The following is a 72,089-nucleotide window of genomic DNA, read 5'->3' on the forward strand; positions in this document are numbered from 1 at the left end:
TTGATTTGCATTTCCCTGATGATTAGCGATGATGAACATCTTTTCCTGTGTCTATTGGCCATATTCATATCTTCTTTGGAGAAATGTCTGTTCATGTCCTCTGCCCATTTTTTGATCGGGTTGTTTGTTTTTTTGTTGTTAAGCAGTGTGAGTTCTTTGTACCTATTCTCCTCAAACTGTTCCAGAAAATTGAGAAAGATGGAGAACTCCCTAACACATTCTATGAAGCCAACATCACTCTGATCCCCCAACCTGACAAGGACAACAAAAAGAAGGAGAACTACAGGCCGATATCACTGATGAACATAGATGCAAAAATCCTCAACAAAATTTTGGCAAACCGATTACAGCAATACATCAAAAAGATTATACACCATGATCAAGTGGGATTTATACGAGGGACACAGGGATGGTTCAACACCCGCAAGTCAATCAACGTGATACACTACATCAACAAAATGAAAAACAAAAACCACAGGATCATCTCAATAGACGCAGAGAAAGCATTCGACAAGATCCAACACCCATTTATGATAAAAACCCTCAGTAGAATGGGTATAGAAGGAAAGTACCTCAACATAATAAAGGCCATATATGATAGACCCACAGCCAACAGCATACTCAATGGACAAAAGCTGAAAGCCATCCCTCTGAGGACAGGAACAAGACAAGGGTGCCCACTTTCACCACTCCTATTCAACATAGTACTGGAGGTGCTGGCCAGAGCAATTCGGCAGGAAAAAAGAATAAAAGGAATCCAAATAGGTAACGAAGAAGTAAAACTCGCGTTGTTTGCAGACGACATGATCTTATACCTAGAAAACCCCAAAGAATCCACAGAAAAACTATTAGAAATAATCAACAACTACAGCAAAGTAGCAGGGTATAAAATTAACGGGCCCCAAAGCACCTTGCTTCCAGCTCTCTGTGAAGCTAAGAAACAACTCGCTCTGCACAGTGCTCTAACAGCCTACCCGGAAGATCTCTTACAAAGGCTTGTGAAACGAAGTTTCTTTGCAGGTCTGATCTAGCTGAAGTAGAACTTCGGCTCTGGGTGTGCTACATTGCCCTAGAGCTGCAAGGCACAAAGTGCTGCCTTCTTTCCAAAGGGTGCGAAGGGCCCCAAAGCATCTTGCTTCCGGCTCCTTGGGAAGCTAAGAAACAACTAGCTCTGCACAGTGCTCCAACAGCCTACAGGGAACATCTCTTACAAAGGCCTGTGAAACGCAGTTTCTTTGCGGGCCTGATCTGGCTCAAGTAGAACTTCTGCTCTGCGTGTGCTACATTGCCCAAGAGCTGCAAGGCACAAAGTGCTGCGTTCTTTCCATAGGGGCAGATGGGCCCCAAAGCATCTTTTTTTTTTTTTTTTTGTTTCTTGATGTTATGATGGATTACAAGCTTGTGAAATTTCAGTTGTACATTTTTGTTAGTCATGTTGTGGGAACACCACTTCCCCCTCCGTGCCCTCCCCCCACCCCCCCTTTTCCCTGGTAACCACCGATCAGATCTCCTTCTCAATATACTAATTTCCACCTATGAGTGGAGTCATATAGAGTTCGTCTTTCTCTGACTGACTTATTTCGCTTAACATAATGCCCTCGAGGTCCATCCACATTGTTGTGAAGGGGCCAATGTCGTCTTTTTTATGGCTGAGTAGTATTCCATTGTGTATATATACCACATCTTCTTTATCCAATCATCAGTTTCTGGGCATGTAGGCTGGTTCCACGTCTTGGCTATTGTAAATAATGCTGCGATGAACATAGGGGTGCAACGGACTCTTGAGATATCTGATATCAGGTTCTTAGGATAGATACCCAGTAATGGGATGGCTGGGTCGTAGGGTATTTCTATTTTTAACTTTTTGAGAAATCTGCATACTGTTTTCCATAGTGGCTGTACCAGTTTGCATTCCCACCAACAGTGTATGAGGGTTCCTCTTTCTCCACAACCTCTCCAACATTTGTCGTTCTTGGTTTTGGATGTTTTTGCCAATCTAACGGGGGTAAGGTGATATCTTAGTGTAGTTTTGATTTGCATTTCCCTGATGATTAGCGATGATGAACATCTTTTCATGTGTCTATTGGCCATATTCATATCTTCTTTGGAGAAATGTCTGTTCATGTCCTCTGCCCATTTTTTGATCGGGTTGTTTGTTTTTTTGTTGTTAAGCAGTGTGAGTTCTTTGTACCTATTCTCCTCAAACTGTTCCAGAAAATTGAGAAAGATGGAGAACTCCCTAACACATTCTATGAAGCCAACATCACTCTGATCCCCCAACCTGACAAGGACAACACAAAGAAGGAGAACTACAGGCCGATATCACTGATGAACATAGATGCAAAAATCCTCAACAAAATTTTGGCAAACCGATTACAGCAATACATCAAAAAGATTATACACCATGATCAAGTGGGATTTATACCAGGGACACAGGGATGGTTCAACACCCGCAAGTCAATCAACGTGATACACTACATCAACAAAATGAAAAACAAAAACCACAGGATCATCTCAATAGACGCAGAGAAAGCATTCGACAAGATCCAACACCCATTTATGATAAAAACCCTCAGTAGAATGGGTATAGAAGGAAAGTACCTCAACATAATAAAGGCCATATATGATAGACCCACAGCCAACAGCATACTCAATGGACAAAAGCTGAAAGCCATCCCTCTGAGGACAGGAACAAGACAAGGGTGCCCACTTTCACCACTCCTATTCAACATAGTACTGGAGGTGCTGGCCAGAGCAATTCGGCAGGAAAAAAAAATAAAAGGAATCCAAATAGGTAACGAAGAAGTAAAACTCGCGTTGTTTGCAGACGACATGATCTTATACCTAGAAAACCCCAAAGAATCCACAGAAAAACTATTAGAAATAATCAACAACTACAGCAAAGTAGCAGGGTATAAAATTAACGGGCCCCAAAGCACCTTGCTTCCAGCTGGCTGTGAAGCTAAGAAACAACTCGCTCTGCACAGTGCTCTAACAGCCTACCGGGAAGATCTCTTACAAAGGCTTGTGAAACGAAGTTTCTTTGCAGATCTGATCTAGCTGAAGTAGAACTTCGGCTCTGGGTGTGCTACATTGCCCTAGAGCTGCAAGGCACAAAGTGCTGCCTTCTTTCCAAAGGGTGAGAAGGGCCCCAAAGCATCTTGCTTCCAGCTCCTTGGGAAGCTAAGAAACAACTAGCTCTGCACAGTGCTCCAACAGCCTACAGGGAACATCTCTTACAAAGGCCTGTGAAACGCAGTTTCTTTGCGGGCCTGATCTGGCTGAAGTAGAACTTCTGCTCTGCGTGTGCTACATTGCCCTAGAGCTGCAAGGCACAAAGTGCTGCGTTCTTTCCATAGGGGCAGATGGACCCCAAAGCATCTTTTTTTTTTTTTTTGTTTCTTGATGTTATGATGGATTACAAGCTTGTGAAATTTCAGTTGTACATTTTTGTTAGTCATGTTGTGGGAACACCACTTCCCCCTCCGTGCCCTCCCCCCACCCCCCCTTTTCCCTGGTAACCACCGATCAGATCTCCTTCTCAATATACTAATTTCCACCTATGAGTGGAGTCATATAGAGTTCGTCTTTCTCTGACTGACTTATTTCGCTTAACATAATGCCCTCGAGGTCCATCCACATTGTTGTGAAGGGGCCAATGTCGTCTTTTTTATGGCTGAGTAGTATTCCATTGTGTATATATACCACATCTTCTTTATCCAATCATCAGTTTCTGGGCATGTAGGCTGGTTCCACGTCTTGGCTATTGTAAATAATGCTGCGATGAACATAGGGGTGCAACGGACTCTTGAGATATCTGATATCAGGTTCTTAGGATAGATACCCAGTAATGGGATGGCTGGGTCGTAGGGTATTTCTATTTTTAACTTTTTGAGAAATCTGCATACTGTTTTCCATAGTGGCTGTACCAGTTTGCATTCCCACCAACAGTGTATGAGGGTTCCTCTTTCTCCACAACCTCTCCAACATTTGTCGTTCTTGGTTTTGGATGTTTTTGCCAATCTAACGGGGGTAAGGTGATATCTTAGTGTAGTTTTGATTTGCATTTCCCTGATGATTAGCGATGATGAACATCTTTTCATGTGTCTATTGGCCATATTCATATCTTCTTTGGAGAAATGTCTGTTCATGTCCTCTGCCCATTTTTTGATCGGGTTGTTTGTTTTTTTGTTGTTAAGCAGTGTGAGTTCTTTGTACCTATTCTCCTCAAACTGTTCCAGAAAATTGAGAAAGATGGAGAACTCCCTAACACATTCTATGAAGCCAACATCACTCTGATCCCCCAACCTGACAAGGACAACAAAAAGAAGGAGAACTACAGGCCGATATCACTGATGAACATAGATGCAAAAATCCTCAACAAAATTTTGGCAAACCGATTACAGCAATACATCAAAAAGATTATACACCATGATCAAGTGGGATTTATACCAGGGACACAGGGATGGTTCAACACCCGCAAGTCAATCAACGTGATACACTACATCAACAAAATGAAAAACAAAAACCACAGGATCATCTCAATAGACGCAGAGAAAGCATTCGACAAGATCCAACACCCATTTATGATAAAAACCCTCAGTAGAATGGGTATAGAAGGAAAGTACCTCAACATAATAAAGGCCATATATGATAGACCCACAGCCAACAGCATACTCAATGGACAAAAGCTGAAAGCCATCCCTCTGAGGACAGGAACAAGACAAGGGTGCCCACTTTCACCACTCCTATTCAACATAGTACTGGAGGTGCTGGCCAGAGCAATTCGGCAGGAAAAAAAAATAAAAGGAATCCAAATAGGTAACGAAGAAGTAAAACTCGCGTTGTTTGCAGACGACATGATCTTATACCTAGAAAACCCCAAAGAATCCACAGAAAAACTATTAGAAATAATCAACAACTACAGCAAAGTAGCAGGGTATAAAATTAACGGGCCCCAAAGCACCTTGCTTCCAGCTGGCTGTGAAGCTAAGAAACAACTCGCTCTGCACAGTGCTCTAACAGCCTACCGGGAAGATCTCTTACAAAGGCTTGTGAAACGAAGTTTCTTTGCAGATCTGATCTAGCTGAAGTAGAACTTCGGCTCTGGGTGTGCTACATTGCCCTAGAGCTGCAAGGCACAAAGTGCTGCCTTCTTTCCAAAGGGTGAGAAGGGCCCCAAAGCATCTTGCTTCCAGCTCCTTGGGAAGCTAAGAAACAACTAGCTCTGCACAGTGCTCCAACAGCCTACAGGGAACATCTCTTACAAAGGCCTGTGAAACGCAGTTTCTTTGCGGGCCTGATCTGGCTGAAGTAGAACTTCTGCTCTGGGTGTGCTACATTGCCCTAGAGCTGCAAGGCACAAAGTGCTGCGTTCTTTCCATAGGGGCAGATGGACCCCAAAGCATCTTTTTTTTTTTTTTTTGTTTCTTGATGTTATGATGGATTACAAGCTTGTGAAATTTCAGTTGTACATTTTTGTTAGTCATGTTGTGGGAACACCACTTCCCCCTCCGTGCCCTCCCCCCACCCCCCCTTTTCCCTGGTAACCACCGATCAGATCTCCTTCTCAATATACTAATTTCCACCTATGAGTGGAGTCATATAGAGTTCGTCTTTCTCTGACTGACTTATTTCGCTTAACATAATGCCCTCGAGGTCCATCCACATTGTTGTGAAGGGGCCAAAGTCGTCTTTTTTATGGCTGAGTAGTATTCCATTGTGTATATATACCACATCTTCTTTATCCAATCATCAGTTTCTGGGCATGTAGGCTGGTTCCACGTCTTGGCTATTGTAAATAATGCTGCGATGAACATAGGGGTGCAACGGACTCTTGAGATATCTGATATCAGGTTCTTAGGATAGATACCCAGTAATGGGATGGCTGGGTCGTAGGGTATTTCTATTTTTAACCTTTTGAGAAATCTCCATACTGTTTTCCATAGTGGCTGTACCAGTTTGCATTCCCACCAACAGTGTATGAGGGTTCCTCTTTCTCCACAACCTCTCCAACATTTGTCGTTCTTGGTTTTGGATGTTTTTGCCAATCTAACGGGGGTAAGGTGATATCTTAGTGTAGTTTTGATTTGCATTTCCCTGATGATTAGCGATGATGAACATCTTTTCATGTGTCTATTGGCCATATTCATATCTTCTTTGGAGAAATGTCTGTTCATGTCCTCTGCCCATTTTTTGATCGGGTTGTTTGTTTTTTTGTTGTTAAGCAGTGTGAGTTCTTTGTACCTATTCTCCTCAAACTGTTCCAGAAAATTGAGAAAGATGGAGAACTCCCTAACACATTCTATGAAGCCAACATCACTCTGATCCCCCAACCTGACAAGGACAACAAAAAGAAGGAGAACTACAGGCCGATATCACTGATGAACATAGATGCAAAAATCCTCAACAAAATTTTGGCAAACCGATTACAGCAATACATCAAAAAGATTATACACCATGATCAAGTGGGATTTATACCAGGGACACAGGGATGGTTCAACACCCGCAAGTCAATCAACGTGATACACTACATCAACAAAATGAAAAACAAAAACCACAGGATCATCTCAATAGACGCAGAGAAAGCATTCGACAAGATCCAACACCCATTTATGATAAAAACCCTCAGTAGAATGGGTATAGAAGGAAAGTACCTCAACATAATAAAGGCCATATATGATAGACCCACAGCCAACAGCATACTCAATGGACAAAAGCTGAAAGCCATCCCTCTGAGGACAGGAACAAGACAAGGGTGCCCACTTTCACCACTCCTATTCAACATAGTACTGGAGGTGCTGGCCAGAGCAATTCGGCAGGAAAAAAAAATAAAAGGAATCCAAATAGGTAACGAAGAAGTAAAACTCGCGTTGTTTGCAGACGACATGATCTTATACCTAGAAAACCCCAAAGAATCCACAGAAAAACTATTAGAAATAATCAACAACTACAGCAAAGTAGCAGGGTATAAAATTAACGGGCCCCAAAGCACCTTGCTTCCAGCTCTCTGTGAAGCTAGGAAACAATTCGCTCTGCACAGTGCTCTAACAGCCTACCGGGAAGATCTCTTACAAAGGCTTGTGAAACGAAGTTTCTTTGCAGGTCTGATCTAGCTGAAGTAGAACTTCGGCTCTGGGTGTGCTACATTGCCCTAGAGCTGCAAGGCACAAAGTGCTGCTTTCTTTGCAAAGGGTGCGAAGGGCCCCAAAGCATCTTGCTTCCAGCTCCTTGGGAAGCTAAGAAACAACTAGCTCTGCACAGTGCTCCAACAGCCTACAGGGAACATCTCTTACAAAGGCCTGTGAAACGCAGTTTCTTTGCAGGCCTGATCTGGCTGAAGTAGAACTTCTGCTCTGCGTGTGCTACATTGCCCTAGAGCTGCAAGGCACAAAGTGCTGTGTTCTTTCCATACGGGCAGATGGGCCCCAAAGCATCTTTTTTTTTTTTTTTTTTTGTTTCTTGATGTTATGATGGATTACAAGCTTGTGAAATTTCAGTTGTACATTTTTGTTAGTCATGTTGTGGGAACACCACTTCCCCCTCCGTGCCCTCCCCCCACCCCCCCTTTTCCCTGGTAACCACCGATCAGATCTCCTTCTCAATATACTAATTTCCACCTATGAGTGGAGTCATATAGAGTTCGTCTTTCTCTGACTGACTTATTTCGCTTAACATAATGCCCTCGAGGTCCATCCACATTGTTGTGAAGGGGCCAATGTCGTCTTTTTTTATGGCTGAGTAGTATTCCATTGTGTATATATACCACATCTTCTTTATCCAATCATCAGTTTCTGGGCATGTAGGCTGGTTCCACGTCTTGGCTATTGTAAATAATGCTGCGATGAACATAGGGGTGCAACGGACTCTTGAGATATCTGATATCAGATTCTTAGGATAGATACCCAGTAATGGGATGGCTGGGTCGTAGGGTATTTCTATTTTTAACTTTTTGAGAAATCTGCATACTGTTTTCCATAGTGGCTGTACCAGTTTGCATTCCCACCAACAGTGTATGAGGGTTCCTCTTTCTCCACAACCTCTCCAACATTTGTCGTTCTTGGTTTTGGATGTTTTTGCCAATCTAACGGGGGTAAGGTGATATCTTAGTGTAGTTTTGATTTGCATTTCCCTGATGATTAGCGATGATGAACATCTTTTCATGTGTCTATTGGCCATATTCATATCTTCTTTGGAGAAATGTCTGTTCATGTCCTCTGCCCATTTTTTGATCGGGTTGTTTGTTTTTTTGTTGTTAAGCAGTGTGAGTTCTTTGTACCTATTCTCCTCAAACTGTTCCAGAAAATTGAGAAAGATGGAGAACTCCCTAACACATTCTATGAAGCCAACATCACTCTGATCCCCCAACCTGACAAGGACAACACAAAGAAGGAGAACTACAGGCCGATATCACTGATGAACATAGATGCAAAAATCCTCAACAAAATTTTGGCAAACCGATTACAGCAATACATCAAAAAGATTATACACCATGATCAAGTGGGATTTATACCAGGGACACAGGGATGGTTCAACACCCGCAAGTCAATCAACGTGATACACTACATCAACAAAATGAAAAACAAAAACCACATGATCATCTCAATAGACGCAGAGAAAGCATTCGACAAGATCCAACACCCATTTATGATAAAAACCCTCAGTAAAATGGGTATAGAAGGAAAGTACCTCAACATAATAAAGGCCATATATGATAGACCCACAGCCAACAGCATACTCAATGGACAAAAGCTGAAAGCCATCCCTCTGAGGACAGGAACAAGACAAGGGTGCCCACTTTCACCACTCCTATTCAACATAGTACTGGAGGTGCTGGCCAGAGCAATTCGGCAGGAAAAAAAAATAAAAGGAATCCAAATAGGTAACGAAGAAGTAAAACTCGCGTTGTTTGCAGACGACATGATCTTATACCTAGAAAACCCCAAAGAATCCACAGAAAAACTATTAGAAATAATCAACAACTACAGCAAAGTAGCAGGGTATAAAATTAACGGGCCCCAAAGCACCTTGCTTCCAGCTCTCTGTGAAGCTAGGAAACAATTCGCTCTGCACAGTGCTCTAACAGCCTACCGGGAAGATCTCTTACAAAGGCTTGTGAAACGAAGTTTCTTTGCAGGTCTGATCTAGCTGAAGTAGAACTTCGGCTCTGGGTGTGCTACATTGCCCTAGAGCTGCAAGGCACAAAGTGCTGCTTTCTTTGCAAAGGGTGCGAAGGGCCCCAAAGCATCTTGCTTCCAGCTCCTTGGGAAGCTAAGAAACAACTAGCTCTGCACAGTGCTCCAACAGCCTACAGGGAACATCTCTTACAAAGGCCTGTGAAACGCAGTTTCTTTGCAGGCCTGATCTGGCTGAAGTAGAACTTCTGCTCTGCGTGTGCTACATTGCCCTAGAGCTGCAAGGCACAAAGTGCTGTGTTCTTTCCATACGGGCAGATGGGCCCCAAAGCATCTTTTTTTTTTTTTTTTTTGTTTCTTGATGTTATGATGGATTACAAGCTTGTGAAATTTCAGTTGTACATTTTTGTTAGTCATGTTGTGGGAACACCACTTCCCCCTCCGTGCCCTCCCCCCACCCCCCCTTTTCCCTGGTAACCACCGATCAGATCTCCTTCTCAATATACTAATTTCCACCTATGAGTGGAGTCATATAGAGTTCGTCTTTCTCTGACTGACTTATTTCGCTTAACATAATGCCCTCGAGGTCCATCCACATTGTTGTGAAGGGGCCAATGTCGTCTTTTTTATGGCTGAGTAGTATTCCATTGTGTATATATACCACATCTTCTTTATCCAATCATCAGTTTCTGGGCATGTAGGCTGGTTCCACGTCTTGGCTATTGTAAATAATGCTGCGATGAACATAGGGGTGCAACAGACTCTTGAGATATCTGATATCAGGTTCTTAGGATAGATACCCAGTAATGGGATGGCTGGGTCATAGGGTATTTCTATTTTTAACTTTTTGAGAAATCTCCATACTGTTTTCCATAGTGGCTGTACCAGTTTGCATTCCCACCAACAGTGTATGAGGGTTCCTCTTTCTCCACAACCTCTGCAACATTTGTCGTTCTTGGTTTTGGATGTTTTTGCCAATCTAACGGGGGTAAGGTGATATCTTAGTGTAGTTTTGATTTGCATTTCCCTGATGATTAGCGATGATGAAAATCTTTTCATGTGTCTATTGGCCATATTCATATCTTCTTTGGAGAAATGTCTGTTCATGTCCTCTGCCCATTTTTTGATCGGGTTGTTTGTTTTTTTGTTGTTAAGCAGTGTGAGTTCTTTGTACCTATTCTCCTCAAACTGTTCCAGAAAATTGAGAAAGATGGAGAACTCCCTAACACATTCTATGAAGCCAACATCACTCTGATCCCCCAACCTGACAAGGACAACACAAAGAAGGAGAACTACAGGCCGATATCACTGATGAACATAGATGCAAAAATCCTCAACAAAATTTTGGCAAACCGATTACAGCAATACATCAAAAAGATTATACACCATGATCAAGTGGGATTTATACCAGGGACACAGGGATGGTTCAACACCCGCAAGTCAATCAACGTGATACACTACATCAACAAAATGAAAAACAAAAACCACAGGATCATCTCAATAGACGCAGAGAAAGCATTCGACAAGATCCAACACCCATTTATGATAAAAACCCTCAGTAAAATGGGTATAGAAGGAAAGTACCTCAACATAATAAAGGCCATATATGATAGACCCACAGCCAACAGCATACTCAATGGACAAAAGCTGAAAGCCATCCCTCTGAGGACAGGAACAAGACAAGGGCGCCCACTTTCACCACTCCTATTCAACATAGTACTGGAGGTGCTGGCCAGAGCAATTCGGCAGGAAAAAAAAATAAAAGGAATCCAAATAGGTAACGAAGAAGTAAAACTCGCGTTGTTTGCAGACGACATGATCTTATACCTAGAAAACCCCAAAGAATCCACAGAAAAACTATTAGAAATAATCAACAACTACAGCAAAGTAGCAGGGTATAAAATTAACGGGCCCCAAAGCATCTTGCTTCCAGCTCTCTGGGAAGCTAAGAAACAACTCGCTCTGCACAGTGCTCTAACAGCCTACCGGGAACATCTCTTACAAAGGCCTGTGAAACGCAGTTTATTTGCAGGCCTGATCTGGCTGAAGTAGAACTTCTGCTCTGGGTGTGCTGCATTGCCCTAGAGCTGCAAGGCACAAAGTGCTGCCTTCTTACCTTAAGGGCAGATGGCCCCCAAAGCATCTTGCTTCCGGCTGTTTGGGAAGCTGAGAAACAACTCGCTCTGCACAGTGCTCTAACAGCCTACCGGGAACATCTCTTACAAAGGCCTGTGAAACGCAGTTTCTTTGCAGGCCTGATCTGGCTGAAGTAGAACTTCTGCTCTGGGTGTGCTGCATTGCCCTAGAGCTGCAAGGCACAAAGTGCTGCCTTCTTTCCTTAAGGGCAGATGGCCCTCAAAGCATCTTGCTTCCGGCTGTTTGGGAAGCTGAGAAACAACTCGCTCTGCACAGTGCTCTAACAGCCTACCGGGAACATCTCTTACAAAGGCCTGTGAAACGCAGTTTCTTTGCAGGCCTGACCTGGCAGAAGTAGAACATCTGCTCTAGGTGTGCTACATTGCCCTAGAGCTGCAAGGCACAAAGTGCTGCCTTCTTTCCAAAGGGTGAGTAGGGCCCCAAAGCATCTTGCTTCCAGCTGTTTGGGAAGGTAAGAAAGAATTCGCTCTGCACAGTGCTCTAACAGCCTACGGGGAACATCTCTTACAAAGGCCTGCGAAATGCAGTTTCTTTGCGGGCCTGATCTGGCTGAAGTAGAACTTCTGCTCTGGGTGTGCTACATTGCCCTAGAGCTGTAAGGCACAAAATGCTGCCTTCCTTTCAAAGAGGCAGATGAGCCCCAAAGCATCTTGCTTCCAACTCTTTTGGAAGCTGAGAAACAACTTGCTCTGCACAGTGCTCTAACAGCCTACAGGGAACATCTCTTACAAAGGCCTGTGAAACGCAGTTTCTTTGCAGGTCTGATCTGGCTGAAGTAGAACTTCTGCTCTGGGTGTGCTACATTGCCCTAGAGCTGCAAGGCACAAAGTGCTGCCTTCTTTCCAAAGGGTGAGAAGGGCCCCAAAGCATCTTGCTTCCGGCTCTTTGGGAAGCTGGGAAACAACTCGCTCTGCACAGTGCTCTAACAGCCTACCGCGAACATCTCTTACAAAGGCCTGTGAAACGCAGTTTCTTTGCATGCCTGATCTGGCTGAATTAGAACTTCTGCTCTGTGTGTGCTACATTGCCTTAGAGCTGCAAGGCACAAAGTGCTGCCTTCTTGCCAAAGGGTGAGAAGGGCCCCAAAGCATCTTGCTTCCAGCTCTTTGGGAAGCTAAGAAACAACTCGCTCTGCACAGTGCTCTAACAGCCTACCGGGAACATCTCTTACAAAGGCCTGTGAAATGCAGTTTCTTTGCGGGCCTGATCTGGCTGAAGTAGAACTTCTGCTCTGGGTGTGCTACATTGCCCTAGAGCTGCAAGGCACAAAGTGCTGCCTTCTTTCCAAAGGGTGAGAAGGGCCCCAAAGCATCTTGCTTCCGGCTCTTTGGGAAGCTAGGAAACAACTCGCTCTGCACAGTGCTCTAACAGCCTACCGCGAACATCTCTTACAAAGGCCTGTGAAACGCAGTTTCTTTGCAGGCCTGATCTGGCTGAAGTAGAACTTCTGCTCTGCGTGTGCTACATTGCCTTAGAGCTGCAAGGCGCAAAGTTCTGCCTTCTTGCCAAAGGGTGAGAAGGCCCCCAAAGCATCTTGCTTCCAGCTCTTTGGGAAGCTAAGAAACAACTCGCTCTGCACAGTGCTCTAACAGCCTACCGGGAACATCTCTTACAAAGGCCTGTGAAACGCAGTTTCTTTGCGGGCCTGATCTGGCTGAAGTAGAACTTCTGCTCTGGGTGTGCTACATTGCCCTAGAGCTGCAAGGCACAAAGTGCTGCGTTCTTTCCATAGGGGCAGATGGACCCCAAAGCACCTTTTTTTTGTTTGTTTGTTTCTTGACGTTATGATGGATTACAAGCTTGTGAAATTTCAGTTGTACATTTTTGTTAGTCATGTTGTGGGAACACCACTTCCCCCTCCGTGCCCTCCCCCCACCCCCCCTTTTCCCTGGTAACCACCGATCAGATCTCCTTCTCAATATACTAATTTCCACCTATGAGTGGAGTCATATAGAGTTCGTCTTTCTCTGACTGACTTATTTCGCTTAACATAATGCCCTCGAGGTCCATCCACATTGTTGTGAAGGGGCCAATGTCGTCTTTTTTATGGCTGAGTAGTATTCCATTGTGTATATATACCACATCTTCTTTATCCAATCATCAGTTTCTGGGCATGTAGGCTGGTTCCACGTCTAGGCTATTGTAAATAATGCTGCGATGAACATAGGGGTGCAACGGACTCTTGAGATATCTGATATCAGGTTCTTAGGATAGATACCCAGTAATGGGATGGCTGGGTCGTAGGGTATTTCTATTTTTAACTTTTTGAGAAATCTGCATACTGTTTTCCATAGTGGCTGTACCAGTTTGCATTCCCACCAACAGTGTATGAGGGTTCCTCTTTCTCCACAACCTCTCCAACATTTGTCGTTCTTGGTTTTGGATGTTTTTGCCAATCTAACGGGGGTAAGGTGATATCTTAGTGTAGTTTTGATTTGCATTTCCCTGATGATTAGCGATGATGAACATCTTTTCATGTGTCTATTGGCCATACTCATATCTTCTTTGGAGAAATGTCTGTTCATGTCCTCTGCCCATTTTTTGATCGGGTTGTTTGTTTTTTTGTTGTTAAGCAGTGTGAGTTCTTTGTACCTATTCTCCTCAAACTGTTCCAGAAAATTGAGAAAGATGGAGAACTCCCTAACACATTCTATGAAGCCAACATCACTCTGATCCCCCAACCTGACAAGGACAACAAAAAGAAGGAGAACTACAGGCCGATATCACTGATGAACATAGATGCAAAAATCCTCAACAAAATTTTGGCAAACCGATTACAGCAATACATCAAAAAGATTATACACCATGATCAAGTGGGATTTATACCAGGGACACAGGGATGGTTCAACACCCGAAAGTCAATCAACGTGATACACTACATCAACAAAATGAAAAACAAAAACCACAGGATCATCTCAATAGACGCAGAGAAAGCATTCGACAAGATCCAACACCCATTTATGATAAAAACCCTCAGTAGAATGGGTATAGAAGGAAAGTACCTCAACATAATAAAGGCCATATATGATAGACCCACAGCCAACAGCATACTCAATGGACAAAAGCTGAAAGCCATTCCTCTGAGGACAGGAACAAGACAAGGGTGCCCACTTTCACCACTCCTATTCAACATAGTACTGGAGGTGCTGGCCAGAGCAATTCGGCAGGAAAAAAAAAATAAAAGGAATCCAAATAGGTAACGAAGAAGTAAAACTCGCGTTGTTTGCAGACGACATGATCATATACCTAGAAAACCCCAAAGAATCCACAGAAAAACTATTAGAAATAATCAACAACTACAGCAAAGTAGAAGGGTATAAAATTAACGGGCCCCAAAGCACCTTGCTTCCAGCTGTCTGTGAAGCTAAGAAACAACTCGCTCTGCACAGTGCTCTAACAGCCTACCGGGAAGATCTCTTACAAAGGCTTGTGAAACGAAGTTTCTTTGCAGATCTGATCTAGCTGAAGTAGAACTTCGGCTCTGGGTGTGCTACATTGCCCTAGAGCTGCAAGGCACAAAGTGCTGCCTTCTTTCCAAAGGGTGAGAAGGGCCCCAAAGCATCTTGCTTCCAGCTCCTTGGGAAGCTAAGAAACAACTAGCTCTGCACAGTGCTCCAACAGCCTACAGGGAACATCTCTTACAAAGGCCTGTGAAACGCAGTTTCTTTGCGGGCCTGATCTGGCTGAAGTAGAACTTCTGCTCTGGGTGTGCTACATTGCCCTAGAGCTGCAAGGCACAAAGTGCTGTGTTCTTTCCATAGGGGCAGATGGACCCCAAAGCATCTTTTTTTTTTTTTTTGTTTCTTGATGTTATGATGGATTAAAAGCTTGTGAAATTTCAGTTGTACATTTTTGTTAGTCATGTTGTGGGAACACCACTTCCCCTCCGTGCCCTCCCCCCACCCCCCCTTTTCCCTGGTAACCACCGATCAGATCTCCTTCTCAATATACTAATTTCCACCTGTGAGTGGAGTCATATAGAGTTCGTCTTTCTCTGACTGACTTATTTCGCTTAACATAATGCCCTCGAGGTCCATCCACATTGTTGTGAAGGGGCCAATGTCGTCTTTTTTATGGCTGAGTAGTATTCCATTGTGTATATATACCACATCTTCTTTATCCAATCATCAGTTTCTGGGCATGTAGGCTGGTTCCACGTCTTGGCTATTGTAAATAATGCTGCGATGAACATAGGGGTGCAACGGACTCTTGAGATATCTGATATCAGGTTCTTAGGATAGATACCCAGTAATGGGATGGCTGGGTCGTAGGGTATTTCTATTTTTAACTTTTTGAGAAATCTGCATACTGTTTTCCATAGTGGCTGTACCAGTTTGCATTCCCACCAACAGTGTATGAGGGTTCCTCTTTCTCCACAACCTCTCCAACATTTGTCGTTCTTGGTTTTGGATGTTTTTGCCAATCTAACGGGGGTAAGGTGATATCTTAGTGTAGTTTTGATTTGCATTTCCCTGATGATTAGCGATGATGAACATCTTTTCATGTGTCTATTGGCCATATTCATATCTTCTTTGGAGAAATGTCTGTTCATGTCCTCTGCCCATTTTTTGATCGGGTTGTTTGTTTTTTTGTTGTTAAGCAGTGTGATTTCTTTGTACCTATTCTCCTCAAACTGTTCCAGAAAATTGAGAAAGATGGAGAACTCCCTAACACATTCTATGAAGCCAACATCACTCTGATCCCCCAACCTGACAAGGACAACAAAAAGAAGGAGAACTACAGGCCGATATCACTAATGAACATAGATGCAAAAATCCTCAACAAAATTTTGGCAAACCGATTACAGCAATACATCAAAAAGATTATACACCATGATCAAGTGGGATTTATACCAGGGACACAGGGATGGTTCAACACCCGCAAGTCAATCAACGTGATACACTACATCAACAAAATGAAAAACAAAAACCACAGGATCATCTCAATAGACGCAGAGAAAGCATTCGACAAGATCCAACACCCATTTATGATAAAAACCCTCAGTAGAATGGGTATAGAAGGAAAGTACCTCAACATAATAAAGGCCATATATGATAGACCCACAGCCAACAGCATACTCAATGGACAAAAGCTGAAAGCCATCCCTCTGAGGACAGGAACAAGACAAGGGTGCCCACTTTCACCACTCCTATTCAAAATAGTACTGGAGGTGCTGGCCAGAGCAATTCGGCAGGAAAAAAAAATAAAAGGAATCCAAATAGGTAATGAAGAAGTAAAACTCGCGTTGTTTGCAGACGACATGATCTTATACCTAGAAAACCCCAAAGAATCCACAGAAAAACTATTAGAAATAATCAACAACTACAGCAAAGTAGCAGGGTATAAAATTAACGGGCCCCAAAGCACCTTGCTTCCAGCTGTCTTTGAAGCTAAGAAACAACTCGCTCTGCACAGTGCTCTAACAGCCTACCGGGAAGATCTCTTACAAAGGCTTGTGAAACGAAGTTTCTTTGCAGATCTGATCTAGCTGAAGTAGAACTTCGGCTCTGGGTGTGCTACATTGCCCTAGAGCTGCAAGGCACAAAGTGCTGCCTTCTTTCCAAAGGGTGAGAAGGGCCCCAAAGCATCTTGCTTCCAGCTCCTTGGGAAGCTAAGAAACAACTAGCTCTGCACAGTGCTCCAACAGCCTACAGGGAACATCTCTTACAAAGGCCTGTGAAACGCAGTTTCTTTGCGGGCCTGATCTGGCTGAAGTAGAACTTCTGCTCTGGGTTTGCTACATTGCCCTAGAGCTGCAAGGCACAAAGTGCTGCGTTCTTTCCATAGGGGCAGATGGACCCCAAAGCATCTTTTTTTTTTTTTTTTTGTTTCTTGATGTTATGATGGATTACAAGCTTGTGAAATTTCAGTTGTACATTTTTGTTAGTCATGTTGTGGGAACACCACTTCCCCCTCCGTGCCCTCCCCCCACCCCCCCTTTTCCCTGGTAACCACCGATCAGATCTCCTTCTCAATATACTAATTTCCACCTATGAGTGGAGTCATATAGAGTTCGTCTTTCTCTGACTGACTTATTTCGCTTAACATAATGCCCTCGAGGTCCATCCACATTGTTGTGAAGGGGCCAATGTCGTCTTTTTTATGGCTGAGTAGTATTCCATTGTGTATATATACCACATCTTCTTTATCCAATCATCAGTTTCTGGGCATGTAGGCTGGTTCCACGTCTTGGCTATTGTAAATAATGCTGCGATGAACATAGGGGTGCAACGGACTCTTGAGATATCTGATATCAGGTTCTTAGGATAGATACCCAGTAATGGGATGGCTGGGTCGTAGGGTATTTCTATTTTTAACTTTTTGAGAAATCTGCATACTGTTTTCCATAGTGGCTGTACCAGTTTGCATTCCCACCAACAGTGTATGAGGGTTCCTCTTTCTCCACAACCTCTCCAACATTTGTCGTTCTTGGTTTTGGATGTTTTTGCCAATCTAACGGGGGTAAGGTGATATCTTAGTGTAGTTTTGATTTGCATTTCCCTGATGATTAGCGATGATGAACATCTTTTCATGTGTCTATTGGCCATATTCATATCTTCTTTGGAGAAATGTCTGTTCATGTCCTCTGCCCATTTTTTGATCGGGTTGTTTGTTTTATTGTTGTTAAGCAGTGTGAGTTCTTTGTACCTATTCTCCTCAAACTGTTCCAGAAAATTGAGAAAGATGGAGAACTCCCTAACACATTCTATGAAGCCAACATCACTCTGATCCCCCAACCTGACAAGGACAACAAAAAGAAGGAGAACTACAGGCCGATATCACTGATGAACATAGATGCAAAAATCCTCAACAAAATTTTGGCAAACCGATTACAGCAATACATCAAAAAGATTATACACCATGATCAAGTGGGATTTATACCAGGGACACAGGGATGGTTCAACACCCGCAAGTCAATCAACGTGATACACTACATCAACAAAATGAAAAACAAAAACCACAGGATCATCTCAATAGACGCAGAGAAAGCATTCGACAAGATCCAACACCCATTTATGATAAAAACCCTCAGTAGAATGGGTATAGAAGGAAAGTACCTCAACATAATAAAGGCCATATATGATAGACCCACAGCCAACAGCATACTCAATGGACAAAAGCTGAAAGCCATCCCTCTGAGGACAGGAACAAGACAAGGGTGCCCACTTTCACCACTCCTATTCAACATAGTACTGGAGGTGCTGGCCAGAGCAATTCGGCAGGAAAAAAAAATAAAAGGAATCCAAATAGGTAACGAAGAAGTAAAACTCGCGTTGTTTGCAGACGACATGATCTTATACCTAGAAAACCCCAAAGAATCCACAGAAAAACTATTAGAAATAATCAACAACTACAGCAAAGTAGCAGGGTATAAAATTAACGGGCCCCAAAGCACCTTGCTTCCAGCTCTCTGTGAAGCTAAGAAACAACTCGCTCTGCACAGTGCTCTAACAGCCTACCGGGAAGATCTCTTACAAAGGCTTGTGAAACGAAGTTTCTTTGCAGGTCTGATCTAGCTGAAGTAGAACTTCGGCTCTGGGTGTGCTACATTGCCCTAGAGCTGCAAGGCACAAAGTGCTGCCTTCTTTCCAAAGGGTGAGAAGAGCCCCAAAGCATCTTGCTTCCAGCTCCTTGGGAAGCTAAGAAACAACTAGCTCTGCACAGTGCTCCAACAGCCTACAGGGAACATCTCTTACAAAGGCCTGTGAAACGCAGTTTCTTTGCGGGCCTGATCTGGCTGAAGTAGAACTTCTGCTCTGCGTGTGCTACATTGCCCTAGAGCTGCAAGGCACAAAGTGCTGCGTTCTTTCCATAGGGGCAGATGGGCCCCAAAGCATCTTTTTTTTTTTTTCTTTATTAATGTTATGATGGATTACAAGCTTGTGAAATTTCAGTTGTACATTTTTGTTAGTCATGTTGTGGGAACACCACTTCCCCCTCCGTGCCCTCCCCCCACCCCCCCTTTTCCCTGGTAACCACCGATCAGATCTCCTTCTCAATATACTAATTTCCACCTATGAGTGGAGTCATATAGAGTTCGTCTTTCTCTGACTGACTTATTTCGCTTAACATAATGCCCTCGAGGTCCATCCACATTGTTGTGAAGGGGCCAATGTCGTCTTTTTTATGGCTGAGTAGTATTCCATTGTGTATATATACCACATCTTCTTTATCCAATCATCAGTTTCTGGGCATGTAGGCTGGTTCCACGTCTTGGCTATTGTAAATAATGCTGCGATGAACATAGGGGTGCAACGGACTCTTGAGATATCTGATATCAGGTTCTTAGGATAGATACCCAGTAATGGGATGGCTGGGTCGTAGGGTATTTCTATTTTTAACTTTTTGAGAAATCTGCATACTGTTTTCCATAGTGGCTGTACCAGTTTGCATTCCCACCAACAGTGTATGAGGGTTCCTCTTTCTCCACAACCTCTCCAACATTTGTCGTTCTTGGTTTTGGATGTTTTTGCCAATCTAACGGGGGTAAGGTGATATCTTAGTGTAGTTTTGATTTGCATTTCCCTGATGATTAGCGATGATGAACATCTTTTCATGTGTCTATTGGCCATATTCATATCTTCTTTGGAGAAATGTCTGTTCATGTCCTCTGCCCATTTTTTGATCGGGTTGTTTGTTTTTTTGTTGTTAAGCAGTGTGAGTTCTTTGTACCTATTCTCCTCAAACTGTTCCAGAAAATTGAGAAAGATGGAGAACTCCCTAACACATTCTATGAAGCCAACATCACTCTGATCCCCCAACCTGACAAGGACAACAAAAAGAAGGAGAACTACAGGCCGATATCACTGATGAACATAGATGCAAAAATCCTCAACCAAATTTTGGCAAACCGATTACAGCAATACATCAAAAAGATTATACACCATGATCAAGTGGGATTTATACCAGGGACACAGGGATGGTTCAACACCCGCAAGTCAATCAACGTGATACACTACATCAACAAAATGAAAAACAAAAACCACAGGATCATCTCAATAGACGCAGAGAAAGCATTCGACAAGATCCAACACCCATTTATGATAAAAACCCTCAGTAAAATGGGTATAGAAGGAAAGTACCTCAACATAATAAAGGCCATATATGATAGACCCACAGCCAACAGCATACTCAATGGACAAAAGCTGAAAGCCATCCCTCTGAGGACAGGAACAAGACAAGGGCGCCCACTTTCACCACTCCTATTCAACATAGTACTGGAGGTGCTGGCCAGAGCAATTCGGCAGGAAAAAAAAATAAAAGGAATCCAAATAGGTAACGAAGAAGTAAAACTCGCGTTGTTTGCAGACGACATGATCTTATACCTAGAAAACCCCAAAGAATCCACAGAAAAACTATTAGAAATAATCAACAACTACAGCAAAGTAGCAGGGTATAAAATTAACGGGCCCCAAAGCACCTTGCTTCCAGCTCTCTGTGAAGCTAAGAAACAACTCGCTCTGCACAGTGCTCTAACAGCCTACCGGGAAGATCTCTTACAAAGGCTTGTGAAACGAAGTTTCTTTGCAGGTCTGATCTAGCTGAAGTAGAACTTCGGCTCTGGGTGTGCTACATTGCCCTAGAGCTGCAAGGCACAAAGTGCTGCCTTCTTTCCAAAGGGTGAGAAGAGCCGCAAAGCATCTTGCTTCCAGCTCCTTGGGAAGCTAAGAAACAACTAGCTCTGCACAGTGCTCCAACAGCCTACAGGGAACATCTCTTACAAAGGCCTGTGAAACGCAGTTTCTTTGCAGGCCTGATCTGGCTGAAGTAGAACTTCTGCTCTGCATGTGCTACATTGCCCTAGAGCTGCAAGGCACAAAGTGCTGCCTTCTTTCCATAGGGGCAGATGGGCCCCAAAGCATCTTTTTTTTTTTTTTCTTTATTAATGTTATGATGGATTACAAGCTTGTGAAATTTCAGTTGTACATTTTTGTTAGTCATGTTGTGGGAACACCACTTCCCCCTCCGTGCCCTCCCCCCACCCCCCCTTTTCCCTGGTAACCACCGATCAGATCTCCTTCTCAATATACTAATTTCCACCTATGAGTGGAGTCATATAGAGTTCGTCTTTCTCTGACTGACTTATTTCGCTTAACATAATGCCCTCGAGGTCCATCCACATTGTTGTGAAGGGGCCAATGTCGTCTTTTTTATGGCTGAGTAGTATTCCATTGTGTATATATACCACATCTTCTTTATCCAATCATCAGTTTCTGGGCATGTAGGCTGGTTCCACGTCTTGGCTATTGTAAATAATGCTGCGATGAACATAGGGGTGCAACGGACTCTTGAGATATCTGATATCAGGTTCTTAGGATAGATACCCAGTAATGGGATGGCTGGGTCGTAGGGTATTTCTATTTTTAACTTTTTGAGAAATCTCCATACTGTTTTCCATAGTGGCTGTACCAGTTTGCATTCCCACCAACAGTGTATGAGGGTTCCTCTTTCTCCACAACCTCTCCAACATTTGTCGTTCTTGGTTTTGGATGTTTTTGCCAATCTAACGGGGGTAAGGTGATATCTTAGTGTAGTTTTGATTTGCATTTCCCTGATGATTAGCGATGATGAACATCTTTTCATGTGTCTATTGGCCATATTCATATCTTCTTTGGAGAAATGTCTGTTCATGTCCTCTGCCCATTTTTTGATCGGGTTGTTTGTTTTTTTGTTGTTAAGCAGTGTGAGTTCTTTGTACCTATTCTCCTCAAACTGTTCCAGAAAATTGAGAAAGATGGAGAACTCCCTAACACATTCTATGAAGCCAACATCACTCTGATCCCCCAACCTGACAAGGACAACACAAAGAAGGAGAACTACAGGCCGATATCACTGATGAACATAGATGCAAAAATCCTCAACAAAATTTTGGCAAACCGATTACAGCAATACATCAAAAAGATTATACACCATGATCAAGTGGGATTTATACCAGGGACACAGGGATGGTTCAACACCCGCAAGTCAATCAACGTGATACACTACATCAACAAAATGAAAAACAAAAACCACATGATCATCTCAATAGACGCAGAGAAAGCATTCGACAAGATCCAACACCCATTTATGATAAAAACCCTCAGTAGAATGGGTATAGAAGGAAAGTACCTCAACATAATAAAGGCCATATATGATAGACCCACAGCCAACAGCATACTCAATGGACAAAAGCTGAAAGCCATCCCTCTGAGGACAGGAACAAGACAAGGGTGCCCACTTTCACCACTCCTATTCAACATAGTACTGGAGGTGCTGGCCAGAGCAATTCGGCAGGAAAAAAAAATAAAAGGAATCCAAATAGGTAACGAAGAAGTAAAACTCGCGTTGTTTGCAGACGACATGATCTTATACCTAGAAAACCCCAAAGAATCCACAGAAAAACTATTAGAAATAATCAACAACTACAGCAAAGTAGCAGGGTATAAAATTAACGGGCCCCAAAGCACCTTGCTTCCAGCTCTCTGTGAAGCTAGGAAACAACTCGCTCTGCACAGTGCTCTAACAGCCTACCGGGAAGATCTCTTACAAAGGCTTGTGAAACGAAGTTTCTTTGCAGGTCTGATCTAGCTGAAGTAGAACTTCGGCTCTGGGTGTGCTACATTGCCCTAGAGCTGCAAGGCACAAAGTGCTGCCTTCTTTCCAAAGGGTGCGAAGGGCCCCAAAGCATCTTGCTTCCAGCTCCTTGGGAAGCTAAGAAACAACTAGCTCTGCACAGTGCTCCAACAGCCTACAGGGAACATCTCTTACAAAGGCCTGTGAAACGCAGTTTCTTTGCAGGCCTGATCTGGCTGAAGTAGAACTTCTGCTCTGCGTGTGCTACATTGCCCTAGAGCTGCAAGGCACAAAGTGCTGTGTTCTTTCCATAGGGGCAGATGGGCCCCAAAGCATCTTTTTTTTTTTTTTTTTTGTTTCTTGATGTTATGATGGATTACAAGCTTGTGAAATTTCAGTTGTACATTTTTGTTAGTCATGTTGTGGGAACACCACTTCCCCCTACATGCCCTCGCCCCACCCCCCCTTTTCCCTGGTAACCACCGATCAGATCTCCTTCTCAATATACTAATTTCCACCTATGAGTGGAGTCATATAGAGTTCGTCTTTCTCTGACTGACTTATTTCGCTTAACATAATGCCCTCGAGGTCCATCCACATTGTTGTGAAGGGGCCAATGTCGTCTTTTTTATGGCTGAGTAGTATTCCATTGTGTATATATACCACATCTTCTTTATCCAATCATCAGTTTCTGGGCATGTAGGCTGGTTCCACGTCTTGGCTATTGTAAATAATGCTGCGATGAACATAGGGGTGCAACGGACTCTTGAGATATCTGATATCAGGTTCTTAGGATAGATACCCAGTAATGGGATGGGTGGGTCATAGGGTATTTCTATTTTTAACTTTTTGAGAAATCTCCATACTGTTTTCCATAGTGGCTGTACCAGTTTGCATTCCCACCAACAGTGTATGAGGGTTCCTCTTTCTCCACAACCTCTCCAACATTTGTCGTTCTTGGTTTTGGATGTTTTTGCCAATCTAACGGGGGTAAGGTGATATCTTAGTGTAGTTTTGATTTGCATTTCCCTGATGATTAGCGATGATGAACATCTTTTCATGTGTCTATTGGCCATATTCATATCTTCTTTGGAGAAATGTCTGTTCATGTCCTCTGCCCATTTTTTGATCGGGTTGTTTGTTTTTTTGTTGTTAAGCAGTGTGAGTTCTTTGTACCTATTCTCCTCAAACTGTTCCAGAAAATTGAGAAAGATGGAGAACTCCCTAACACATTCTATGAAGCCAACATCACTCTGATCCCCCAACCTGACAAGGACAACACAAAGAAGGAGAACTACAGGCCGATATCACTGATGAACATAGATGCAAAAATCCTCAACAAAATTTTGGCAAACCGATTACAGCAATACATCAAAAAGATTATACACCATGATCAAGTGGGATTTATACCAGGGACACAGGGATGGTTCAACACCCGCAAGTCAATCAACGTGATACACTACATCAACAAAATGAAAAACAAAAACCACATGATCATCTCAATAGACGCAGAGAAAGCATTCGACAAGATCCAACACCCATTTATGATAAAAACCCTCAGTAGAATGGGTATAGAAGGAAAGTACCTCAACATAATAAAGGCCATATATGATAGACCCACAGCCAACAGCATACTCAATGGACAAAAGCTGAAAGCCATCCCTCTGAGGACAGGAACAAGACAAGGGTGCCCACTTTCACCACTCCTATTCAACATAGTACTGGAGGTGCTGGCCAGAGCAATTCGGCAGGAAAAAAAAATAAAAGGAATCCAAATAGGTAACGAAGAAGTAAAACTCGCGTTGTTTGCAGACGACATGATCTTATACCTAGAAAACCCCAAAGAATCCACAGAAAAACTATTAGAAATAATCAACAACTACAGCAAAGTAGCAGGGTATAAAATTAACGGGCCCCAAAGCACCTTGCTTCCAGCTCTCTGTGAAGCTAGGAAACAACTCGCTCTGCACAGTGCTCTAACAGCCTACCGGGAAGATCTCTTACAAAGGCTTGTGAAACGAAGTTTCTTTGCAGGTCTGATCTAGCTGAAGTAGAACTTCGGCTCTGGGTGTGCTACATTGCCCTAGAGCTGCAAGGCACAAAGTGCTGCCTTCTTTCCAAAGGGTGCGAAGGGCCCCAAAGCATCTTGCTTCCAGCTCCTTGGGAAGCTAAGAAACAACTAGCTCTGCACAGTGCTCCAACAGCCTACAGGGAACATCTCTTACAAAGGCCTGTGAAACGCAGTTTCTTTGCAGGCCTGATCTGGCTGAAGTAGAACTTCTGCTCTGCGTGTGCTACATTGCCCTAGAGCTGCAAGGCACAAAGTGCTGTGTTCTTTCCATAGGGGCAGATGGGCCCCAAAGCATCTTTTTTTTTTTTTTTTTTGTTTCTTGATGTTATGATGGATTACAAGCTTGTGAAATTTCAGTTGTACATTTTTGTTAGTCATGTTGTGGGAACACCACTTCCCCCTACATGCCCTCGCCCCACCCCCCCTTTTCCCTGGTAACCACCGATCAGATCTCCTTCTCAATATACTAATTTCCACCTATGAGTGGAGTCATATAGAGTTCGTCTTTCTCTGACTGACTTATTTCGCTTAACATAATGCCCTCGAGGTCCATCCACATTGTTGTGAAGGGGCCAATGTCGTCTTTTTTATGGCTGAGTAGTATTCCATTGTGTATATATACCACATCTTCTTTATCCAATCATCAGTTTCTGGGCATGTAGGCTGGTTCCACGTCTTGGCTATTGTAAATAATGCTGCGATGAACATAGGGGTGCAACGGACTCTTGAGATATCTGATATCAGGTTCTTAGGATAGATACCCAGTAATGGGATGGCTGGGTCGTAGGGTATTTCTATTTTTAACTTTTTGAGAAATCTCCATACTGTTTTCCATAGTGGCTGTACCAGTTTGCATTCCCACCAACAGTGTATGAGGGTTCCTCTTTCTCCACAACCTCTCCAACATTTGTCGTTCTTGGTTTTGGATGTTTTTGCCAATCTAACGGGGGTAAGGTGATATCTTAGTGTAGTTTTGATTTGCATTTCCCTGATGATTAGCGATGATGAACATCTTTTCATGTGTCTATTGGCCATATTCATATCTTCTTTGGAGAAATGTCTGTTCATGTCCTCTGCCCATTTTTTGATCGGGTTGTTTGTTTTTTTGTTGTTAAGCAGTGTGAGTTCTTTGTACCTATTCTCCTCAAACTGTTCCAGAAAATTGAGAAAGATGGAGAACTCCCTAACACATTCTATGAAGCCAACATCACTCTGATCCCCCAACCTGACAAGGACAACAAAAAGAAGGAGAACTACAGGCCGATATCACTGATGAACATAGATGCAAAAATCCTCAACAAAATTTTGGCAAACCGATTACAGCAATACATCAAAAAGATTATACACCATGATCAAGTGGGATTTATACCAGGGACACAGGGATGGTTCAACACCCGCAAGTCAATCAACGTGATACACTACATCAACAAAATGAAAAACAAAAACCACAGGATCATCTCAATAGACGCAGAGAAAGCATTCGACAAGATCCAACACCCATTTATGATAAAAACCCTCAGTAAAATGGGTATAGAAGGAAAGTACCTCAACATAATAAAGGCCATATATGATAGACCCACAGCCAACAGCATACTCAATGGACAAAAGCTGAAAGCCATCCCTCTGAGGACAGGAACAAGACAAGGGCGCCCACTTTCACCACTCCTATTCAACATAGTACTGGAGGTGCTGGCCAGAGCAATTCGGCAGGAAAAAAAAATAAAAGGAATCCAAATAGGTAACGAAGAAGTAAAACTCGCGTTGTTTGCAGACGACATGATCTTATACCTAGAAAACCCCAAAGAATCCACAGAAAAACTATTAGAAATAATCAACAACTACAGCAAAGTAGCAGGGTATAAAATTAACGGGCCCCAAAGCACCTTGCTTCCAGCTCTCTGTGAAGCTAGGAAACAACTCGCTCTGCACAGTGCTCTAACAGCCTACCGGGAAGATCTCTTACAAAGGCTTGTGAAACGAAGTTTCTTTGCAGGTCTGATCTAGCTGAAGTAGAACTTCGGCTCTGGGTGTGCTACATTGCCCTAGAGCTGCAAGGCACAAAGTGCTGCCTTCTTTCCAAAGGGTGCGAAGGGCCCCAAAGCATCTTGCTTCCAGCTCCTTGGGAAGCTAAGAAACAACTAGCTCTGCACAGTGCTCCAACAGCCTACAGGGAACATCTCTTACAAAGGCCTGTGAAACGCAGTTTCTTTGCAGGCCTGATCTGGCTGAAGTAGAACTTCTGCTCTGCGTGTGCTACATTGCCCTAGAGCTGCAAGGCCCAAAGTGCTGCGTTCTTTCCATAGGGGCAGATGGGCCCCAAAGCATCTTTTTTTTTTTTTTTTGTTTCTTGATGTTATGATGGATTACAAGCTTGTGAAATTTCAGTTGTACATTTTTGTTAGTCATGTTGTGGGAACACCACTTCCCCCTCCGTGCCCTCGCCCCACCCCCCCTTTTCCCTGGTAACCACCGATCAGATCTCCTTCTCAATATACTAATTTCCACCTATGAGTGGAGTCATATAGAGTTCGTCTTTCTCTGACTGACTTATTTCGCTTAACATAATGCCCTCGAGGTCCATCCACATTGTTGTGAAGGGGCCAATGTCGTCTTTTTTTAAGGCTGAGTAGTATTCCATTGTGTATATATACCACATCTTCTTTATCCAATCATCAGTTTCTGGGCATGTAGGCTGGTTCCACGTCTTGGCTATTGTAAATAATGCTGTGATGAACATAGGGGTGCAACGGACTCTTGAGATATCTGATATCAGGTTCTTAGGATAGATACCCAGTAATGGGATGGCTGGGTCATAGGGTATTTCTATTTTTAACTTTTTGAGAAATCTCCATACTGTTTTCCATAGTGGCTGTACCAGTTTGCATTCCCACCAACAGTGTATGAGGGTTCCTCTTTCTCCACAACCTCTCCAACATTCGTCGTTCTTGGTTTTGGATGTTTTTGCCAATCTAACGGGGGTAAGGTGATATCTTAGTGTAGTTTTGATTTGCATTTCCCTGATGATTAGCGATGATGAACATCTTTTCATGTGTCTATTGGCCATATTCATATCTTCTTTTGAGAAATGTCTGTTCATGTCCTCTGCCCATTTATTGATCGGGTTGTTTGTTTTTTTGTTGTTAAGCAGTGTGAGTTCTTCGTACCTATTCTCCTCAAACTGTTCCAGAAAATTGAGAAAGATGGAGAACTCCCTAACACATTCTATGAAGCCAACATCACTCTGATCCCCCAACCTGTCAAGGACAACACAAAGAAGGAGAACTACAGGCCGATATCACTGATGAACATAGATGCAAAAATCCTCAACAAAATTTTGGCAAACCGATTACAGCAATACATCAAAAAGATTATACACCATGATCAAGTGGGATTTATACCAGGGACACAGGGATGGTTCAACACCCGCAAGTCAATCAACGTGATATACTACATCAACAAAATGAAAAACAAAAAGCACAGGATCATCTCAATAGACGCAGAGAAAGCATTCGACAAGATCCAACACCCATTTATGATAAAAACCCTCAGTAAAATGGGTATAGAAGGAAAGTACCTCAACATAATAAAGGCCATATATGATAGACCCACAGCCAACATCATACTCAATGGACAAAAGCTGAAAGCCATCCCTCTGAGGACAGGAACAAGACAAGGGTGCCCACTTTCACCACTCCTATTCAACATAGTACTGGAGGTGCTGGCCAGAGCAATTCGGCAGGAAAAAAAAATAAAAGGAATCCAAATAGGTAACGAAGAAGTAAAACTCGCGTTGTTTGCAGACGACATGATCTTATACCTAGAAAACCCCAAAGAATCCACAGAAAAACTATTAGAAATAATCAACAACTACAGCAAAGTAGCAGGGTATAAAATTAACGGGCCCCAAAGCACCTTGCTTCCAGCTCTCTGTGAAGCTAGGAAACAACTCGCTCTGCACAGTGCTCTAACAGCCTACCGGGAAGATCTCTTACAAAGGCTTGTGAAACGAAGTTTCTTTGCAGGTCTGATCTAGCTGAAGTAGAACTTCGGCTCTGGGTGTGCTACATTGCCCTAGAGCTGCAAGGCACAAAGTGCTGCCTTCTTTCCAAAGGGTGCGAAGGGCCCCAAAGCATCTTGCTTCCAGCTCCTTGGGAAGCTAAGAAACAACTAGCTCTGCACAGTGCTCCAACAGCCTACAGGGAACATCTCTTACAAAGGCCTGTGAAACGCAGTTTCTTTGCAGGCCTGATCTGGCTGAAGTAGAACTTCTGCTCTGCGTGTGCTACATTGCCCTAGAGCTGCAAGGCACAAAGTGCTGTGTTCTTTCCATAGGGGCAGATGGGCCCCAAAGCATCTTTTTTTTTTTTTTTTTTGTTTCTTGATGTTATGATGGATTACAAGCTTGTGAAATTTCAGTTGTACATTTTTGTTAGTCATGTTGTGGGAACACCACTTCCCCCTACATGCCCTCGCCCCACCCCCCCTTTTCCCTGGTAACCACCGATCAGATCTCCTTCTCAATATACTAATTTCCACCTATGAGTGGAGTCATATAGAGTTCGTCTTTCTCTGACTGACTTATTTCGCTTAACATAATGCCCTCGAGGTCCATCCACATTGTTGTGAAGGGGCCAATGTCGTCTTTTTTATGGCTGAGTAGTATTCCATTGTGTATATATACCACATCTTCTTTATCCAATCATCAGTTTCTGGGCATGTAGGCTGGTTCCACGTCTTGGCTATTGTAAATAATGCTGCGATGAACATAGGGGTGCAACGGACTCTTGAGATATCTGATATCAGGTTCTTAGGATAGATACCCAGTAATGGGATGGGTGGGTCATAGGGTATTTCTATTTTTAACTTTTTGAGAAATCTCCATACTGTTTTCCATAGTGGCTGTACCAGTTTGCATTCCCACCAACAGTGTATGAGGGTTCCTCTTTCTCCACAACCTCTCCAACATTTGTCGTTCTTGGTTTTGGATGTTTTTGCCAATCTAACGGGGGTAAGGTGATATCTTAGTGTAGTTTTGATTTGCATTTCCCTGATGATTAGCGATGATGAACATCTTTTCATGTGTCTATTGGCCATATTCATATCTTCTTTGGAGAAATGTCTGTTCATGTCCTCTGCCCATTTTTTGATCGGGTTGTTTGTTTTTTTGTTGTTAAGCAGTGTGAGTTCTTTGTACCTATTCTCCTCAAACTGTTCCAGAAAATTGAGAAAGATGGAGAACTCCCTAACACATTCTATGAAGCCAACATCACTCTGATCCCCCAACCTGACAAGGACAACACAAAGAAGGAGAACTACAGGCCGATATCACTGATGAACATAGATGCAAAAATCCTCAACAAAATTTTGGCAAACCGATTACAGCAATACATCAAAAAGATTATACACCATGATCAAGTGGGATTTATACCAGGGACACAGGGATGGTTCAACACCCGCAAGTCAATCAACGTGATACACTACATCAACAAAATGAAAAACAAAAACCACATGATCATCTCAATAGACGCAGAGAAAGCATTCGACAAGATCCAACACCCATTTATGATAAAAACCCTCAGTAGAATGGGTATAGAAGGAAAGTACCTCAACATAATAAAGGCCATATATGATAGACCCACAGCCAACAGCATACTCAATGGACAAAAGCTGAAAGCCATCCCTCTGAGGACAGGAACAAGACAAGGGTGCCCACTTTCACCACTCCTATTCAACATAGTACTGGAGGTGCTGGCCAGAGCAATTCGGCAGGAAAAAAAAATAAAAGGAATCCAAATAGGTAACGAAGAAGTAAAACTCGCGTTGTTTGCAGACGACATGATCTTATACCTAGAAAACCCCAAAGAATCCACAGAAAAACTATTAGAAATAATCAACAACTACAGCAAAGTAGCAGGGTATAAAATTAACGGGCCCCAAAGCACCTTGCTTCCAGCTCTCTGTGAAGCTAGGAAACAACTCGCTCTGCACAGTGCTCTAACAGCCTACCGGGAAGATCTCTTACAAAGGCTTGTGAAACGAAGTTTCTTTGCAGGTCTGATCTAGCTGAAGTAGAACTTCGGCTCTGGGTGTGCTACATTGCCCTAGAGCTGCAAGGCACAAAGTGCTGCCTTCTTTCCAAAGGGTGCGAAGGGCCCCAAAGCATCTTGCTTCCAGCTCCTTGGGAAGCTAAGAAACAACTAGCTCTGCACAGTGCTCCAACAGCCTACAGGGAACATCTCTTACAAAGGCCTGTGAAACGCAGTTTCTTTGCAGGCCTGATCTGGCTGAAGTAGAACTTCTGCTCTGCGTGTGCTACATTGCCCTAGAGCTGCAAGGCACAAAGTGCTGTGTTCTTTCCATAGGGGCAGATGGGCCCCAAAGCATCTTTTTTTTTTTTTTTTTTGTTTCTTGATGTTATGATGGATTACAAGCTTGTGAAATTTCAGTTGTACATTTTTGTTAGTCATGTTGTGGGAACACCACTTCCCCCTACATGCCCTCGCCCCACCCCCCCTTTTCCCTGGTAACCACCGATCAGATCTCCTTCTCAATATACTAATTTCCACCTATGAGTGGAGTCATATAGAGTTCGTCTTTCTCTGACTGACTTATTTCGCTTAACATAATGCCCTCGAGGTCCATCCACATTGTTGTGAAGGGGCCAATGTCGTCTTTTTTATGGCTGAGTAGTATTCCATTGTGTATATATACCACATCTTCTTTATCCAATCATCAGTTTCTGGGCATGTAGGCTGGTTCCACGTCTTGGCTATTGTAAATAATGCTGCGATGAACATAGGGGTGCAACGGACTCTTGAGATATCTGATATCAGGTTCTTAGGATAGATACCCAGTAATGGGATGGCTGGGTCGTAGGGTATTTCTATTTTTAACTTTTTGAGAAATCTCCATACTGTTTTCCATAGTGGCTGTACCAGTTTGCATTCCCACCAACAGTGTATGAGGGTTCCTCTTTCTCCACAACCTCTCCAACATTTGTCGTTCTTGGTTTTGGATGTTTTTGCCAATCTAACGGGGGTAAGGTGATATCTTAGTGTAGTTTTGATTTGCATTTCCCTGATGATTAGCGATGATGAACATCTTTTCATGTGTCTATTGGCCATATTCATATCTTCTTTGGAGAAATGTCTGTTCATGTCCTCTGCCCATTTTTTGATCGGGTTGTTTGTTTTTTTGTTGTTAAGCAGTGTGAGTTCTTTGTACCTATTCTCCTCAAACTGTTCCAGAAAATTGAGAAAGATGGAGAACTCCCTAACACATTCTATGAAGCCAACATCACTCTGATCCCCCAACCTGACAAGGACAACACAAAGAAGGAGAACTACAGGCCGATATCACTGATGAACATAGATGCAAAAATCCTCAACAAAATTTTGGCAAACCGATTACAGCAATACATCAAAAAGATTATACACCATGATCAAGTGGGATTTATACCAGGGACACAGGGATGGTTCAACACCCGCAAGTCAATCAACGTGATACACTACATCAACAAAATGAAAAACAAAAACCACAGGATCATCTCAATAGACGCAGAGAAAGCATTCGACAAGATCCAACACCCATTTATGATAAAAACCCTCAGTAAAATGGGTATAGAAGGAAAGTACCTCAACATAATAAAGGCCATATATGATAGACCCACAGCCAACAGCATACTCAATGGACAAAAGCTGAAAGCCATCCCTCTGAGGACAGGAACAAGACAAGGGCGCCCACTTTCACCACTCCTATTCAACATAGTACTGGAGGTGCTGGCCAGAGCAATTCGGCAGGAAAAAAAAATAAAAGGAATCCAAATAGGTAACGAAGAAGTAAAACTCGCGTTGTTTGCAGACGACATGATCTTATACCTAGAAAACCCCAAAGAATCCACAGAAAAACTATTAGAAATAATCAACAACTACAGCAAAGTAGCAGGGTATAAAATTAACGGGCCCCAAAGCACCTTGCTTCCAGCTCTCTGTGAAGCTAGGAAACAACTCGCTCTGCACAGTGCTCTAACAGCCTACCGGGAAGATCTCTTACAAAGGCTTGTGAAACGAAGTTTCTTTGCAGGTCTGATCTAGCTGAAGTAGAACTTCGGCTCTGGGTGTGCTACATTGCCCTAGAGCTGCAAGGCACAAAGTGCTGCCTTCTTTCCAAAGGGTGCGAAGGGCCCCAAAGCATCTTGCTTCCAGCTCCTTGGGAAGCTAAGAAACAACTAGCTCTGCACAGTGCTCCAACAGCCTACAGGGAACATCTCTTACAAAGGCCTGTGAAACGCAGTTTCTTTGCAGGCCTGATCTGGCTGAAGTAGAAGTTCTGCTCTGCGTGTGCTACATTGCCCTAGAGCTGCAAGGCCCAAAGTGCTGCGTTCTTTCCATAGGGGCAGATGGGCCCCAAAGCATCTTTTTTTTTTTTTTTTGTTTCTTGATGTTATGATGGATTACAAGCTTGTGAAATTTCAGTTGTACATTTTTGTTAGTCATGTTGTGGGAACACCACTTCCCCCTCCGTGCCCTCGCCCCACCCCCCCTTTTCCCTGGTAACCACCGATCAGATCTCCTTCTCAATATACTAATTTCCACCTATGAGTGGAGTCATATAGAGTTCGTCTTTCTCTGACTGACTTATTTCGCTTAACATAATGCCCTCGAGGTCCATCCACATTGTTGTGAAGGGGCCAATGTCGTCTTTTTTTAAGGCTGAGTAGTATTCCATTGTGTATATATACCACATCTTCTTTATCCAATCATCAGTTTCTGGGCATGTAGGCTGGTTCCACGTCTTGGCTATTGTAAATAATGCTGTGATGAACATAGGGGTGCAACGGACTCTTGAGATATCTGATATCAGGTTCTTAGGATAGATACCCAGTAATGGGATGGCTGGGTCATAGGGTATTTCTATTTTTAACTTTTTGAGAAATCTCCATACTGTTTTCCATAGTGGCTGTACCAGTTTGCATTCCCACCAACAGTGTATGAGGGTTCCTCTTTCTCCACAACCTCTCCAACATTCGTCGTTCTTGGTTTTGGATGTTTTTGCCAATCTAACGGGGGTAAGGTGATATCTTAGTGTAGTTTTGATTTGCATTTCCCTGATGATTAGCGATGATGAACATCTTTTCATGTGTCTATTGGCCATATTCATATCTTCTTTTGAGAAATGTCTGTTCATGTCCTCTGCCCATTTATTGATCGGGTTGTTTGTTTTTTTGTTGTTAAGCAGTGTGAGTTCTTCGTACCTATTCTCCTCAAACTGTTCCAGAAAATTGAGAAAGATGGAGAACTCCCTAACACATTCTATGAAGCCAACATCACTCTGATCCCCCAACCTGTCAAGGACAACACAAAGAAGGAGAACTACAGGCCGATATCACTGATGAACATAGATGCAAAAATCCTCAACAAAATTTTGGCAAACCGATTACAGCAATACATCAAAAAGATTATACACCATGATCAAGTGGGATTTATACCAGGGACACAGGGATGGTTCAACACCCGCAAGTCAATCAACGTGATATACTACATCAACAAAATGAAAAACAAAAAGCACAGGATCATCTCAATAGACGCAGAGAAAGCATTCGACAAGATCCAACACCCATTTATGATAAAAACCCTCAGTAAAATGGGTATAGAAGGAAAGTACCTCAACATAATAAAGGCCATATATGATAGACCCACAGCCAACATCATACTCAATGGACAAAAGCTGAAAGCCATCCCTCTGAGGACAGGAACAAGACAAGGGTGCCCACTTTCACCACTCCTATTCAACATAGTACTGGAGGTGCTGGCCAGAGCAATTCGGCAGGAAAAAAAAATAAAAGGAATCCAAATAGGTAACGAAGAAGTAAAACTCGCGTTGTTTGCAGACGACATGATCTTATACATAGAAAACCCCAAAGAATCCACAGAAAAACTATTAGAAATAATCAACAACTACAGCAAAGTAGCAGGGTATAAAATTAACGGGCCCCAAAGCATCTTGCTTCCAGCTCTCTGGGAAGCTAAGAAACAAGTCGCTGTGCACAGTGCTCTAACAGCCTACCGGGAACATCTCTTAAAAAGGCCTGTGAAACGAAGTTTCTTTGCAGGCCTGACCTGGCAGAAGTAGAACAACTGCTCTGGGTGTGCTACATTGCCCTAGAGCTGCAAGGCACAAAGTGCTGCCTTCTTTCCTTAAGGGCACATGGCCCCTAAAGCATCTTGCTTCCAGCTCCTTGGGAAGCTAAGAAACAACTCGCTCTGCACAGTTCTCTAACAGCCTACAGGGAACATCTCTTACAAAGGCCTGTGAAACGCAGTTTCTTTGCAGGTCTGATGTGGCTGAAGTAGAACTTCTACTTTGGGTGTTCTACATTGCCCTAGAGCTGCAAGGCACAAAGTGCTGCCTTCTTTCCAAAGGGTGAGACTGGACCAAAAGCATCTTGCTTCCAGCTCTTTGGGAAGCTAGGAAACAACTCGCTCTGCACAGTGCTCTGACAGCCTACCGGGAACATCTCTTACAAAGGCCTGTGAAACGCAGTTTCTTTGCAGGCCTGATCTGGCTGAAGTAGAACTTCTGCTCTGGGTGTGCTACATTGCCCTAGAGCTGCAAGGCACAAAGTGCTGCCTTCTTGCCAAAGGGGGAGAAGGGCCCCAAAGCATCTTGCTTCCGGCTGTTTGGGAAGATAAGAAACAACTCGCTCTGCACAGTGCTCTAACAGCCTACCGGGAACATCTCTTGCAAAGGCCTGTGAAACGCAGTTTCTTTGCGGGCCTGATCTGGCTGGAGTAGAACTTCTACTCGGGGTGTGCTACATTGCCCTAGAGCTGCAAGGCACAAAGTGCTGCGTTGTTTCCATAGGGGCAGATGGGCCCCAAAGCATCTTTTTTTTTGTTTGTTTGTTTATTAATCTTAGGATGGATTACAAGCTTGTGAAATTTCAGTTGTACATTTTTGTTAGTCATGTTGTGGGAACACCACTTCCCCCTCTGTGCCCTCCCCCTACCCCCCTTTTCCCTGGTAACCACCGATCAGATCTCCTTCTCAATATACTAATTTCCACCTATGAGTGGAGTCATATAGAGTTCGTCTTTCTCTGACTGACTTATTTCGCTTAACATAAGGCCCTCGAGGTGCATCCACATTGTTGTGAAGGGGCCAATGTCGTCTTTTTTATGGCTGAGTAGTATTCCATTGTGTATATATACCACATCTTCTTTATCCAATCATCAGTTTCTGGGCATGTAGGCTGGTTCCACGTCTTGGCTATTGTAAATAATGCTGCGATGAACATAGGGGTGCAACGGACTCTTGAGATATCTGATATCAGGTTCTTAGGATAGATACCCAGTAATGGGATGGCTGGGTCACAAGGTATTTCTATTTTTAACTTTTTGAGAAATCTCCATACTGTTTTCCATAGTGGCTGTACCAGTTTGCATTCCCACCAACAGTGTATGAGGGTTCCTCTTACTCCACAACCTCTCCAACATTTGTCGTTCTTGGTTTTGGATGTTTTTGCCAATCTAACGGGGGTAAGGTGATATCTTAGTGTAGTTTTGATTAGCATTTCCCTGATGATTAGCGATGATGAACATCTTTTCATGTGTCTATTGGCCATATTCATATCTTCTTTTGAGAAATGTCTGTTCATGTCCTCTGCCCATTTTTTGATCGGGTTGTTTGTTTTTTTGTTGTTAAGCAGTGTGAGTTCTTTGTACCTATTCTCCTCAAACTGTTCCAGAAAATTGAGAAAGATGGAGAACACCCTAACACATTCTATAAGCCAACATCACTCTGATCCCCAAACCTGACAAGGACAACACAAAGAAGGAGAACTACAGGCCGATATCACTGATGAACATAGATGCAAAAATCCTCAACAAAATTTTGGCAAACCGATTACAGCAATACATCAAAAAGATTATACACCATGATCAAGTGGGATTTATACCAGCGACACAGGGATGGTTCAACACCCGCAAGTCAATCAACGTGATACACTACATCAACAAAATGAAAAACAAAAACCACAGGATCATCTCAATAGACGCAGAGAAAGCATTCGACAAGATCCAACACCCATTTATGATAAAAACCCTCAGTAAAATGGGTATAGAAGGAAAGTACCTCAACATAATAAAGGCCATATATGATAGACCCACAGCCAACAGCATACTCAATGGACAAAAGCTGAAAGCCATCCCTCTGAGGACAGGAACAAGACAAGGGTGCCCACTTTCACCACTCCTATTCAACATAGTACTGGAGGTGCTGGCCAGAGCAATTCGGCAGGAAAAAAAAATAAAAGGAATCCAAATAGGTAACGAAGAAGTAAAACTCGCGTTGTTTGCAGACGACATGATCTTATACCTAGAAAACCCCAAAGAATCCACAGAAAAACTATTAGAAATAATCAACAACTACAGCAAAGTAGCAGGGTATAAAATTAACGGGCCCCAAAGCACCTTGCTTCCAGCTCTCTGTGAAGCTAGGAAACAACTCGCTCTGCACAGTGCTCTAACAGCCTACCGGGAAGATCTCTTACAAAGGCTTGTGAAACGAAGTTTCTTTGCAGGTCTGATCTAGCTGAAGTAGAACTTCGGCTCTGGGTGTGCTACATTGCCCTAGAGCTGCAAGGCACAAAGTGCTGCCTTCTTTCCAAAGGGTGCGAAGGGCCCCAAAGCATCTTGCTTCCAGCTCCTTGGGAAGCTAAGAAACAACTAGCTCTGCACAGTGCTCCAACAGCCTACAGGGAACATCTCTTACAAAGGCCTGTGAAACGCAGTTTCTTTGCAGGCCTGATCTGGCTGAAGTAGAACTTCTGCTCTGCGTGTGCTACATTGCCCTAGAGCTGCAAGGCACAAAGTGCTGTGTTCTTTCCATAGGGGCAGATGGGCCCCAAAGCATCTTTTTTTTTTTTTTTTTTGTTTCTTGATGTTATGATGGATTACAAGCTTGTGAAATTTCAGTTGTACATTTTTGTTAGTCATGTTGTGGGAACACCACTTCCCCCTACGTGCCCTCGCCCCACCCCCCCTTTTCCCTGGTAACCACCGATCAGATCTCCTTCTCAATATACTAATTTCCACCTATGAGTGGAGTCATATAGAGTTCGTCTTTCTCTGACTGACTTATTTCGCTTAACATAATGCCCTCGAGGTCCATCCACATTGTTGTGAAGGGGCCAATGTCGTCTTTTTTATGGCTGAGTAGTATTCCATTGTGTATATATACCACATCTTCTTTATCCAATCATCAGTTTCTGGGCATGTAGGCTGGTTCCACGTCTTGGCTATTGTAAATAATGCTGCGATGAACATAGGGGTGCAACGGACTCTTGAGATATCTGATATCAGGTTCTTAGGATAGATACCCAGTAATGGGATGGGTGGGTCATAGGGTATTTCTATTTTTAACTTTTTGAGAAATCTCCATACTGTTTTCCATAGTGGCTGTACCAGTTTGCATTCCCACCAACAGTGTATGAGGGTTCCTCTTTCTCCACAACCTCTCCAACATTTGTCGTTCTTGGTTTTGGATGTTTTTGCCAATCTAACGGGGGTAAGGTGATATCTTAGTGTAGTTTTGATTTGCATTTCCCTGATGATTAGCGATGATGAACATCTTTTCATGTGTCTATTGGCCATATTCATATCTTCTTTGGAGAAATGTCTGTTCATGTCCTCTGCCCATTTTTTGATCGGGTTGTTTGTTTTTTTGTTGTTAAGCAGTGTGAGTTCTTTGTACCTATTCTCCTCAAACTGTTCCAGAAAATTGAGAAAGATGGAGAACTCCCTAACACATTCTATGAAGCCAACATCACTCTGATCCCCCAACCTGACAAGGACAACACAAAGAAGGAGAACTACAGGCCGATATCACTGATGAACATAGATGCAAAAATCCTCAACAAAATTTTGGCAAACCGATTACAGCAATACATCAAAAAGATTATACACCATGATCAAGTGGGATTTATACCAGGGACACAGGGATGGTTCAACACCCGCAAGTCAATCAACGTGATACACTACATCAACAAAATGAAAAACAAAAACCACAGGATCATCTCAATAGACGCAGAGAAAGCATTCGACAAGATCCAACACCCATTTATGATAAAAACCCTCAGTAAAATGGGTATAGAAGGAAAGTACCTCAACATAATAAAGGCCATATATGATAGACCCACAGCCAACAGCATACTCAATGGACAAAAGCTGAAAGCCATCCCTCTGAGGACAGGAACAAGACAAGGGCGCCCACTTTCACCACTCCTATTCAACATAGTACTGGAGGTGCTGGCCAGAGCAATTCGGCAGGAAAAAAAAATAAAAGGAATCCAAATAGGTAACGAAGAAGTAAAACTCGCGTTGTTTGCAGACGACATGATCTTATACCTAGAAAACCCCAAAGAATCCACAGAAAAACTATTAGAAATAATCAACAACTACAGCAAAGTAGCAGGGTATAAAATTAATGGGCCCCAAAGCACCTTGCTTCCAGCTCTCTGTGAAGCTAAGAAACAACTCGCTCTGCACAGTGCTCTAACAGCCTACCGGGAAGATCTCTTACAAAGGCTTGTGAAACGAAGTTTCTTTGCAGGTCTGATCTAGCTGAAGTAGAACTTCGGCTCTGGGTGTGCTACATTGCCCTAGAGCTGCAAGGCACAAAGTGCTGCCTTCTTTCCAAAGGGTGCGAAGGGCCCCAAAGCATCTTGCTTCCAGCTCCTTGGGAAGCTAAGAAACAACTAGCTCTGCACAGTGCTCCAACAGCCTACAGGGAACATCTCTTACAAAGGCCTGTGAAACGCAGTTTCTTTGCAGGCCTGATCTGGCTGAAGTAGAACTTCTGCTCTGCGTGTGCTACATTGCCCTAGAGCTAAAAGGCCCAAAGTGCTGCGTTCTTTCCATAGGGGCAGATGGGCCCCAAAGCATCTTTTTTTTTTTTTTTTTTGTTTCTTGATGTTATGATGGATTACAAGCTTGTGAAATTTCAGTTGTACATTTTTGTTAGTCATGTTGTGGGAACACCACTTCCCCCTCCGTGCCCTCGCCCCACCCCCCCTTTTCCCTGGTAACCACCGATCAGATCTCCTTCTCAATATACTAATTTCCACCTATGAGTGGAGTCATATAGAGTTCGTCTTTCTCTGACTGACTTATTTCGCTTAACATAATGCCCTCGAGGTCCATCCACATTGTTGTGAAGGGGCCAATGTCGTCTTTTTTTAAGGCTGAGTAGTATTCCATTGTGTATATATACCACATCTTCTTTATCCAATCATCAGTTTCTGGGCATGTAGGCTGGTTCCACGTCTTGGCTATTGTAAATAATGCTGTGATGAACATAGGGGTGCAACGGACTCTTGAGATATCTGATATCAGGTTCTTAGGATAGATACCCAGTAATGGGATGGCTGGGTCATAGGGTATTTCTATTTTTAACTTTTTGAGAAATCTCCATACTGTTTTCCATAGTGGCTGTACCAGTTTGCATTCCCACCAACAGTGTATGAGGGTTCCTCTTTCTCCACAACCTCTCCAACATTCGTCGTTCTTGGTTTTGGATGTTTTTGCCAATCTAACGGGGGTAAGGTGATATCTTAGTGTAGTTTTGATTTGCATTTCCCTGATGATTAGCGATGATGAACATCTTTTCATGTGTCTATTGGCCATATTCATATCATCTTTTGAGAAATGTCTGTTCATGTCCTCTGCCCATTTTTTGATCGGGTTGTTTGTTTTTTTGTTGTTAAGCAGTGTGAGTTCTTCGTACCTATTCTCCTCAAACTGTTCCAGAAAATTGAGAAAGATGGAGAACTCCCTAACACATTCTATGAAGCCAACATCACTCTGATCCCCCAACCTGTCAAGGACAACACAAAGAAGGAGAACTACAGGCCGATATCACTGATGAACATAGATGCAAAAATCCTCAACAAAATTTTGGCAAACCGATTACAGCAATACATCAAAAAGATTATACACCATGATCAAGTGGGATTTATACCAGGGACACAGGGATGGTTCAACACCCGCAAGTCAATCAACGTGATACACTACATCAACAAAATGAAAAACAAAAACCACATGATCATCTCAATAGACGCAGAGAAAGCATTCGACAAGATCCAACACCCATTTATGATAAAAACCCTCAGTAAAATGGGTATAGAAGGAAAGTACCTCAACATAATAAAGGCCATATATGATAGACCAACAGCCAACATCATACTCAATGGACAAAAGCTGAAAGCCATCCCTCTGAGGACAGGAACAAGACAAGGGTGCCCACTTTCACCACTCCTATTCAACATAGTACTGGAGGTGCTGGCCAGAGCAATTCGGCAGGAAAAAAAAATAAAAGGAATCCAAATAGGTAACGAAGAAGTAAAACTCGCGTTGTTTGCAGACGACATGATCTTATACCTAGAAAACCCCAAAGAATCCACAGAAAAACTATTAGAAATAATCAACAACTACAGCAAAGTAGCAGGGTATAAAATTAACGGGCCCCAAAGCATCTTGCTTCCAGCTCTCTGGGAAGCTAAGAAACAAGTCGCTGTGCACAGTGCTCTAACAGCCTACCGGGAACATCTCTTAAAAAGGCCTGTGAAACGAAGTTTCTTTGCAGGCCTGACCTGGCAGAAGTAGAACAACTGCTCTGGGTGTGCTACATTGCCCTAGAGCTGCAAGGCACAAAGTGCTGCCTTCTTTCCTTAAGGGCACATGGCCCCTAAAGCATCTTGCTTCCAGCTCCTTGGGAAGCTAAGAAACAACTCGCTCTGCACAGTTCTCTAACAGCCTACAGGGAACATCTCTTACAAAGGCCTGTGAAACGCAGTTTCTTTGCAGGTCTGATGTGGCTGAAGTAGAACTTCTGCTTTGGGTGTTCTACATTGCCCTAGAGCTGCAAGGCACAAAGTGCTGCCTTCTTTCCAAAGGGTGAGACTGGACCAAAAGCATCTTGCTTCCAGCTCTTTGGGAAGCTAGGAAACAACTCGCTCTGCACAGTGCTCTAACAGCCTACCGGGAACATCTCTTACAAAGGCCTGTGAAACGCAGTTTCTTTGCAGGCCTGATCTGGCTGAAGTAGAACTTCTGCTCTGGGTGTGCTACATTGCCCTAGAGCTGCAAGGCACAAAGTGCTGCCTTCTTGCCAAAGGGGGAGAAGGGCCCCAAAGCATCTTGCTTCCGGCTGTTTGGGAAGATAAGAAACAACTCGCTCTGCACAGTGCTCTAACAGCCTACCGGGAACATCTCTTACAAAGGCCTGTGAAACGCAGTTTCTTTGCGGGCCTGATCTGGCTGGAGTAGAACTTCTACTCGGGGTGTGCTACATTGCCCTAGAGCTGCAAGGCACAAAGTGCTGCGTTGTTTCCATAGGGGCAGATGGGCCCCAAAGCATCTTTTTTTTTGTTTGTTTGTTTATTAATCTTAGGATGGATTACAAGCTTGTGAAATTTCAGTTGTACATTTTTGTTAGTCATGTTGTGGGAACACCACTTCCCCCTCTGTGCCCTCCCCCTACCCCCCTTTTCCCTGGTAACCACCGATCAGATCTCCTTCTCAATATACTAATTTCCACCTATGAGTGGAGTCATATAGAGTTCGTCTTTCTCTGACTGACTTATTTCGCTTAACATAATGCCCTCGAGGTGCATCCACATTGTTGTGAAGGGGCCAATGTCGTCTTTTTTATGGCTGAGTAGTATTCCATTGTGTATATATACCACATCTTCTTTATCCAATCATCAGTTTCTGGGCATGTAGGCTGGTTCCACGTCTTGGCTATTGTAAATAATGCTGCGATGAACATAGGGGTGCAACGGACTCTTGAGATATCTGATATCAGGTTCTTAGGATAGATACCCAGTAATGGGATGGCTGGGTCACAAGGTATTTCTATTTTTAACTTTTTGAGAAATCTCCATACTGTTTTCCATAGTGGCTGTACCAGTTTGCATTCCCACCAACAGTGTATGAGGGTTCCTCTTACTCCACAACCTCTCCAACATTTGTCGTTCTTGGTTTTGGATGTTTTTGCCAATCTAACGGGGGTAAGGTGATATCTTAGTGTAGTTTTGATTTGCATTTCCCTGATGATTAGCGATGATGAACATCTTTTCATGTGTCTATTGGCCATATTCATATCTTCTTTTGAGAAATGTCTGTTCATGTCCTCTGCCCATTTTTTGATCGGGTTGTTTGTTTTTTTGTTGTTAAGCAGTGTGAGTTCTTTGTACCTATTCTCCTCAAACTGTTCCAGAAAATTGAGAAAGAGGGAGAACTCCCTAACACATTCTATGAAGCCAACATCACTCTGATCCCCAAACCTGACAAGGACAACACAAAGAAGGAGAACTACAGGCCGATATCACTGATGAACATAGATGCAAAAATCCTCAACAAAATTTTGGCAAACCGATTACAGCAATACATCAAAAAGATTATACACCATGATCAAGTGGGATTTATACCAGGGACACAGGGATGGTTCAACACCCGCAAGTCAATCAACGTGATACACTACATCAACAAAATGAAAAACAAAAACCACATGATCATCTCAATAGACGCAGAGAAGGCATTCGACAAGATCCAACACCCATTTATGATAAAAACCCTCAGTAAAATGGGTATAGAAGGAAAGTACCTCAACATAATAAAGGCCATATATGATAGACCCACAGCCAACATCATACTGAATGGACAAAAGCTGAAAGCCATCCCTCTGAGGACAGGAACAAGACAAGGGTGCCCACTTTCACCACTCCTATTCAACATAGTACTGGAGGTGCTGGCCAGAGCAATTCGGCAGGAAAAAAAAATAAAAGGAATCCAAATAGGTAACGAAGAAGTAAAACTCGCGTTGTTTGCAGACGACATGATCTTATACCTAGAAAACCCCAAAGAATCCACAGAAAAACTATTAGAAATAATCAACAACTACAGCAAAGTAGCAGGGTATAAAATTAACGGGCCCCAAAGCATCTTGCTTCCAGCTCTCTGGGAAGCTAAGAAACAAGTCGCTGTGCACAGTGCTCTAACAGCCTACCGGGAACATCTCTTAAAAAGGCCTGTGAAACGAAGTTTCTTTGCAGGCCTGACCTGGCAGAAGTAGAACAACTGCTCTGGGTGTGCTACATTGCCCTAGAGCTGCAAGGCACAAAGTGCTGCCTTCTTTCCTTAAGGGCACATGGCCCCTAAAGCATCTTGCTTCCAGCTCCTTGGGAAGCTAAGAAACAACTCGCTCTGCACAGTTCTCTAACAGCCTACAGGGAACATCTCTTACAAAGGCCTGTGAAACGCAGTTTCTTTGCAGGTCTGATGTGGCTGAAGTAGAACTTCTGCTTTGGGTGTTCTACATTGCCCTAGAGCTGCAAGGCACAAAGTGCTGCCTTCTTTCCAAAGGGTGAGACTGGACCAAAAGCATCTTGCTTCCAGCTCTTTGGGAAGCTAGGAAACAACTCGCTCTGCACAGTGCTCTAACAGCCTACCGGGAACATCTCTTACAAAGGCCTGTGAAACGCAGTTTCTTTGCAGGCCTGATCTGGCTGAAGTAGAACTTCTGCTCTGGGTGTGCTACATTGCCCTAGAGCTGCAAGGCACAAAGTGCTGCCTTCTTGCCAAAGGGGGAGAAGGGCCCCAAAGCATCTTGCTTCCGGCTGTTTGGGAAGATAAGAAACAACTCGCTCTGCACAGTGCTCTAACAGCCTACCGGGAACATCTCTTACAAAGGCCTGTGAAACGCAGTTTCTTTGCGGGCCTGATCTGGCTGGAGTAGAACTTCTACTCGGGGTGTGCTACATTGCCCTAGAGCTGCAAGGCACAAAGTGCTGCGTTGTTTCCATAGGGGCAGATGGGCCCCAAAGCATCTTTTTTTTTGTTTGTTTGTTTATTAATCTTAGGATGGATTACAAGCTTGTGAAATTTCAGTTGTACATTTTTGTTAGTCATGTTGTGGGAACACCACTTCCCCCTCTGTGCCCTCCCCCTACCCCCCTTTTCCCTGGTAACCACCGATCAGATCTCCTTCTCAATATACTAATTTCCACCTATGAGTGGAGTCATATAGAGTTCGTCTTTCTCTGACTGACTTATTTCGCTTAACATAATGCCCTCGAGGTCCATCCACATTGTTGTGAAGGGGCCAATGTCGTCTTTTTTATGGCTGAGTAGTATTCCATTGTGTATATATACCACATCTTCTTTATCCAATCATCAGTTTCTGGGCATGTAGGCTGGTTCCACGTCTTGGCTATTGTAAATAATGCTGCGATGAACATAGGGGTGCAACGGACTCTTGAGATATCTGATATCAGGTTCTTAGGATAGATACCCAGTAATGGGATGGCTGGGTCACAAGGTATTTCTATTTTTAACTTTTTGAGAAATCTCCATACTGTTTTCCATAGTGGCTGTACCAGTTTGCATTCCCACCAACAGTGTATGAGGGTTCCTCTTACTCCACAACCTCTCCAACATTTGTCGTTCTTGGTTTTGGATGTTTTTGCCAATCTAACGGGGGTAAGGTGATATCTTAGTGTAGTTTTGATTTGCATTTCCCTGATGATTAGCGATGATGAACATCTTTTCATGTGTCTATTGGCCATATTCATATCTTCTTTTGAGAAATGTCTGTTCATGTCCTCTGCCCATTTTTTGATCGGGTTGTTTGTTTTTTTGTTGTTAAGCAGTGTGAGTTCTTTGTACCTATTCTCCTCAAACTGTTCCAGAAAATTGAGAAAGAGGGAGAACTCCCTAACACATTCTATGAAGCCAACATCACTCTGATCCCCAAACCTGACAAGGACAACACAAAGAAGGAGAACTACAGGCCGATATCACTGATGAACATAGATGCAAAAATCCTCAACAAAATTTTGGCAAACCGATTACAGCAATACATCAAAAAGATTATACACCATGATCAAGTGGGATTTATACCAGGGACACAGGGATGGTTCAACACCCGCAAGTCAATCAACGTGATACACTACATCAACAAAATGAAAAACAAAAACCACATGATCATCTCAATAGACGCAGAGAAGGCATTCGACAAGATCCAACACCCATTTATGATAAAAACCCTCAGTAAAATGGGTATAGAAGGAAAGTACCTCAACATAATAAAGGCCATATATGATAGACCCACAGCCAACATCATACTGAATGGACAAAAGCTGAAAGCCATCCCTCTGAGGACAGGAACAAGACAAGGGTGCCCACTTTCACCACTCCTATTCAACATAGTACTGGAGGTGCTGGCCAGAGCAATTCGGCAGGAAAAAAAAATAAAAGGAATCCAAATAGGTAACGAAGAAGTAAAACTCGCGTTGTTTGCAGACGACATGATCTTATACCTAGAAAACCCCAAAGAATCCACAGAAAAACTATTAGAAATAATCAACAACTACAGCAAAGTAGCAGGGTATAAAATTAACGGGCCCCAAAGCACCTTGCTTCCAGCTCTCTGTGAAGCTAGGAAACAACTCGCTCTGCACAGTGCTCTAACAGCCTACCGGGAAGATCTCTTACAAAGGCTTGTGAAACGAAGTTTCTTTGCAGGTCTGATCTAGCTGAAGTAGAACTTCGGCTCTGGGTGTGCTACATTGCCCTAGAGCTGCAAGGCACAAAGTGCTGCCTTCTTTCCAAAGGGTGCGAAGGGCCCCAAAGCATCTTGCTTCCAGCTCCTTGGGAAGCTAAGAAACAACTAGCTCTGCACAGTGCTCCAACAGCCTACAGGGAACATCTCTTACAAAGGCCTGTGAAACGCAGTTTCTTTGCAGGCCTGATCTGGCTGAAGTAGAACTTCTGCTCTGCGTGTGCTACATTGCCCTAGAGCTGCAAGGCACAAAGTGCTGTGTTCTTTCCATAGGGGCAGATGGGCCCCAAAGCATCTTTTTTTTTTTTTTTTTTGTTTCTTGATGTTATGATGGATTACAAGCTTGTGAAATTTCAGTTGTACATTTTTGTTAGTCATGTTGTGGGAACACCACTTCCCCCTACGTGCCCTCGCCCCACCCCCCCTTTTCCCTGGTAACCACCGATCAGATCTCCTTCTCAATATACTAATTTCCACCTATGAGTGGAGTCATATAGAGTTCGTCTTTCTCTGACTGACTTATTTCGCTTAACATAATGCCCTCGAGGTCCATCCACATTGTTGTGAAGGGGCCAATGTCGTCTTTTTTAAGGCTGAGTAGTATTCCATTGTGTATATATACCACATCTTCTTTATCCAATCATCAGTTTCTGGGCATGTAGGCTGGTTCCACGTCTTGGCTATTGTAAATAATGCTGCGATGAACATAGGGGTGCAACGGACTCTTGAGATATCTGATATCAGGTTCTTAGGATAGATACCCAGTAATGGGATGGGTGGGTCATAGGGTATTTCTATTTTTAACTTTTTGAGAAATCTCCATACTGTTTTCCATAGTGGCTGTACCAGTTTGCATTCCCACCAACAGTGTATGAGGGTTCCTCTTTCTCCACAACCTCTCCAACATTTGTCGTTCTTGGTTTTGGATGTTTTTGCCAATCTAACGGGGGTAAGGTGATATCTTAGTGTAGTTTTGATTTGCATTTCCCTGATGATTAGCGATGATGAACATCTTTTCATGTGTCTATTGGCCATATTCATATCTTCTTTGGAGAAATGTCTGTTCATGTCCTCTGCCCATTTTTTGATCGGGTTGTTTGTTTTTTTGTTGTTAAGCAGTGTGAGTTCTTTGTACCTATTCTCCTCAAACTGTTCCAGAAAATTGAGAAAGATGGAGAACTCCCTAACACATTCTATGAAGCCAACATCACTCTGATCCCCCAACCTGACAAGGACAACACAAAGAAGGAGAACTACAGGCCGATATCACTGATGAACATAGATGCAAAAATCCTCAACAAAATTTTGGCAAACCGATTACAGCAATACATCAAAAAGATTATACACCATGATCAAGTGGGATTTATACCAGGGACACAGGGATGGTTCAACACCCGCAAGTCAATCAACGTGATACACTACATCAACAAAATGAAAAACAAAAACCACAGGATCATCTCAATAGACGCAGAGAAAGCATTCGACAAGATCCAACACCCATTTATGATAAAAACCCTCAGTAAAATGGGTATAGAAGGAAAGTACCTCAACATAATAAAGGCCATATATGATAGACCCACAGCCAACATCATACTCAATGGACAAAAGCTGAAAGCCATCCCTCTGAGGACAGGAACAAGACAAGGGTGCCCACTTTCACCACTCCTATTCAACATAGTACTGGAGGTGCTGGCCAGAGCAATTCGGCAGGAAAAAAAAATAAAAGGAATCCAAATAGGTAACGAAGAAGTAAAACTCGCGTTGTTTGCAGACGACATGATCTTATACCTAGAAAACCCCAAAGAATCCACAGAAAAACTATTAGAAATAATCAAAAACTACAGCAAAGTAGCAGGGTATAAAATTAACGGGCCCCAAAGCATCTTGCTTCCAGCTCTCTGGGAAGCTAAGAAACAAGTCGCTGTGCACAGTGCTCTAACAGCCTACCGGGAACATCTCTTAAAAAGGCCTGTGAAACGAAGTTTCTTTGCAGGCCTGACCTGGCAGAAGTAGAACAACTGCTCTGGGTGTGCTACATTGCCCTAGAGCTGCAAGGCACAAAGTGCTGCCTTCTTTCCTTAAGGGCACATGGCCCCTAAAGCATCTTGCTTCCAGCTCCTTGGGAAGCTAAGAAACAACTCGCTCTGCACAATTCTCTAACAGCCTACAGGGAACATCTCTTACAAAGGCCTGTGAAACGCAGTTTCTTTGCAGGTCTGATGTGGCTGAAGTAGAACTTCTGCTTTGGGTGTTCTACATTGCCCTAGAGCTGCAAGGCACAAAGTGCTGCCTTCTTTCCAAAGGGTGAGACTGGACCAAAAGCATCTTGCTTCCAGCTCTTTGGGAAGCTAGGAAACAACTCGCTCTGCACAGTGCTCTAACAGCCTACCGGGAACATCTCTTACAAAGGCCTGTGAAACGCAGTTTCTTTGCAGGCCTGATCTGGCTGAAGTAGAACTTCTGCTCTGGGTGTGCTACATTGCCCTAGAGCTGCAAGGCACAAAGTGCTGCCTTCTTGCCAAAGGGGGAGAAGGGCCCCAAAGCATCTTGCTTCCGGCTGTTTGGGAAGATAAGAAACAACTCGCTCTGCACAGTGCTCTAACAGCCTACCGCGAACATCTCTTACAAAGGCCTGTGAAACGCAGTTTCTTTGCGGGCCTGATCTGGCTGAAGTAGAACTTCTGCTCTGGGTGTGCTACATTGCCCTAGAGCTGCAAGGCACAAAGTGCTGCGTTGTTTCCATAGGGGCAGATGGGCCCCAAAGCATCTTTTTTTTTGTTTGTTTGTTTATTAATCTTAGGATGGATTACAAGCTTGTGAAATTTCAGTTGTACATTTTTGTTAGTCATGTTGTGGGAACACCACTTCCCCCTCTGTGCCCTCCCCCTACCCCCCTTTTCCCTGGTAACCACCGATCAGATCTCCTTCTCAATATACTAATTTCCACCTATGAGTGGAGTCATATAGAGTTCGTCTTTCTCTGACTGACTTATTTCGCTTAACATAATGCCCTCGAGGTGCATCCACATTGTTGTGAAGGGGCCAATGTCGTCTTTTTTATGGCTGAGTAGTATTCCATTGTGTATATATACCACATCTTCTTTATCCAATCATCAGTTTCTGGGCATGTAGGCTGGTTCCACGTCTTGGCTATTGTAAATAATGCTGCGATGAACATAGGGGTGCAACGGACTCTTGAGATATCTGATATCAGGTTCTTAGGATAGATACCCAGTAATGGGATGGCTGGGTCACAAGGTATTTCTATTTTTAACTTTTTGAGAAATCTCCATACTGTTTTCCATAGTGGCTGTACCACTTTGCATTCCCACCAACAGTGTATGAGGGTTCCTCTTACTCCACAACCTCTCCAACATTTGTCGTTCTTGGTTTTGGATGTTTTTGCCAATCTAACGGGGGTAAGGTGATATCTTAGTGTAGTTTTGATTAGCATTTCCCTGATGATTAGCGATGATGAACATCTTTTCATGTGTCTATTGGCCATATTCATATCTTCTTTTGAGAAATGTCTGTTCATGTCCTCTGCCCATTTTTTGATCGGGTTGTTTGTTTTTTTGTTGTTAAGCAGTGTGAGTTCTTTGTACCTATTCTCCTCAAACTGTTCCAGAAAATTGAGAAAGATGGAGAACTCCCTAACACATTCTATGAAGCCAACATCACTCTGATCCCCAAACCTGACAAGGACAACACAAAGAAGGAGAACTACAGGCCGATATCACTGATGAACATAGATGCAAAAATCCTCAACAAAATTTTGGCAAACCGATTACAGCAATACATCAAAAAGATTATACACCATGATCAAGTGGGATTTATACCAGGGACACAGGGATGGTTCAACACCCGCAAGTCAATCAACGTGATACACTACATCAACAAAATGAAAAACAATAACCACATGATCATCTCAATAGACGCAGAGAAGGCATTCGACAAGATCCAACACCCATTTATGATAAAAACCCTCAGTAAAATGGGTATAGAAGGAAAGTACCTCAACATAATAAAGGCCATATATGATAGACCCACAGCCAACATCATACTCAATGGACAAAAGCTGAAAGCCATCCCTCTGAGGACAGGAACAAGACAAGGGTGCCCACTTTCACCACTCCTATTCAACATAGTACTGGAGGTGTTGGCCAGAGCAATTCGGCAGGAAAAAAAAATAAAAGGAATCCAAATAGGTAACGAAGAAGTAAAACTCGCGTTGTTTGCAGACGACATGATCTTATACATAGAAAACCCCAAAGAATCCACAGAAAAACTATTAGAAATAATCAACAACTACAGCAAATTAGCAGGGTATAAAATTAACGGGCCCCAAAGCATCTTGCTTCCAGCTCTCTGGGAAGCTAAGAAACAACTCGCTCTGCACAGTGCTCTAACAGCCTACCGGGAACATCTCTTACAAAGGCCTGTGAAACGCAGTTTCTTTGCAGGCCTGATCTGGCTGAAGTAGAACTTCTGCTCTGGGCGTGCTGCATTGCCCTAGAGCTGCAAGGCACAAAGTGCTGCCTTCTTTCCTTAAGGGCAGATGGCCCCCAAAGCATCTTGCTTCCGGCTGTTTGGGAAGCTGAGAAACAACTCGCTCTGCACAGTGCTCTAACAGCCTACCGGGAACATCTCTTACAAAGGCCTGTGAAACGCAGTTTCTTTGCAGGCCTGACCTGGCAGAAGTAGAACTTCGGCTCTGGGTGTGCTACATTGCCCTAGAGCTGCAAGGCACAAAGTGCTGCCTTCTTTCCAAAGGGTGAGTAGGGCCCCAAAGCATCTTGCTTCCAGCTCTTTATGAAGCTAAGCAACAACTCGCTCTGCACAGTTCTCTAACAGCCTACAGGGAACATCTCTTACAAAGGCCTGTGAAACGCAGTTTCTTTGCAGGTCTGATCTGGCTGAAGTAGAACTTCTGCTCTGGGTGTGCTACATTGCCCTAGAGCTGCAAGGCACAAAATGCTGCCTTCCTTTCAAAGAGGTAGATGAGCCCCAGTCATCTTGCTTCCAACTCTTTTGGAAGCTGAGAAACAACTTGCTCTGCACAGTGCTCTAACAGCCTACAGGGAACATCTCTTACAAAGGCCTGTGTAACGCAGTTTCTTTGCATGCCTGATCTGGCTGAAGTAGAACTTCTGCTCTTGGTGTGCTACATTGCCTTAGAGCTGCAAGGCACAAAGTGCTGCCTTCTTGCCAAAGGGTGAGAAGGGCCCCAAAGCATCTTGCTTCCAGCTCTTTGGGAAGCTAAGAAACAACTCGCTCTGCACAGTTCTCTAACAGCCTACCGGGAACATCTCTTACAAAGGCCTGTGAAACGCAGTTTCTTTGCGGGCCTGATCTGGCTGAAGTAGAACTTCTGCTCTGGGTGTGCTACATTGCCCTAGAGCTGCAAGGCACAAAGTGCTGCGTTCTTTCCATAGGGGCAGATGGGCCCCAAAGCATCTTTTTTTTTTTTTGTTTATTAATGTTATGATGGATTAGAAGCTTGTGAAATTTCAGTTGTACATTTTTGTTAGTCATGTTGTGGGAACACCACTTCCCCCTCCGTGCCCTCCCCCCACTCCCCCTTTTCCCTGGTAACCACCGATCAGATCTCCTTCTCAATATACTAATTTCCACCTATGAGTGGAGTCATATAGAGTTCGTCTTTCTCTGACTGACTTATTTCGCTTAACATAATGCCCTCGAGGTCCATCCACATTTTTGTGAATGGGCCAATGTCGTCTTTTTTTATGGCTGAGTAGTATTCCATTGTGTATATATACCACATCTTCTTTATCCAATCATCAGTTTCTGGGCATGTAGGCTGGTTCCACGTCTTGGCTATTGTAAATAATGCTGCGATGAACATAGGGGTGCAACGGACTCTTGAGATATCTGATATCAGGTTCTTAGGATAGATACCCAGTAATGGGATGGCTGGGTCATAGGGTATTTCTATTTTTAACTTTTTGAGAAATCTCCATACTGTTTTCCATAGTGGCTGTACCAGTTTGCATTCCCACCAACAGTGTATGAGGGTTCCTCTTTCTCCACAACCTCTCCAACATTTGTCGTTCTTGGTTTTGGATGTTTTTGCCAATCTAACGGGGGTAAGGTGATATCTTAGTGTAGTTTTGATTTGCATTTCCCTGATGATTAGCGATGATGAACATCTTTTCATGTGTCTATTGGCCATATTCATATCTTCTTTTGAGAAATGTCTGTTCATGTCCTCTGCCCATTTTTTGATCGGGTTGTTTGTTTTTTTGTTGTTAAGCAGTGTGAGTTCTTTGTACCTATTCTCCTCAAACTGTTCCAGAAAATTGAGAAAGATGGAGAACTCCCTAACACATTCTATGAAGCCAACATCACTCTGATCCCCAAACCTGACAAGGACAACACAAAGAAGGAGAACTACAGGCCGATATCACTGATGAACATAGATGCAAAAATCCTCAACAAAATTTTGGCAAACCGATTACAGCAATACATCAAAAAGATTATACACCATGATCAAGTGGGATTTATACCAGGGACACAGGGATGGTTCAACACCCGCAAGTCAATCAACGTGATACACTACATCAACAAAATGAAAAACAAAAACCACATGATCATCTCAATAGACGCAGAGAAAGCATTCGACAAGATCCAACACCCATTTATGATAAAAACCCTCAGTAAAATGGGTATAGAAGGAAAGTACCTGAACATAATAAAGGCCATATATGATAGACCCACAGCCAACAGCATACTCAATGGACAAAAGCTGAAAGCCATCCCTCTGAGGACAGGAACAAGACAAGGGTGCCCACTTTCACCACTCCTATTCAACATAGTACTGGAGGTGCTGGCCAGAGCAATTCGGCAGGGAAAAGAAATAAAAGGAATCGAAATAGGTAACGAAGAAGTAAAACTCGTGTTGTTTGCAGACGACATGATCTTATACATAGAAAACCCCAAAGAATCCACAGAAAAACTATTAGAAATAATCAACAACTATAGCAAAGTAGCAGGTGATACAATTAACGGGCCCCAAAGCATCTTGCTTCCAGCTCTCTGGGAAGCTAAGAAACAACTCGCTCTGCACAGTGCTCTAACAGCCTACCGGGAAGATCTCTTACAAAGGCCTGTGAAACGAAGTTTCTTTGCAGGTCTGATCTAGCTGAAGTAGAATTCGGCTCTGGGTGTGCTACATTGCCCTAGAGCTGCAAGGCACAAAGTGCTGCCTTCTTTCCAAAGGGTGAGAAGGGCCCCAAAGCATCTTGCTTCCAGCTCTTTGTGAAGCTAAGAAACAACTAGCTCTGCACAGTGCTCTAACAGCCTACAGGGAACATCTCTTACAAAGGCCTGTGAAACGCAGTTTCTTTGCAGGCCTGATCTGGCTGAAGTAGAACTTCTGCTCTGCGTGTGCTACATTGCCCTAGAGCTGCAAGGAACAAAGTGCTGCGTTATTTCCATAGGGGCAGATGGGCCCCAAAGCATCTTTTTTTTTTTTTTTCTTTATTAATGTTATGATGGATTACAAGCTTGTGAAATTTCAGTTGTACCTTTTTGTTAGTCATGTTGTGGGAACACCACTTCCCCCTCCGTGCCCTTCCCCCACCCCCCCTTTTCCCTGGTAACCACCGATCAGATCTCCTTCTCAATATACTAATTTCCACCTATGAGTGGAGTCATATAGAGTTCGTCTTTCTCTGACTGACTTATTTCGCTTAACATAATGCCCTCGAGGTCCATCCACATTGTTGTGAAGGGGCCAATGTCGTCTTTTTTTATGGCTGAGTAGTATTCCATTGTGTATATATACCACATCTTCTTTATCCAATCATCAGTTTCTGGGCATGTAGGCTGGTTCCACGTCTTGGCTATTGTAAATAATGCTGCGATGAACATAGGGGTGCAACGGACTCTTGAGATATCTGATATCAGGTTCTTAGGATAGATACCCAGTAATGGGATGGCTGGGTCATAGGGTATTTCTATTTTTAACTTTTTGAGAAATCTCCATACTGTTTTCCATAGTGGCTGTACCAGTTTGCATTCCCACCAACAGTGTATGAGGGTTCCTCTTTCTCCACATCCTCTCCAACATTTGTCGTTCTTGGTTTTGGATGTTTTAGCCAATCTAACGGGGGTAAGGTGATATCTTAGTGTAGTTTTGATTTGCATTTCCCTGATGATTAGCGATGATGAACATCTTTTCATGTGTCTATTGGCCATATTCATATCTTCTTTTGAGAAATGTCTGTTCATGTCCTCTGCCCATTTTTTGATCGGGTTGTTTGTTTTTTTGTTGTTAAGCAGTGTGAGTTCTTTGTACCTATTCTCCTCAAACTGTTCCAGAAAATTGAGAAAGATGGAGAACTCCCTAACACATTCTATGAAGCCAACATCACTCTGATCCCCAAACCTGACAAGGACAACACAAAGAAGGAGAACTACAGGCCGATATCACAGATGAACATAGATGCAAAAATCCTCAACAAAATTTTGGCAAACTGATTACAGCAATACATCAAAAACACTATACACCATGATCAAGTGGGATTTATACCAGCGACACAGGGATGGTTCAACACCCGCAAGTCAATCAACGTGATACACTACATCAACAAAATGAAAAACAAAAACCACAGGATCATATCCATAGACGCAGAGAAAGCATTCAACAAGATCCAACACCCATTTATGATAAAAACCCTCAGTAAAATGGGTATAGAAGGAAAGTACCTCAACATAATAAAGGCCATATATGATAGACCCACAGCCAACATCATACTCAATGGACAAAAGCTGAAAGCCATCCCTCTGAGGACAGGAACAAGACAAGGGTGCCCACTTTCACCACTCCTATTCAACATAGTACTGGAGGTGTTGGCCAGAGCAATTCGGCAGGAAAAAAAAATAAAAGGAATCCAAATAGGTAACGAAGAAGTAAAACTCGCGTTGTTTGCAGACGACATGATCTTATACATAGAAAACCCCAAAGAATCCACAGAAAAACTATTAGAAATAACCAACAACTACAGCAAATTAGCAGGGTATAAAATTAACGGGCCCCAAAGCATCTTGCTTCCAGCTCTCTGGGAAGCTAAGAAACAACTCGCTCTGCACAGTGCTCTAACAGCCTACCGGGAACATCTCTTACAAAGGCCTGTGAAACGCAGTTTCTTTGCAGGCCTGATCTGGCTGAAGTAGAACTTCTGCTCTGGGCGTGCTGCATTGCCCTAGAGCTGCAAGGCACAAAGTGCTGCCTTCTTTCCTTAAGGGCAGATGGCCCCCAAAGCATCTTGCTTCCGGCTGTTTGGGAAGCTGAGAAACAACTCGCTCTGCACAGTGCTCTAACAGCCTACCGGGAACATCTCTTACAAAGGCCTGTGAAACGCAGTTTCTTTGCAGGCCTGACCTGGCAGAAGTAGAACTTCGGCTCTGGGTGTGCTACATTGCCCTAGAGCTGCAAGGCACAAAGTGCTGCCTTCTTTCCAAAGGGTGAGTAGGGCCCCAAAGCATCTTGCTTCCAGCTCTTTATGAAGCTAAGCAACAACTCGCTCTGCACAGTTCTCTAACAGCCTACAGGGAACATCTCTTACAAAGGCCTGTGAAACGCAGTTTCTTTGCAGGTCTGATCTGGCTGAAGTAGAACTTCTGCTCTGGGTGTGCTACATTGCCCTAGAGCTGCAAGGCACAAAATGCTGCCTTCCTTTCAAAGAGGTAGATGAGCCCCAGTCATCTTGCTTCCAACTCTTTTGGAAGCTGAGAAACAACTTGCTCTGCACAGTGCTCTAACAGCCTACAGGGAACATCTCTTACAAAGGCCTGTGTAACGCAGTTTCTTTGCATGCCTGATCTGGCTGAAGTAGAACTTATGCTCTTGGTGTGCTACATTGCCTTAGAGCTGCAAGGCACAAAGTGCTGCCTTCTTGCCAAAGGGTGAGAAGGGCCCCAAAGCATCTTGCTTCCAGCTCTTTGGGAAGCTAAGAAACAACTCGCTCTGCACAGTTCTCTAACAGCCTACCGGGAACATCTCTTACAAAGGCCTGTGAAACGCAGTTTCTTTGCGGGCCTGATCTGGCTGAAGTAGAACTTCTGCTCTGGGTGTGTTACATTGCCCTAGAGCTGCAAGGCACAAAGTGCTGCGTTCTTTCCATAGGGGCAGATGGGCCCCAAAGCATCTTTTTTTTTTTTTGTTTATTAATGTTATGATGGATTAGAAGCTTGTGAAATTTCAGTTGTACATTTTTGTTAGTCATGTTGTGGGAACACCACTTCCCCCTCCGTGCCCTCCCCCCACTCCCCCTTTTCCCTGGTAAACACCGATCAGATCTCCTTCTCAATATACTAATTTCCACCTATGAGTGGAGTCATATAGAGTTCGTCTTTCTCTGACTGACTTATTTCGCTTAACATAATGCCCTCGAGGTCCATCCACATTTTTGTGAATGGGCCAATGTCGTCTTTTTTTATGGCTGAGTAGTATTCCATTGTGTATATATACCACATCTTCTTTATCCAATCATCAGTTTCTGGGCATGTAGGCTGGTTCCACGTCTTGGCTATTGTAAATAATGCTGCGATGAACATAGGGGTGCAACGGACTCTTGAGATATCTGATATCAGGTTCTTAGGATAGATACCCAGTAATGGGATGGCTGGGTCATAGGGTATTTCTATTTTTAACTTTTTGAGAAATCTCCATACTGTTTTCCATAGTGGCTGTACCAGTTTGCATTCCCACCAACAGTGTATGAGGGTTCCTCTTTCTCCACAACCTCTCCAACATTTGTCGTTCTTGGTTTTGGATGTTTTTGCCAATCTAACGGGGGTAAGGTGATATCTTAGTGTAGTTTTGATTTGCATTTCCCTGATGATTAGCGATGATGAACATCTTTTCATGTGTCTATTGGCCATATTCATATCTTCTTTTGAGAAATGTCTGTTCATGTCCTCTGCCCATTTTTTGATCGGGTTGTTTGTTTTTTTGTTGTTAAGCAGTGTGAGTTCTTTGTACCTATTCTCCTCAAACTGTTCCAGAAAATTGAGAAAGATGGAGAACTCCCTAACACATTCTATGAAGCCAACATCACTCTGATCCCCAAACCTGACAAGGACAACACAAAGAAGGAGAACTACAGGCCGATATCACTGATGAACATAGATGCAAAAATCCTCAACAAAATTTTGGCAAACCGATTACAGCAATACATCAAAAAGATTATACACCATGATCAAGTGGGATTTATACCAGGGACACAGGGATGGTTCAACACCCGCAAGTCAATCAACGTGATACACTACATCAACAAAATGAAAAACAAAAACCACATGATCATCTCAATAGACGCAGAGAAAGCATTCGACAAGATCCAACACCCATTTATGATAAAAACCCTCAGTAAAATGGGTATAGAAGGAAAGTACCTGAACATAATAAAGGCCATATATGATAGACCCACAGCCAACAGCATACTCAATGGACAAAAGCTGAAAGCCATCCCTCTGAGGACAGGAACAAGACAAGGGTGCCCACTTTCACCACTCCTATTCAACATAGTACTGGAGGTGCTGGCCAGAGCAATTCGGCAGGGAAAAGAAATAAAAGGAATCGAAATAGGTAACGAAGAAGTAAAACTCGTGTTGTTTGCAGACGACATGATCTTATACATAGAAAACCCCAAAGAATCCACAGAAAAACTATTAGAAATAATCAACAACTATAGCAAAGTAGCAGGTGATACAATTAACGGGCCCCAAAGCATCTTGCTTCCAGCTCTCTGGGAAGCTAAGAAACAACTCGCTCTGCACAGTGCTCTAACAGCCTACCGGGAAGATCTCTTACAAAGGCCTGTGAAACGAAGTTTCTTTGCAGGTCTGATCTAGCTGAAGTAGAATTCGGCTCTGGGTGTGCTACATTGCCCTAGAGCTGCAAGGCACAAAGTGCTGCCTTCTTTCCAAAGGGTGAGAAGGGCCCCAAAGCATCTTGCTTCCAGCTCTTTGTGAAGCTAAGAAACAACTAGCTCTGCACAGTGCTCTAACAGCCTACAGGGAACATCTCTTACAAAGGCCTGTGAAACGCAGTTTCTTTGCAGGCCTGATCTGGCTGAAGTAGAACTTCTGCTCTGCGTGTGCTACATTGCCCTAGAGCTGCAAGGAACAAAGTGCTGCGTTATTTCCATAGGGGCAGATGGGCCCCAAAGCATCTTTTTTTTTTTTTTTTCTTTATTAATGTTATGATGGATTACAAGCTTGTGAAATTTCAGTTGTACCTTTTTGTTAGTCATGTTGTGGGAACACCACTTCCCCCTCCGTGCCCTTCCCCCACCCCCCCTTTTCCCTGGTAACCACCGATCAGATCTCCTTCTCAATATACTAATTTCCACCTATGAGTGGAGTCATATAGAGTTCGTCTTTCTCTGACTGACTTATTTCGCTTAACATAATGCCCTCGAGGTCCATCCACATTGTTGTGAAGGGGCCAATGTCGTCTTTTTTTATGGCTGAGTAGTATTCCATTGTGTATATATACCACATCTTCTTTATCCAATCATCAGTTTCTGGGCATGTAGGCTGGTTCCACGTCTTGGCTATTGTAAATAATGCTGCGATGAACATAGGGGTGCAACGGACTCTTGAGATATCTGATATCAGGTTCTTAGGATAGATACCCAGTAATGGGATGGCTGGGTCATAGGGTATTTCTATTTTTAACTTTTTGAGAAATCTCCATACTGTTTTCCATAGTGGCTGTACCAGTTTGCATTCCCACCAACAGTGTATGAGGGTTCCTCTTTCTCCACATCCTCTCCAACATTTGTCGTTCTTGGTTTTGGATGTTTTTGCCAATCTAACGGGGGTAAGGTGATATCTTAGTGTAGTTTTGATTTGCATTTCCCTGATGATTAGCGATGATGAACATCTTTTCATGTGTCTATTGGCCATATTCATATCTTCTTTTGAGAAATGTCTGTTCATGTCCTCTGCCCATTTTTTGATCGGGTTGTTTGTTTTTTTGTTGTTAAGCAGTGTGAGTTCTTTGTACCTATTCTCCTCAAACTGTTCCAGAAAATTGAGAAAGATGGAGAACTCCCTAACACATTCTATGAAGCCAACATCACTCTGATCCCCAAACCTGACAAGGACAACACAAAGAAGGAGAACTACAGGCCGATATCACAGATGAACATAGATGCAAAAATCCTCAACAAAATTTTGGCAAACCGATTACAGCAATACATCAAAAACACTATACACCATGATCAAGTGGGATTTATACCAGCGACACAGGGATGGTTCAACACCCGCAAGTCAATCAACGTGATACACTACATCAACAAAATGAAAAACAAAAACCACATGATCATATCCATAGACGCAGAGAAAGCATTCAACAAGATCCAACACCCATTTATGATAAAAACCCTCAGTAAAATGGGTATAGAAGGAAAGTACCTCAACATAATAAAGGCCATATATGATAGACCCACAGCCAACATCATACTCAATGGACAAAAGCTGAAAGCCATCCCTCTGAGGACAGGAACAAGACAAGTGTGCCCACTTTCACCACTCCTATTCAACATAGAACTGGAGGTGCTGGCCAGAGCAATTCGGCAGGAAAAAAAAATAAAAGGAATCGAAATAGGTAACGAAGAAGTAAAACTCGCGTTGTTTGCAGACGACATGATCTTATACATAGAAAACCCCAAAGAATCCACAGAAAAACTATTAGAAATAATCAACATCTACAGCAAAGTAGCAGGGTATAAAATTAACGGTCCCCAAAGCATCTTGCTTCCAGCTCTCTGGGAAGCTAAGAAACAACTCGCTCTGCACAGTGCTCTAACAGCCTACCGGGAACATCTCTTACAAAGGCCTGTGAAACGCAGTTTCTTTGCAGGCCTGATCTGGCTGAAGTAGAACTTCTGCTCTGGGTGTGCTGCATTGCCCTAGAGCTGCAAGGCACAAAGTGCTGCCTTCTTTCCTTAAGGGCAGATGGCCCCCAAAGCATCTTGCTTCCGGCTGTTTGGGAAGCTGAGAAACAACTCGCTCTGCACAGTGCTCTAACAGCCTACCGGGAACATCTCTTACAAAGGCCTGTGAAACGCAGTTTCTTTGCAGGCCTGACCTGGCAGAAGTAGAACATCTGCTCTGGGTGTGCTACACTGCCCTAGAGCTGCAAGGCACAAAGTGCTGCCTTCTTTCCAAAGGGTGAGTAGGGCCCCAAAGCATCTTGCTTCCAGCTGTTTGGGAAGCTAAGAAACAACTCGCTCTGCACAGTGCTCTAACAGCCTACGGGGAACATCTCTTACAAAGGCCTGAGAAATGCAGTTTCTTTGCGGGCCTGATCTGGCTAAAGTAGAACTTCTGCTCTGGGTGTGCTACATTGCCCTAGAGCTGCAAGGCACAAAATGCTGCCTTCCTTTCAAAGAGGTAGATGAGCCCCAATCATCTTGCTTCCAACTCTTTTGGAAGCTGAGAAGCAACTTGCTCTGCACAGTGCTCTAACAGCCTACAGGGAACATCTCTTACAAAGGCCTGTGAAACGCAGTTTCTTTGCATGCCTGTTCTGGCTGAAGTAGAACTTCTGCTCTGGGAGTGCTACATTGCCCTAGAGCTGGAAGGCACAAAGTGCTGCCTTCTTGCCAAAGGGGGAGAAGGGCCCCAAAGCATCTTGCTTCCAGCTCTTTGGGAAGCTAAGAAACAACTCGCTCTGCACAGTGCTCTAACAGCCTACCGCGAACATCTCTTACAAAGGCATGTGAAACGCAGGTTCTTTGCGGGCCTGATCTGGCTGAAGTAGAACTTCTGCTCTGGGTGTGCTACATTGCCCTAGAGCTGCAAGGCACAAAGTGGTGCGTTCTTTCCATAGGGGCAGATGAGCCCCAAAGCTTTTTTTTTTTTTTTTGGTTATTAATGTTATGATGGATTACAAGCTTGTGAAATTTCAGTTGTACATTTTTGTTAGTCATGTTGTGGGAACACCACTTCCCCCTCCGTGCCCTCGCCCCACCCCCCCTTTTCCCTGGTAACCACCGATCAGATCTCCTTCTCAATATACTAATTTCCACCTATGAGTGGAGTCATATAGAGTTCGTCTTTCTCTGACTGACTTATTTCGCTTAACATAATGCCCTCGAGGTCCATCCACATTGTTGTGAAGGGGCCAATTTCGTCTTTTTTTATGGCTGAGTAGTATTCCATTGTGTATATATACCACATCTTCTTTATCCAATCATCAGTTTCTGGGCATGTAGGCTGGTTCCACGTCTTGGCTATTGTAAATAATGCTGCGATGAACATAGGGGTGCAACGGACTCTTGAGATATCTGATATCAGGTTCTTAGGATAGATACCCAGTAATGGGATGGCTGGGTCATAGGGTATTTCTATTTTTAACTTTTTGAGAAATCTCCATACTGTTTTCCATAGTGGCTGTACCAGTTTGCATTTACACCAACAGTGTATGAGGGTTCCTCTTTCTCCACAACCTCTCCAACATTTGTCGTTCTTGGTTTTGGATGTTTTTGCCAATCTAACGGGGGTAAGGTGATATCTTAGTGTAGTTTTGATTTGCATTTCCCTGATGATTAGCGATGATGAACATCTTTTCATGTGTCTATTGGCCATATTCATATCTTCTTTGGAGAAATGTCTGTTCATGTCCTCTGCCCATTTTTTATCGGGTTGTTTGTTTTTTTGTTGTTAAGCAGTGTGAGTTCTTTGTACCTATTCTCCTCAAACTGTTACAGAAAATTGAGAAAGATGGAGAACTCCCTAACACATTCTATGAAGCCAACATCACTCTGATCCCCCAACCTGACAAGGACAACACAAAGAAGGAGAACTACAGGCCGATATCACTGATGAACATAGATGCAAAAATCCTCAACAAAATTTTGGCAAACCGATTACAGCAATACATCAAAAAGATTATACACCATGATCAAGTGGGATTTCTACCAGGGACACAGGGATGGTTCAACACCCGCAAGTCAATCAACGTGATACACTACATCAACAAAATGAAAAACAAAAACCACATGATCATCTCAATAGACGCAGAGAAAGCATTCGACAAGATCCAACACCCATTTATGATAAAAACCCTCAGTAAACTGGGTATAGAAGGAAAGTACCTCAAACTAATAAAGGCCATATATGATAGACCCACAGCCAACATCATACTCAATGGACAAAAGCTGAAAGCCATCCCTCTGAGGACAGGAACAAGACAAGGGTGCCCACTTTCACCACTCCTATTCAACATAGTACTGGAGGTGCTGGCCAGAGCAATTCGGCAGGAAAAAAAAATAAAAGGAATCCAAATAGGTAACGAAGAAGTAAAACTCGCGTTGTTTGCAGACGACATGATCTTATACATAGAAAACCCCAAAGAATCCACAGAAAAACTATTAGAAATAATCAACAACTACAGCAAAGTAGCAGGGTATAAAATTAACGGGCCCCAAAGCATCTTGCTTCCAGCTCTCTGGGAAGCTAAGAAACAACTCGCTCTGCACAGTGCTCTAACAGCCTACCGGGAACATCTCTTACAAAGGCCTGTGAAACGCAGTTTCTTTGCAGGCCTGATCTGGCTGAAGTAGAACTTCTGCTCGGGGTGTGCTGCATTGCCCTAGAGCTGCAAGGCACAAAGTGCTGCGTTCTTTCCATAGGGGCAGATGTGCCCCAAAGCATCTTGCTTCCAGCTCTCTGGGAAGCTAAGAAACTAGTCGCTCTGCACAGTGCTCTTACAGCCTACAGGGAACATCTCTTACAAAGGCCTGTGAAACGAAGTTTCTTTGCAGGTCTGATCTAGCTGAAGTAGAACTTCGGCTCTGGGTGTGCTACATTGCCCTAGAGCTGCAAGGCACAAAGTGCTGCCTTCTTTCCAAAGGGTGAGAAGGGCCCCAAAGCATCTTGCTTCCAGCTCTTTGGGAAGCTAAGAAACAACTCGCTCTGCACAGTGCTCTAACAGCCTACCGGGAACATCTCTTACAAAGGCCTGTGAAACGAAGTTTCTTTGCAGGCCTGACCTGGCAGAAGTAGAAGAACTGCTCTGGGTGTGCTACATTGCCCTAGAGCTGCAAGGCACAAAGTGCTGCGTTCTTTCCATAGGGGCATATGGGCCCCAAAGCATCTTTTTTTTTTTGTTTGTTTGTTTATTAATGTTATGATGGATTATAAGCTTGTGAAATTTCAGTTGTACATTTTTGTTACTCATGTTGTGGGAACACCACTTCCCCCTCCGTGCCCTCCCCCCACCCCCCTTTTCCCTGGTAACCACCGATCTGATCTCCTTCTCAATATACTAATTTCCACCTATGAGTGGAGTCATATAGAGTTCGTCTTTCTCTGACTGACTTATTTCGCTTAACATAATGCCCTCGAGGTCCATCCACATTGTTGTGAAGGGGCCAATTTCGTCTTCTTTTATGGCTGAGTAGTATTCCATTGTGTATATATACCACATCTTCTTTATCCAATCATCAGTTTCTGGGCATGTAGGCTGGTTCCACGTCTTGGCTATTGTAAATAATGCTGCGATGAACATAGGGGTACAACGGACTCTTGAGATATCTGATATCAGGTTCTTAGTATAGATACCCAGTAATGGGATGGCTGGGTCATAGGGTATTTCTATTTTTAACTTTTTGAGAAATCTCCATACTGTTTTCCATAGTGGCTGTACCAGTTTGCATTTCCACCAACAGTGTATGAGGGTTCCTCTTTCTCCACAACCTCTCCAACATTCGTCGTTCTTGGTTTTGATTGTTTTTGCCAATCTAACGGGGGTAAGGTGATATCTTAGTGTAGTTTTGATTTGCATTTCCCTGATGATTAGCGATGATGAACATCTTTTCATGTGTCTATTGGCCATATTCATATCTTCTTTTGAGAAATGTCTGTTCCTGTCCTCTGCCCATTTTTTGATCGGGTTGTTTGTTTTTTTGTTGTTAAGCACTGTGAGTTCTTTGTACCTATTCTCCTCAAACTGTTCCAGAAAATTGAGAAAGATGGAGAACTCTCTAACACATTCTATGAAGCCAACATCACTCTGATCCCCCAACCTGACAAGGACAACACAAAGAAGGAGAACTACAGGCCGATATCACTGATGAACATAGATGCAAAAATTCTCAACAAAATTTTGGCAAACCGATTACAGCAATACATCAAAAAGATTATACACCATGATCAAGTGGGATTTCTACCAGGGACACAGGGATGGTTCAACACCCGCAAGTCAATCAACGTGATACACTACATCAACAAAATGAAAAACAAAAACCACATGATCATCTCAATAGACGCAGAGAAAGCATTCGACAAGATCCAACACCCATTTATGATAACAACCCTCAGTAAAATGGGTATAGAAGGAAAGTACCTCAACATAATAAAGGCCATAAATGATAGACCCACAGCCAACATCATACTCAATGGACAAAAGCTGAAAGCCATCCCTCTGAGGACAGGAACAAGACAAGGGTGCCCACTTTCACCACTCCTATTCAACATAGTACTGGAGGTGCTGGCCAGAGCAATTCGGCAGGAAAAAAAAATAAAAGGAATCCAAATAGGTAACGAAGAAGTAAAACTCGCGTTGTTTGCAGACGACATGATCTTATACATAGAAAACCCCAAAGAATCCACAGAAAAACTATTAGAAATAATCAACAACTACAGCAAAGTAGCAGGGTATAAAGTTAACGGGCCCCAAAGCATCTTGCTTAGAGCTCTCTGGGAAGCTAAGAAACAACTCGCTCTGCACAGTGCTCTAACAGCCTACCGGGAACATCTCTTACATAGGCCTGTGAAACGCAGTTTCTTTGCAGGTCTGATCTGGCTGAAGTAGAACTTCTGATCTGGGTGTGCTACATTGCCCTAGAGCTGCAAGGCACAAAGTGCTGCCTTCTTTCCAAAGGGTGAGAAGGTCCCCAAAGCATCTTGCTTGCAGCTCTTTGGGAAGCTAGGAAACAACTCGCTCTGCACAGTGCTCTAACAGCCTACCGTGAACATCTCTTACAAAGGCCTGTGAAACGCAGTTTCTTTGCAGGCCTGATCTGGCTGAAGTACAACTTCTGCTCTGGGTGTGCTACATTGCCCTAGAGCTGCAAGGCACAAAGTGCTGCCTTCTTTCCAAAGGGTGAGAAGGGCCCCAAAGCATCTTGCTTCCGGCTCTTTGGGAAGCTAAGAAACAACTCGCTCTGCACAGTGCTCTAACAGCCTACCGGGAACATCTCCTACAAAGGCCTGTGAAACGCAGTTTCTTTGCACGACTGACCTGGCAGAAGTAGAACAACTGCTCTGGGTGTGCTACAATGCCGTAGAGCTGCAAGGCACAAAGTGCTGCCTTCTTTACTTAAGTGCAGATTGCCCCCAAAGCGTCTTGCTACCGGCTGTTTGGGAAGCTAAGAAACAACTCGCTCTGCACAGTGCTCTAACAGCCTACGGGGAACATCTATTACAAAGGCCTGTGAAACGCAGTTTCTTTGCAGGCCTGACCTGGCAGAAGTAGAACATCTGCTCTGGGTGTGCTACATTGCCCTAGAGCTGCAAGGCACAAAGTGCTGCCTTCTTTCCTTAAGGGCAGATGGCCCCCAAAGCATCTTGCTTCCAGGTCTTTGGGAAGCTAAGAAAGAACTCGCTCTGCACAGTGGTCTAACAGCCTACGGGGAACATCTCTTACAAAGGCCTGTGAAACGCAGTTTCTTTGCAGGCCTGATCTGGCTGAAGTAAAACTTCTGCTCTGTTTGTGCTACATTGCCCTAGAGCTGCAAGGCACAAAGTGCTGCCTTCTTTCCAAAGGCTGAGTAGGGCCCAAAGCATCTTGCTTCCAGCTATTTGGGAAGCTGAGAAACAACTCGCTCTGCACAGTGCTCTAACAGCCTACCGGGAACATCTCTTAAAAAGGCCTGTGAAATGCAGTTTCTTTGCGGGCCTGATTTGGCTGAAGTAGAACTTCTGCTCTGGATGTGCTACATTGCCCTAGAGCTGCAAGGCACAAAGTGCTGCCTTCATTTCAAAGGGGCAGATGAGCCCCAAAGCATCTTGCTTCCAACTCTTTTGGAAGCTGAGAAACAACTCGCTCTGCACAGTGCTCTAACAGCCTACCGCGATCATCTCTTACAAAGGCCTGTGAAACGCACTTTCTTTGCAGGCCTGATCTGGCTGAAGTAGAACTTCTGCTCTGGGTGTGCTACATTGACCTAGACCTGCAAGGCACAAAGTGCTGCCTTCTTCCCAAAGGGTGAGAAGGGCCCCAAAGCATCTTGCTGCCAGCTCTTTGGGAAGCTAAGAAACAAGTCTCTCTGCACAGTGCTCTAACAGCCTACTGGGAACATCTCTTACAAAGGCCTGTGAAACGCAGTTTCTTTGCGGGCCTGATCTGGCTGAAGTAGAACTTCTGCTCTGGGTGTGCTACATTGCCCTAGAGCTGCAAGGCAGAAAGTGCTGCGTTCTTTCCATAGGGGCAGATGGGCCCCAAAGCTTCTTGCTTCCAGCTCTCTGGGAAGCTAAGAAACTAGTCGCTCTGCACAGTGCTCTTACAGCCTACAGGGAACATCTCTTACAAAGGCCTGTGAAACGAAGTTTCTTTGCAGGTCTGATCTAGCTGAAGTAGAACTTCTGCTGTGGGTGTGCTACATTGCCCTAGAGCTGCAAGGCACAAAGTGCTGCCTTCTTTCCAAAGGGTGAGAAGGGCCCCAAAGCATCTTGCTTCCAGCTCTTTGGGAAGCTAAGAAACAACTCGCTCTGCACAGTGCTCTAACAGCCTACCGGGAACATCTGTTACAAAGGCCTGTGAAACGAAGTTTCTTTGCAGGCCTGACCTGGCAGAAGTAGAACAACTGCTCTGGGTGTGCTACATTGCCCTAGAGCTGCAAGGCACAAAGTGCTGCCTTCTTTCCTTAAGGGCAGATGGCCCCTAAAGCATCTTGCTTCCAGCTCCTTGGGAAGCTAAGAAACAGCTCGCTCTGCACAGTTCTCTAAAAGCCTACAGGGAACATGTCTTACAAAGGCCTGTGAAACGCAGTTTCTTTGCAGCTCTGATCTGGCTGAAGTAGAACTTCTGCTTTGGGTGTGCTACATTGCCCTAGAGCTGCAAGGCACAAAGTGCTGCCTTCTTTCCAAAGGGTGAGAAGGGCCCCAAAGCATCTTGCTTCCAGCTCTTTGGGAAGCTAGGAAACAACTCGCTCTGCACAGTGCTCTAACAGCCTACCGGGAACATCTCTTACAAAGGCCTGTGAAACGCAGTTTCTTTGCAGGCCAGATCTGGCTGAAGTAGAACTTCTGCTCGGGGTGTGCTGCATTGCCCTAGAGCTGCACGGCACAAAGTGCTGCCTTCTTTACATAGGGGCAGATGGGCCCCAAAGCATCTTGCTTCCAACTCTTTTGGAAGCTGAGAAACAACTCGCTCTGCACAGTGCTCTAACAGCCTACCGGGAACATCTCTTACAAAGGCCTGTGAAATGCAGTTTCTTTGCGGGCCTGATCTGGCTGAAGTAGAACTTCTGCTCTGGGTGTGCTACATTGCGCTAGAGCTGCAAGGCACAAAGTGCTGCCTTCTTTTCAAAGGGGCAGATGAGCCCCAAAGCATCTTGCTTCCAACTCTTTTGGAAGCTGAGAAACAACTCGCTCTGCACAGTGCTCTAACAGCCTAGCGCGAACATCTCTTACAAATGCCTGTGAAACGCAGTTTGTTTGCAGGCCTGATCTGGCTGAAGTAGAACTTCTGCTCTGGGTGTGCTACATTGCCCTAGAGCTGCAAGGCACAAAGTGCTGCCTTCTTGCCAAAGGGTGAGAAAGGCCCCAAAGCATCTTGCTTCCAGCTCTTTGGGAAGCTAAGAAACAACTCGCTCTGCACAGTGCTCTAACAGCCTACCGCGAACATCTCTTACAAAGGCCTGTGAAACGCAGTTTCTTTGCGGGCCTGATCTGGCTGAAGTAGAACTTCTGCTCTGGGTGTGCTACATTGCCCTAGAGCTGCAAGGCACAAAGTGCTGCGTTCTTTCCATAGGGGCAGATGGGCCCCAAAGCATCTTTTTTTTTTTGTTTGTTTGTTTATTAATGTTATGATGGATTATAAGCTTGTGAAATTTCAGTTGTACATTTTTGTTACTCATGTTGTGGGAACACCACTTCCCCCTCCGTGCCCTCCCCCCACCCCCCCTTTTCCCTGGTAACCACCGATCAGATCTCCTTCTCAATATACTAATTTCCACCTGTGAGTGGAGTCATATAGAGTCTGTCTTTCTCTGACTGACTTATTTCGCTTAACATAATGCCCTCGAGGTCCATCCACATTGTTGTGAAGGGGCCAATGTCGTCTTTTTTTATGGCTGAGTAGTATTCCATTGTGTATATATACCACATCTTCTTTATCCAATCATCAGTTTCTGGGCATGTAGGCTGGTTCCACGTCTTGGCTATTGTAAATAATGCTGCGATGAACATAGGGGTGCAACGGACTCTTGAGATATCTGATATCAGGTTCTTAGGATAGATACCCAGTAATGGGATGGCTGGGTCATAGGGTATTTCTGTTTTTAACTTTTTGAGAAATCTCCATACTGTTTTCCATAGTGGCTGTACCAGTTTGCATTCCCACCAACAGTGTATGAGGGTTCCTCTTTCTCCACAACCTCTCCAACATTCGTCTTTCTTGGTTTTGGATGTTTTTGCCAATCTAACGGGGGTAAGGTGATATCTTAGTGTAGTTTTGATTTGCATTTCCCTGATGATTAGCGATGATGAACATCTTTTCATGTGTCTATTGGCCATATTCATATCTTCTTTTGAGAAATGTCTGTTCATGTCCTCTGCCCATTTTTTGATCGGGTTGTTTGTTTTTTTGTTGTTAAGCAGTGTGAGTTCTTTGTACCTATTCTCCTCAAACTGTTCCAGAAAATTGAGAAAGATGGAGAACTCCCTAACACATTCTATGAAGCCAACATCACTCTGATCCCCCAACCTGACAAGGACAACACAAAGAATGAGAACTACAGGCCGATATCACTGATGAACATAGATGCAAAAATCCTCAACAAAATATTGGCAAACCGATTACAGCAATACATCAAAAAGATTATACACCATGATCAAGTGGGATTTATACCAAGGACACAGGGATGGTTCAACACCCGCAAGTCAATCAACGTGATACACTACATCAACAAAATGAAAAACAAAAACCACATGATCATCTCAATAGACGCAGAGAAAGCATTCGACAAGATCCAACACCCATTTATGATAAAAACCCTCAGTAAAATGGGTATAGAAGGAAAGTACCTCAACATAATAAAGGCCATATATGATAGACCCACAGCCAACATCATACTCAATGGACAAAAGCTGAAAGCCATCCCTCTGAGGACAGGAACAAGACAAGGGTGCCCACTTTCACCACTCCTATTCAACATAGTACTGGAGGTGCTGGCCAGAGCAATTCGGCAGGAAAAAAAAATAAAAGGAATCCAAATAGGTAACGAAGAAGTAAAACTCGCGTTGTTTGCAGACGACATGATCTTATACATAGAAAACCCCAAAGAATCCACAGAAAAACTATTAGAAATAATCAACAACTACAGCAAAGGAGCAGGGTATAAAATTAACGGGCCCCAAAGCATCTTGCTTCCAGCTCTCTGGGAAGCTAAGAAACAACTCGCTCTGCACAGTGCTCTAACAGCATACCGGGAACATCTCTTACAAAGGCCTGTGAAACGCAGTTTCTTTGCAGGCCTGATCTGGCTGAAGTAGAACTTCTGCTCGGGGTGTGCTGCATAGCCCTAGAGCTGCAAGGCACAAAGTGCTGCGTTCTTTCCATAGGGGCAGATGGGCCCCAAAGCATCTTGCTTCCAGCTCTCTGGGAAGCTAAGAAACTAGTCGCTCTGCACAGTGCTCTTACAGCCTACAGGGAACATCTCTTACAAAGGCCTGTGAAACGAAGTTTCTTTGCAGGTCTGATCTTGCAGAAGTAGAACTTCGGCTCTGGGTGTGCTACATTGCCCTAGAGCTGCAAGGCACAAAGTGCTGCCTTCTTTCCCAAGGGTGAGAAGGGCCCCAAAGCATCTTTTTTTTTTTGTTTGTTTGTTTATTAATGTTATGATGGATTATAAGCTTGTGAAATTTCAGTTGTACATTTTTGTTACTCATGTTGTGGGAACACCACTTCCCCCTCCGTGCCCTCCCCCCACCCCCCTTTTCCCTGGTAACCACCGATCAGATCTCCTTCTCAATATACTAATTTCCACCTATGAGTGGAGTCATATAGAGTTCGTCTTTCTCTGACTGACTTATTTCGCTTAACATAATGCCCTCGAGGTCCATCCACATTGTTGTGAAGGGGCCAATTTCGTCTTTTTTTATGGCTGAGTAGTATTCCATTGTGTATATATACCACATCTTCTTTATCCAATCATCAGTTTCTGGGCATGTAGGCTGGTTCCACGTCTTGGCTATTGTAAATAATGCTGCGATGAACATAGGGGTGCAACGGACTCTTGAGATATCTGATATCAGGTTCTTAGGATAGATACCCAGTAATGGGATGGCTGGGTCATAGGGTATTTCTATTTTTAACTTTTTGAGAAATCTCCATACTGTTTTCCATAGTGGCTGTACCAGTTTGCATTTCCACCAACAGTGTATGAGGGTTCCTCTTTCTCCACAACCTCTCCAACATTCGTCGTTCTTGGTTTTGATTGTTTTTGCCAATCTAACGGGGGTAAGGTGATATCTTAGTGTAGTTTTGATTTGCATTTCCCTGATGATTAGCGATGATGAACATCTTTTCATGTGTCTATTGGCCATATTCATATCTTCTTTTGAGAAATGTCTGTTCCTGTCCTCTGCCCATTTTTTGATCGGGTTGTTTGTTTTTTTGTTGTTAAGCAGTGTGAGTTCTTTGTACCTATTCTCCTCAAACTGTTCCAGAAAATTGAGAAAGATGGAGAACTCTCTAACACATTCTATGAAGCCAACATCACTCTGATCCCCCAACCTGACAAGGACAACACAAAGAAGGAGAACTACAGGCCGATATCACTGATGAACATAGATGCAAAAATTCTCAACAAAATTTTGGCAAACCGATTACAGCAATACATCAAAAAGATTATACACCATGATCAAGTGGGATTTCTACCAGGGACACAGGGATGGTTCAACACCCGCAAGTCAATCAACGTGATACACTACATCAACAAAATGAAAAACAAAAACCACATGATCATCTCAATAGACGCAGAGAAAGCATTCGACAAGATCCAACACCCATTTATGATAACAACCCTCAGTAAAATGGGTATAGAAGGAAAGTACCTCAACATAATAAAGGCCATAAATGATAGACCCACAGCCAACATCATACTCAATGGACAAAAGCTGAAAGCCATCCCTCTGAGGACAGGAACAAGACAAGGGTGCCCACTTTCACCACTCCTATTCAACATAGTACTGGAGGTGCTGGCCAGAGCAATTCGGCAGGAAAAAAAAATAAAAGGAATCCAAATAGGTAACGAAGAAGTAAAACTCGCGTTGTTTGCAGACGACATGAT

Source organism: Equus asinus, chromosome 1 (assembly GCF_041296235.1).
Source record: "Equus asinus isolate D_3611 breed Donkey chromosome 1, EquAss-T2T_v2, whole genome shotgun sequence".
NCBI lineage: Eukaryota > Metazoa > Chordata > Mammalia > Perissodactyla > Equidae > Equus > Equus asinus.